The following is a 72,089-nucleotide window of genomic DNA, read 5'->3' as shown; positions in this document are numbered from 1 at the left end:
AGCTAAAAATATATATAGAAAAAATTAGCCGGGCATGGTGGCGCATGCCTGTAGTCCCAGCTACTCGGGAGGCTGAGACAGGAGGATCGCTTGAGCTCAGGAGTTTGAGGTTGCTGTGAGCTAGGCTAACGCCACGGCACTCACTCTAGCCTGGGCAACAGAGTGAGACTCTGTCTCAAAAAAAAAAATAAATAAAAAAAAAATAAATAAAGAGATAGAATGAGTAATCTTTGTGGTGGTGCAAGTTTTGTATCTTGATTGTAGTGGTCGTTACATGAATCTACATGTGAGATAAAACTGTATAGAATTATACAGACACACATCCACAAGGGCATATAAAACTGGTGAAATCTGATAATACCTGTGGATTTTACCAATGTCAAATCTGATATTTTACTATTGTTATGTAAGATGTTACCATTAGCAGAAACTAGGTGTAGGGTACACAAAGTAAATAGTACTATGGGGTATTATTTCTACAACTTCCTATAAATCTGTAATTATTTCTCAATAAAAATATGTTTTAAAGTTCCAGGAGAAAAAACAAACTGTAAGAATGGACTATTCACAGAAAAAAAATGAGTCACCATAAATGTTTTAAAGGCCTCACCATAATCCATTTGTTGAACAAGAGAAAGTGAGCTTTTCACATCCACTGGGCCCTTACCTGGTACACATAAAATCACTAGCATCTGCATCCCCATTTAAGGATCTAGAAATCAAAGAAAGCTTTGTTAGGATATATTTAAATTGCCCCTGCTCTGATGCTGGTAATTATCCTTGGCTTGACATATTAGAATGCTAACCACATTTCATAATGTATGTGAATGATTTCTTTCCCTCACCTGAAAACCAACCCAAATGTACGCTGATTTTTTTCCCAAGTGGAGAGTCAATCATCCCAACAATTAAATAATTCTTTTCTTGCCCTACTGCTTTCAACTAGGGCAAAGACTTGTGTTTAAGGTAAAATTTTTTTTTAAATGTAAAAATTGGCCTAAAACAAATGCTATATACTGATTTTCATTATCCCAATTAACATTATGAAGAGAGAGTAAAAAAATAATACCTTGTCAGGCTTGTTTTGTGTATGGTAAAGAGAATTTATTCTATATGTGTTATCATCTGATCAAGAATATGTATGTATTTTTAAATTGTGGCTATAGGCCCAGGTTTTCCCCATCCACTTGATTCTTATTTTAGAGAAATCAGGAAAATAAATAAAGGCAAGAAAGGATTTTGAAAAACCAATATAATTTTGACAACCAGATTTATCACCATTGTCATATTTGCTTTCATTCTTTTATTAAATAAATATTACAGGTAAATATAACAACTCCAAGCAAATCTTTCCTGCATCCCAAAAGGCATCCAATGTCATATATGGATCAATGACCAATACACAGTACTGTTCTTTGCACCATCTTATTAAATTATACAAATCTCATACAATGTTTCATTGTGCATTTTGTTTTTCTCTCAATATTATATACTGTAATCTATCCACGTAACTGTATGTAAATTTTGTGTCTTCTCTCTAAATACTGTATTCTATCAAAGAAAAAAATCACATTGTATTGATCTATGCCTCTATTGATGGAAATTTGTTATATCCAACTTAGACAAACCATGATGCTGTGAACAGTTACATGTATCTCTTTGCACACATATGTGGGTGCCTATGAGGCCAAAACATCAAAATAGAATTGATTGTTCCATGTTTACATGTTTTTAAGGAAATCCGTTACTCTAATAGATATATTCTATTTTCATCATAGTGTGAGAATTTTGCTTTTGATACTCTGGTCATCAATCTATTTGGATCTTATTTTTGTATATGGTATAAGGTAGAAAATTAACTTTTTTCTCATATGGGCCTTTCATTTATTGACTATGCCACTAATTCCACAATGATTTCAATAGTATTATGACACACAAAATTCCAATATCTTCTTGGATTTTTGTATCAATCCTCAATATTTATTGTTTCTACTGATTAATTTATTCCCTCTATAACATAGTTTAAATGACATCTTTAAATAAGTATATGATGATATATAATAGAGTGTGTCTTCCCTATTTGCTTTTTCAAATTTGTTTCAGCTATTTTTGTCCTCTACTTTTCCATAAAAAATTTTTGAATCAGTTTGTGAAGTTCCTTAAAATATAACTGATGTAAATTTTAAATGTAAGTAGAATAAACTTACAGAGTTGGGAGAGAACTTACATTTTTACAAAGTCAAGTCTTTTGGGACATAATGTTCTTCTGTGCCTTTCAAGATATTTTATAATTTTATATATATGTCTCATAAATCATTGTGTTTATTCTTAGATATTTTCTATCTACATATTTTCCAATTAATTTTTTGTATAAAAGGTTATTTTTAGAGTTCCTCTTTTTTTCCAATCTTCTTTTTCTTGCTTAAGACATTGGCTGAGAGTTCAACTATTATGCTGATATGCTGATAGCAGACATCTTGTTTCAGATTTTAATGAAATTCTTATTAAATATTATGGATAAGTAAAATGTCTGCTTAAGGTTTTAGATAATCAGCTTTTTCATTATGCAATTTGTCAACCTGGTAAGAATTCTGTTTCGTAAGTTTGTGACTTCTTCAGACGGCTTTCCCACATTCATAGTTTTCTGCTCTAGAACCATTTGTGTAATGTGCAATGAGGTGTTAATTCCTTGCAAAGGCTTTCCCATATTCACAATGTTCATAGGATTTCTAATGAGTGTGAATTCTCTGGTGTCTAACAAGGTGTGACTTTTGGCTGAAAGCCTTGCCACATTCATTACAGTGATAAGGCTTTTCACCTGTATGTTTTCTCATATGAAGAGTAAGAGATGAGATTTGAGAGAATGCTTTTCCACACTTACTACAGTCAAAGGGTTTCTCACCTGTATGGCCTCGTATATGTATAGTAAGGGATGAGCTTTGAGAGAAGGCTTTTCCACATTTATTACATTCATAGGGTTTCTCACCTGTATGACCTCTCATGTGCACAATAAGGGAAGTTCTTTGAGAGAAGGCTTTTCCACATTCATTACATACATAGGGCTTCTCACCTGTATGACTTCTCATATGTAAATTAAGCAGTGAGCACTGAGAGAAGGCTTTTCCACATTTATCACATTCATAAGGCTTTTCCCCTGTGTGACTTCTCAAATGAAGAGTAAGGGATGCAATTTGAGAGAAGGCTTTACCACACTCATTACAATCGTAAGGTTTCTCTCCAGTATGAACTTTCTGATGTGTAATAAAATTTTGCTTTTGGCTGAAGGCTTTACCACATTCATTGCATTCATAGGGTTTTTCTCCAGAATGAATTTTTTCATGAGCAATGAGATTTGATTTCTGGCTAAAGGCTTTCCCACATTCCTTACATATATAGGGTTTTTCCCCAGTATGAATTCTCTGGTGTCTAACAAGATTTGACATCTGAATGAAAGCCTTCCCACATTCATTACATTCATAAGGTTTCTCTCTAGTATGAATTTTTTGGTGTGTAATGAAGTTTTTCTTATGGCTGAAGGCTTTTGTACATTCGTTACATTCGTAGGGTTTCTCACCAGTGTGGCTTCTCATATGTACAGTAAGGGCTGAGCTTTGAGAGAAGGCTTTTCCACACTCATTACATTCATAAGGTTTCTCACCTGTATGAATTCGAACATGTATAATAAGCATGGAAAACTGAGAGAAGGCTTTCCCACATTTATCACATTTATAAGGTTTTTCCCCTGTATGACTTCTCATATGAAGAGCAAGGGATGCAATTCGAGGAAAGGCCTTACCACATTCATTGCATGCATAAGGTTTCTCTCCAGTATGAACTTTCTGATGTGCAATGAGGCTTTGTTTCTGGCTGAATGCTTTTCCACATTCATTACATTCATAAGGTTTCTCTCCAGTATGAATTTTTTCATGATCAATGAGATTTGATTTCTGGCTGAAGGATTTCCCACATTCCTTACATGCATATGGTTTCTCTCCAGTATGAATTCTTTGATGTCTAAGGAGATTTGACATTTTAATGAAAGCTTTCCCACATTCATTACATTCAAAAGACTGCTCCTGACTGTGAATTTCATAATGTTTAATGAGTTTCTCTTTGTGGCTGAAGGCTTTTCTACAGTTATTACATTCATAGGGCTTCTCTCCAGTATGAATTCTCAGGTGTCTGATGAGGTCCAATGTTTGATTGAAGCCTTTGCCACAATGATTACACTTAAAGGGGGTTATTCCAAGATGGGATGAGCTATTACCATATGATTTCACAGGTTCAATATATTCACAACGTTTCTTTCTTATAAGGCATTCCACATTATTATGGCAGTCAAAATTATGTTCTAAACACTTTCCAAATAAGTCATATTCATAGAGATTGTGTCCAGAAGGAACAAAATCTGAGTTCAGAGGAAATACATTTGCAAATTTCTTATGACATTTATTGACTTTTTCTTCAGTCAGTGTTTTCTTGAATTTACCTTCAACTTGTCTCAAAAGACTGTTCTGGTTTTTCTGATTCTCATCAATTCCCCATATTTCTCCTAAAATGGAATGCAAACAAATGTCACTTGTGAACCTTTTTCCAATATTGTAAAACCAAGAAAATTAAAAAAAATATATTCTATTATGTGATTGATTCTTGCTTTAAGACCTACTCTCCCATTATTAAACATATTTCAAATGTATGTATCTCCTATCTCCTAATTTTTCAGAAGGAAATTCCAGGAAAGGAAATATGAGTAGAGGCAGATATTTATAAATACAAATAGGTTTGATTGCTTTTGAAAGGGATCTGAAAGACGAAAAACAACTATTAGATAAATGCAGCATAACTTTTAGGGAGATGCAGAATGTACAAATAGAGTAAGAAATAATGGCACAGAAAAAAAAATGTAAAGTTAAAACATCATAAGATCATTTTGCAGTACTCTATTGAAATACATTTTTATAAACTGACGCGAATACTTTTCTGAAAAATGCAAATTACCAACACTGACTCTAGAAATGCAGAAAACTTATCTAGACAAATTTCTATAAAATGAACAGAAAAATATAAAAAGCAACTCCCTAAAACTAAATAAAAAGACCCAAAGAGATTCACATGGGAATACCAATAAAGATATAAAGAACAACTCACATTGTACAAAATGCTACAAAAGAAAAAAGAAAGGAGAATATTTTTTGTTTGAAACAAACATAATATTAACACCAAAACCTGAAAAACAGGACACACCAAAAAAGTAAACTATCCACCAATTTCATTTACCCAATGAAAATAATCAATGTAAAACATCAAAATGACCCAGAAGAAAAAAAGTGTCCCAGAAGCACAGTAAATATACCTGAGTAGATTTTTTCCAGGAATATGTTTTAAAATTAGAAAATATATTATATAAAAGGAAATACATTAATAGGTAAAAAATTAAAAATCAAGCAATCATTTCCATAGATATTAAAAAGATGAAAAAACTCAATATCTATTTTCATTTAAAAATCCTTTATAAAATAGGAATGGGCAAACACTCACTTAACTTGAGAATGAAGTACAGTACAAACCAAACACCAGCACTATACTTAATGAGAAAAATCCAGAAACATTCACATTAAAGTCAGGAATAAGAGAAGACGAGTACTATCACTGCTATTATTACAGTATAGTGCAATTAAATGAAAGAAATCAGAAGAATAAAAAATTGGAAAAGAAAGATAAAATTAACATTTGTCAACAATAAAACTGTTTAACTGAAAAATCAAGTCACTAGGCCTTAGTCAGCAGCCCTAGTAAACTAAGACAAAAGGCATAACACATTTTGGAAAACAACATTCAGCAGCATAAAGACGGCATTCACAAGTTAATCAATCAATTTAAAGTTGTTTCAATAAAAATGTTTGAAAATACAAGTAATAATGCAAAGGAAAATGACACTAGGGTTGTCATCATGGAGGGGAAATGAGTAAGAGAAGAAGAATTACTTTTCAACTTAAAAAATTTGTGCTATGAGCAGCATGTGTTATATATTCAAAAATGTAAACATATAAAATTGTTCTAAACACCGTAGTAATCAACAAAATGAGAAAAAATAATGGGAAGGTAAAAACTGGATGAAAGGATTGGAACATAAGACTGGAGGTGCCCACCTAGGTTGACTGGATAGAGAGCAAATATACTGAGCAGAGGAAGAAAAACAGTAAGAAATTGAAGTTAAATATTGCATAATAAATACATGAGTTTATCTCTGATTCCACCCAAAATCACACTAATAACTTTAAAAAGTATAAACTAACAAAGACAAAGACCCTAAGAGATAACAATAGACAATAGATGTAAACATAATTGTAGCAGATGGAAGAAAATTAAGGACTATTACATGACACAAAAACCGAGAAAGCTGAAACCCAAGTGCCTGCAGAGGAAGATGTCAAAAAACAAAACCCAATTCCTACTATATAACTAAAGAAAGGCTCAGGAATTAGAGAAATCATGTACCATGAAAGGTGGGAATGATGGAGGGGTTAAAAATAAGAGAAAGATTGGAAGTCTATATGGCAGACAGATGCCTGCATTGTACAATGAGGTGCGTATCACTCCTCTACTTTAGAGGAGATGGGACACTCCTCTCTTGTTCTGGAGTAATGGAACCAGAGAGGTTCTAGAGTCAGGGACACCAGACAGAAGTGACAAGGAACTGTCTCAAACATCGGGAGAATAAGTGAAAGTCTACATAATTAAGGAGGAAACATGAAGTCTCTTATTGCTGCTTACCTCCAATGAGAAAAATGGAGATTTTTCTCCCTTTCTGTGAGATTGAGAATAAAGTGAGGGAAAAATTCCTGTGAAGCTGTCCTGTAAACAGGTAAAGTTAGAGACTTGGTTGCAGGTTATATATGTAGAGAAGGCAGCATGCTAAGCTCTTTGGTCATTTCAGCTATAGTGAAAAAGAGAAGAACAATTAAGCAAAAGATGGTGAGGGAGAAGGTAACATCCGAGTCATCACTGTACATCAAACAGAAGTGGAAGAGAATTTCAAAGGCAAGATCAAAATATCAAATGTGACTATAAAGACTCGATGTTTCAAGATGGTGGATTTTAAAAGTCTGTGGTATCTTTTCCTTGCTATAAACAAGGAGAATGAAAAGTCATTGATTCTTCAATGATCTGAGGAGATAGCTGTAAACCCACTTATAAGAAATACAATGAAGACTAGAACACAGGAAGAACGATTTCAAGAGAAGACAGCTGTTCGTGCTGATTTGAGAAGAGCAAGCAGTTGACAGTGTCAAAATAGATATCATACCTTGAAGGTCAGAATTAATTAACCAATGCTTACAATGTTAAAATTTGGGAGTGTAGAGTGGTTACAAAATACTTGATATCCTAAGATGTCTGAGAAGCCAGATCTGAACAGGGAAACACTACAACATATGTTGCTTTAGGAAGAACTCTGTTGGGGTAGGTAAGGATGTAAGATTCAGAGCCATGCAATTTTATAGCCGGCATAAAATTCTCACTTGCGGCTGCAGATCCTTTTTGGATGAGAAGCAATAAAGCCTAAACATACTTAGATATGCACAACCATAAAGAACAAAGGGCTTCAATATGAAGTATGGATGCATTTCTATGTCAAGGGTTGGCAAACTTTCTTAAAGTGTTAGTAAATATTTTAGGCTTTGTGTGTTATATAGTCTTTGCAGCAACTACTCAACTTTGCCACTGTAATATGAAAGTCGTTATAGACAAGATGTAAATGATTAGGTATGGCTGTGTTCCAACAAAATTTTATTTACAAAAACAAGTGGCTGGCCTACAGGGCATACTTTGTTGACCTCTTCTCTATATTACAGCATTCCTTTTCCTTCCCCAACATTAACTTTCTTAAAACAGCAGGTCAAAAAAAATTATCCTCAGTCAAAAATGAGAAGTTGGAATCAGATTTATAAAAAACTGTTATAAGAGAAAAAAGTAAAGAAACATGATGTAAAGAAAGCAGGCAAAAATACAAACTAAAAAATTTATGACACATAGATGATAATCTTGACTAAATGTAATGCAATGAATTTGAAAAAACTTAATGAAAATAAAATCTATAAATCAAGAGCTCAAAATAGAAACATAGGCATACCTTATCTGAAATATTGTGGATTTGGTTCCAGACCACCACAATAAAGTGAGTACCACTATCAAGCAAGTCATACAAATTTTTTGGTTTCCCAGTGCATACATGTTATATTTACAATATACTGTAGTCTATTAAGTTTACAGTACCATTATGTCTAAAAATACTTTATTGCTAAAAAATGCTAATGACCATCTGAGCAGTCAGCAAGTAGTAATCTTTTTGCCGATGTAGGGTCTTGCCTGAATGTTTATGGCTGCTGACTGATCAAGGTGGTGGTTACTGAAGTTTGGGGTGGTTGTGGCAATTTTTTACAATAAGACAACAATGAAGTTTGCTACATCAATTGACTTTCCTTTCATGGAAGATTTCTCTGTAGCATGTGATGCTGTTTGATAGCATTTTACCCACAGAACTTTTTTTCAAAATTGGAGTCAGTCTTCTCAAACTCCACCACTACAGGTTTATGAAATATTCTAAATTCTTTGTTGTCATTTCATCAATGTTCACAGAATCTTCCCTGGGAGTAGATCCCATCTCAAGAAATGACTTTCTTTGTTCATCCATAAGAAAAAACTTGTCATCCATTCAAATTTTATCATGAAAATGCAGAATTCAGTCACATATTTAGGCTCTACTTCTAGTTCTAGTTCTCTTGCTATTTCCACCATATCTGCAATTACTTCCTCCACTGAAGTCTTGAACCCCTAGTGTCATCCATCAGGGCTGGAATCAACTTCTTCCAAACTCCTTTTAATATTAGTATTTTGACCTCCTCCCATGAGTCAGAAATGTTCTTAATGACATCTAGAATGGTGAATGCTTCTCAGAAGGTTTCTAATTTACTTTTCCCAGATCCATCAGAGGAATCACTATCAATGGCAGTTATGTAGTCTTACAAAATGTATTTCTTAAATAACACTTGAAAGTTGAAATTACTCCTTTGTTCCATGGACTGCAAAATGGATGTTGTATTCACAGGCATGGAAACAACATTAATCTCCTTGTACATCTCCATCAGAGTTCTTGAGTGACTAGATTCAGTGTCAATAAGCAATAATATTTTGAAAGAAATCTTTTTTTCTTAGTGATATATCTCAATAGTGGGCTTAAAATATTCAGGAAACTATGCTGTAAACAGATACACTGCCATCTAGGCTTTGTTGTCCCATTTATAGGACAGGTAGAGTAGATTTAGCATAATTCTTAGGGACCCTAGAATTTTCAGAATGGTAAATGAGCACTGGCTTCAACTTAGTCACCAGCTGTATGAGCCACTAACAAGAGAGTCAGCCTGTCCTTTGAACCTTTGAAGCCAGGCATTGACTTTTCCTCTCTGGCTATGAAAGGCCTAGGTGGCATCTTATTCCAATAGAAGGCTGTTTCATCTACATTAACAATCTTTTGTTTAGAATAGCTACCTTCATCAGTCATCTTAGATATCATCTGGATAACTTTCTGCAGCTTCTACATCAGCACTTGGCTGGCTGCTTCACCTAGCACTTTTATATTAGGGAAACAGCTTCTTTCCCTAAACCTCAAAAACCAACCTCTGCTAGCTTCAAACTTTTCTTCTACAGCTTCCTCACCTCTCTCAGCCTTCATAGAATTGAATAGTTAGGTCCTTGCTCTGCATTATGCTTCGGTTTAAGGGAATGTTGTAGTTGGTTTTATCTTCTGTCCATACCACTAAAACTTTCTCCATATTAGCAATAAGGCTGTTTCATTTTCTTATTGTGCATGCGTTCACTAAAGCAGCACTTTTAATTTCCTTCAAGAACTTGTTCTTTGCATTCACAACTTGGCTAACTGGTGCAAAAGGCCTAGCTTTTGGCTTATCTTGGCTTTTGACATGTGTTCCTCACTAAGCTTAATCATTTCTAGCTGTTAATTTAAAGTCAGAGATTTGCATCTCTTCCTTTCACTTGAACATTTAGAGACAGAGGTAAGATTATTATTTGGCCTAATTTCAATATTGTTGTGTGTCAGGGGATAGGGAAGCACGCGGAGAGGGAAAGAAACAGGGGAATGGCCCATCAGTGGAGCAGTCAGAACACATACATTTATTAAGTTTGCCATTTCATATGTATACAGTTTGTGGCACCTCAAAACAATAATAGTAGGAACATCAAAGATCACTGATCACAGATAACCATAACAGGTATAACAATAACAATACAATGACAATGTTTGAAATATTGCAAGAATTACAAAACTGTGACACGGAGACACAAAGTGAGCACATGTTGTTGGAAAAATGGTGCCAATAGATGTTAGATGCAAGGTTGCCACAAACCTTCAATTTGTAAAAAAAATGCAATATCTACAAAACACAATAAAACAAAGTACAATAAAATGAGGTATGCCTGTATCAATGGATGAGGAAGAAACAATATGAAAACAGAAATGGGTAAAAAGTTTACCAGCAGAACCAAGGAAATAATTGAAAGAGAAAAATAAAACCACCACAGAAATGAAGAATACTATTGCATGGGGGGAGAACTAGGACTTTCATTACTGGAATTATAGTACAGTAACCTCACCATTGCAGAACAAAATAATGGATAAAACAGATATTCTAATGCATTGCTGGGCTTATAGGAAGTAGCATATATCTCCAAGAACATCTCTCCACCCACTTATCCCACACAAAAAAATGAACAAAACAAAAACAACTAGTAGCTAAAACTAGAGAACACTATGAACAATTTCACACAACAAGTTTGAAAACACATATAAAACAAATTCTTAAATATAACAGATGACCTTGGGACATCAACATGGCAAATTTTTACAGATACAGAGGAAATTTAAATATTCATGAGAATTACTTGGTCAACTCTGTGAAAATTAATTTGAAAACTAAGATTAAGTGGATAATCTCCTGGAAAAATATAACCTGTTGCAAAAAAGTAATGCCAAAAGAGACAAAAATATCTACATAGAACAGTTATAAAAGAAACAATGAAAACAGTTGTCAAGGAAACTTCCCTCAAAAATCCACAAGGTCTAAATAGTTCAATAGGCAATATCTACCAAATTTTTAAGGGAGTTATAACACCAATGCTATATAAGTGTTCTAGAACATGAAGGAAAGCTTCCAAATTCTATTTATGAAACAAGCATAATATTTCCATCATAGCCTTAAAAAGTTAAAACAATTATTTAAATTCATAGCAAACATGAGAAGATGAGTCATCATTAAGAAATATGTAAATATAATTCACCAATATATATAAAAGGAAAAAAATTATATGATAATATATAGGAAAAGATTGTTTCAACTACATGAACATTAAAAAAAAGTCAAGATGGCAAAAAGTACTTCAAAAAGGAATTACTTCTTTGGGAAAAAATACACGAAAAACATATGGCAGGTAAAAGGCCAATCACCTTAATGTGCTGAGTTCATACAAATTAAAGACTTGATACAAAAAAAGGCAAAAGAAAAAAACTGTTCATAAAAAAAGAAATATAGATTTTAAACATATGAAAAGATGCTTGCTTTCACTCAAAGGAAATGTTAATTCAAACTATAATTGGTTATAATTTTTCAGCTATCATATTGGCAAAGATTTAAAAACATGCTAATAGACTATGTTGATAAAAATATAAATTATTACAGTCTCCTTAGAGGGAAAAAATGATTTTATCAAATTAGAAATACATGTATAAATGCATATGCATGTAATATGTATACATGCATGTCTATATGTATGTGTATGTATGTATATACACATATATCACACATACACATGCATATATACATGACAAATATAGCAGAAAATGGGAGCTAACAAAAAAATCAGCACTTATGTAAAACTTTTATTGAAGTAAAAGGGTGGTAGTGATTACTGAAGTATGAGAGCAAAAGCTAAAAATACAGTGGGAAGTGTGACTATGGGTATAAAATATAATGCTAAGGCATTTAGAACGGAAGAAAAAAAGAGAAAGTAGAAAGTAAAGGACTAGAAATATCAACAGGTTTATTTGAACAACTGCAAATCCATGAATGTCTGTATGCAAAAGGAAAGGATCCTGTGTATAAAGGTGGGTGGAGAGACTGAACATGCTAATAATAGAATGATTATCAAAGGAAGGCTGAAAACTAATAAAGAAAAGTTGGTACCTAGAACATAGGTAAGAAAGCCAATCAGACCTCTAAATTTTGAGGAAAGAAGTTAAGAATGGTATTTAGAAGTGACATATTAGGCATATAAAGAGTTCACACCAATTGTCACGATAGAAGTCTATAGCCTTCAGGAAAATACATTTTAAGAACATCTCAGAGGGATCAACTACTCATTGACTAACCATTAATAGGGTCCTGACCCCTCCTTACCTGTCAGTTTCCCTCTCACTAACCTGGACAGTGTCTCCTTAATACTTCTTCCTCCAGCACCCATGGTTCTTCTTCTTGCTCCAATTTGAAAATCACATCAGGTTTGGTGAATGGACAGCCTGTCAAAGAGAAGTAACACAGATTTGGGCAAATGTACTAGGAACAAAGATCCACCCAAGAATTGAGGCTGCATAAGGGAAATCAGGCTTTCCGAAGGACAAGAAAATGTGGCTTCCTGGGATGCTGCCCACTGAAATATAACCAAGGATGACCATTTGCTCTGAGAGCTGCAGCATGGACATGCACGTGAGCAGTGTTGTTGTACACTGAAGACTTTCCTTCTTTTTAAAGCTGAATAGTATTCCATTCTATGTACATATCACGTTTTCTTTATCCATTCATCTGTCCATGGTCATTGACATTGTTTCCATATCTTGGCTATTGCAAATGGTGCTGCATTGAACACAGTAGTGCTACTATCTCTTCAAGATCCTAATTTCAATGATTTTGGATATATACCCAGCAATGGGCATGATGGATCATGTAGCAGTTCTATTTTATTTTTTGAGGAAACTCCATACTGTTTTCTGTACTGGCTGCACCATTTTACATTCCCATTAACAGTGTGCAAGAGTTCCAATTTCTCCACATCCACACCAACATTTGTCTTTTTTTTTTTTTTTTGGTAATAGCCATCTTGACAGCTGTGAGCTGCAGCATGGATGTTCACGTGAGCAGAGGCCTCTCAAGGCTAAACTCACTCTAGCATTTAAAAGTTCCACACATTTCAGAAACACTGAAGAAAAAATGTACTTTATTTCCAGAGTTTGAATTATATAGTAAATTACTCTTACCTACTGTGATTAAGTTGTTATAGTTTTCTAGCATTACATTTCGATACAGGTTCCTCTGAGCAGGATCCAATTGCTTCCACTCCTCCTGGGTAAAGTCGATAGCCACATCTTTGAATGTCACTGTTTCCTGTAACGACACACTCCTATTCAATCTGAAGTTATCCATCTTAATTGATGTGGACAAAACATACAGAACCTTGTTCTGATATTACTCAGAAGTTGTCAAAAAACTTTACCTGGTTTTATTATTTTCTAAAAAAAGAAAAACATCATATTAGCAACATTCTGTCAATTTATATTCATTCACTAATTTAGCAAGCATATATCTTTAATAACTACCATGGGTTAGAGAGGAGATCTTGGGCCCCAATTTATACTGAGTGTAAAAGAAAGAGAAAAATAAAACTTGACTCAGGTTAATTGGTTTGAGAACTCACAAGATAACAAAGGCAGGAAAAAATGAAAGCAGGATTTGGACAGAAGCAGAAACAGGGACAGAATGATAGGCAAAATTTGAAGTACGGCAGGACATCCAACTAAAGATATCCATTGATGTAGCAATTGGACATACTGTTCATGAGAGCAAGAGAAATCTACACTGGAGGTGAGGATTTATTGATCATTAGCCTACAGTATATATCTACAGCCATGAAAATGGGATTTGACTGCTCATAGAGCTTACATATATAGATAAAAGAGGGCTAAAGATGGGAAACCTACAGATAAGAAAGTAAAGAGGCCTTGATAGAGATTTATTTTTTATTGGTCAAAATTAGAATTATAACTGGAACTATATATGAAGAAAGCTATAGAAAGAGTTTCAGAAATGAGAAACTGGTGAAAAATTTCTTGAAAGCAATGAGATTTGAATATGGAAATCTAAGACACCATTATGAGTTCAAAACTGAAATGTCCAAAAGAATATGAACATAAGAAAAAATCGTCAACAGCACTGGAAAAATGGGAGAAATCCATATTTCCTATTTTTGAGGAATTTCTGACAGAGATGTGATAAGATAAAAGGAAGTCTCCAATAGTTAATTCACAATTAATGTTTCCAAGAATTTATTTCTAGGTCCTAAAAGGATCCCATGAACATGAACATCCATTAACACTAAGGGTTCAGAAAAAGCTGTGGGACTGATGGTAGATATGTCTTGGAACCCTTTCCTGCTGAAGATCATGGCAGTTGAAATAAACAAGAAGCCAAAGGCAAAGTGTCAGGCAAAAAAAAAATCCCTGAAATCCAGTGGGGTTTTAAGGTTTTCCCTTACCTGGGAGAAGATTAGAATAGCATGGATGAACACTTGGCGGGAAAGTAGGGCTGAGGAGAAAACCTGATGTGATAAGCTGACCCTGGTTTCACCAATCACAGGGAAGGACATTAGCACATAAGATACATTCTTCCTGGGACTACCTCAGTCTCAGATTTTTCCTCAGGAAGCTGTATTTTCCTCAGGAAGTCAGATCATTAAACTAGCAAATAAATTTTAGAAACCAACATGAAAGATTTTGCAAGAAAATCCTAATTGCACACAGCTCAAGAGTGAGAGAATCCAAAAGGAAATCATTAAAATAAATGTGAAGAAAATGCTTAAGAAAAATAATTTAGTAAATGTGAATGCAGAAATTATCTTAAAAATGAGAATTCTAGAAAGTATATACATAAATCTCCATATTTAAAAGACATTTTTAAGAATAAATAATGAATTAGGCAAATGTTTAATAAGTTTCATGAAGAAAAAGAAACATCCAAAATTAGGAAAAACTAGGCCGGGCGCGGTGGCTCACGCCTGTAATCCTAGCACTCTGGGAGGCCGAGGCGGGTGGATTGCTCAAGGTCAGGAGTTCGAGACCAGCCTGAGCGAGACCCCGTCTCTACTAAAAATGGAAAGACATTATATGGACAACTAAAAATCTATATAGAAAAAATTAGCCGGGCATAGTGGCGCATGCCTGTAGTCCCAGCTACTCGGGAGGCTGAGGCAGTAGGATCGCTTAAGCCGAGGAGTCTGAGGTTGCTGTGAGCTAAGCTGACGCCACGGCACTCACTCTAGCCTGGGCAACAAAGTGAGACTCTGTCTCAACAAAAAAAAAAAAAAAAAAAAAAAAAAAAAAAACAAAATTAGGAAAAACTATTAAAAACAAGCTGACAGTTAAAACAGTATGTATCTGTGCCTGAAATTTTAAAATCACAATGAAATGAATAATTTAAAAGGAAACCTAAAGCAAATATTGATTAAAAAAAAAAAAGGAGGCCGGGCGCGGTGGCTCACGCCTGTAATCCTAGCACTCTGGGAGGCCGAGGTGGGCGGATCGTTTGAGCTCAGGAGTTCGAGACCAGCCTGAGCAAGAGCGAGACCCCATCTCTACTAAAAATAGAAAGAAATTATATGGACAGCTAAAAATATATATATAGAAAAAATTAGCCGGGCATGGTGGTGCATGCCTGTAGTCCCAACTACTCAGGAGGCTGAGACAGGAGGATCCCTTGAGCTCAGGAGTTGAGGTTGCTGTGAGCTAGGCAGACGCCACGGCACTCACTCTAGCCTGGGCAACAAAGTGAGACTCTGTCTCAAAAAAAAAAAAAAAAAGGAAATCCCAAACAGTGCAATACTATTACAGAACTGTTACTCTTCTACTTCAATATCTATTCCTTATCTTCTCAACTTTTGGCCTGCTAAAATAGATATTTTATTTTATTGATACATATTATTTTATATACTTATGGGGTATATGTGATATTTTGATACATGCATAAAATGTGTAATAATCAAGTCAGGGAATTTAGGGTATTTGAAGTGTCCATCACTTTGATTGATTATTTATCATTTCCACGTGTTGGGAACACTTGAAGTCCTCTATTCTAGCCACTTTGAAATACACAATCTATTATTGTTAACAATATGCATTCTACTCTGCCATTGAATGATACAACTTATACTCTCTATCTGTTTGTACCCTTTCACCTACCTCTCTTCAACCCCTCGCTAACCCATCCACCCTTCCCAGCTTTTACTACCTATCATTCAACTCTCTACCTTTATGAGATCTGTAGGGGATGGGCCTAGAAGGATGGATGAATGGAAAGAATGTGAGCAGGTGAATGAAGGGTTAGGTGAAAACCTGCCCAAAGCTGCTTGTTTGCTGTGTAAAGGTCAGCTGAAAACAGTTGACCTGTATGGAAGTTGTTAAAGATGAACAAAAGGCCCTGACCCTTTGCACATGTCCTTGGAAATAAATCCAGGGAGTTTGCTGAGGAGGCCATTTTTTCCTTTAGACGTTGCTCTCTCCCTTTCTCTCTAAATACTGTGTGTTTCGAGTGATTATTCATTCCTTCACTACCAAGCTCAGGAGCAAAAAAGCAGCCACAACATGATCCCAGGTCATTATGATTTCTCCTATATTTTCTTCAAAAATTGTTATTGTTTTATGTTTTAAATTTAGATCTATAATACATTTTGAGGTAATTTTTGTATAAATTAGGAGATTTGTCAAGGTTTTCAGATATGGATGACTAGTTCCAACATTATTTGTTAAAAACATCATTCTTCATTAAATTGATTTTGCATCTTTGTTAAAAATCAAATGGCTATATTTGTGTGAGTCTGTTTTTGGGCTCTCTTCTTTTCCATTAATCTATCTTTCTTTCTCTTCACCTAACATACTGTCTTGACTACTCAGGGTTTCTCAGCCTCAGCACTATTGATATTTGGGGCTGGATAATTCCTCGTTGTGGTGAGCTACATTTTTGTACATTTTATACATTTATAGACATGTATACCTACCAGCCAAGTCAAAACACAGAACATTTTCAGCACTCTAGATTTCCTCATGCCTTTTCCTAGTAAACACCCTCTTGAGAGGTAACCACCATTCTGACTTCTATCACAATATATTAGTTTTTCCAGTTTTCCAACTTCATATAAATGGAACTATATGGTACATACTATTTTGTTTCTGGCTTCTTTCACTCTATGTTTGTGTGACCCATCCATGTTGTTATGTGTAGCCATTATCTTGTTCTTATTCACTGTTACGTAGTATTCCACCATGTGAAATGCTATAATTTATTCCTTTTTCTGTTAATCTTCATTTTGCGTTTTTTCCCCAATACTGGGCTATTTTGACAAATACTCTTTGTTTTATCCTTGATCAAAACAGACTATTAAACAAGCTAGGTTTATCAACTACAAGAAGTTACACTATAATGTTTTCATTGACCTAGGTACCAAAGAAAAGCTTATTTCGGTTAGGAAATTTTTTTATCTTTATATGAAAATTATTTAACAAATTTCTGCAGAAATTTCTGCTCTGGTTTGCTTTACCAATAAAAATGAAATTTTAAATTTGAAGCCCAACTTGAATCTTTCCAAATGAACGTGTTTCATACAAAAACCACATTTTAACTCTTCCCTAGTTTTGATCTTCCAACTTCATTTTCTCTGAAAATGTTTTCTGTAAATAGGCCTTTCTAATTTACTGTATGGCTTACTACAATACCCTTAAATTGCACCGTAGAATAAGGTAGGAAGCAAATACACTATTTAATATTTACCTGGGACTCAGTCATCTCCTCCTCTCTTTGAGAAGGGACAGGGTCTGAGGAGATACAACTGGGGAAGAGAATAAAAGTCATTAGAACAAGGTTATCTTGTAGTTTCAAAAACTTGCACCCACAAGGTAGATGAAAGGTCACTCTGCAGCAGAGTGATACTAGGATCCATCAAAAAGGACAAGAATATTCACACCACAGAGGTACTGATAGGTACAGGTATAAGGATGACTGCTTTGATCATGTGGAGCCTATGCGTAGGGTGGATAGGGATAGGAGTGCACATGTGAGAGATGCCCCATGAATTTATCAGTAGCTCTCTATCAGAAAATACATATAGTTTCATGAAAGCATACACCCAAGAAAATCATGAAACTGACAAAAACACTTAAAGCATTTTAATATATTGAGAAATTCAAAAAAGAAATAATTAAGTAGCAATTAAATAAGAATTTAATTTAAAAGCTGATATAATTATATTTTGAAGGAGGAGGGAAAATTTCTGTGGGTGAGTAATGTGTTATCATAGGTATTGATGTTAAAAGAATTAAATCCTTAATTTCAATAGTAAAAAAAAAAAATCTAAAACTGAAAAATGTTAAATAGTACCAGGATAAGCATATGATTTAGAAAAGCAGAATGAATACAAGTAGTTACAGTTAAGAGTTGAAACTGGGTCCCTTTAGGGACAGGAATTAGGAATGGTGGAATAAAAAGAAATAGGGTACAGTTGCTTATGAATATTATTATTATAAGCTTAACAGCACTATTTTATTTTTTAAAATAAATTCACAGTTTTGCCAAAAATACAAATTTAATGAAAAAAATACATACCATTGCAATAGATCTGAGTAATACTACAGTGGAGAAGGAACCCTTGATTATCATGTAATGTCTCTATCCCTGAAAATACTCCTTATCCTAAAATCTACTTTGTCTAATATTAAAATTGCTTTCTATCTTCCTTTTGGTCAGTATTTCTGTGGTATTTTTTCTCTATCATTCACTTTTTTTTTTTTTTTTTTTTTTAGACAGAGTCTCACTCTGTTGCCCAGGCTAGAGTGAGTGCCGTGGCGTTAGCCTAGCTCACAGCAACCTCAAACTCCTGAGCTCAAGCGATCCTCCTGTCTCAGCCTCCCGAGTAGCTGGGACTACAGGCATGCACCACCATGCCCGGCTAATTTTTTTTTTCTATATATATTTTTAGCTGTCCATATAATTTCTTTCTATTTTTAGTAGAGATGGGGTCTCGCTCTTGCTCAGGCTGGTCTCGAACTTCTGAGCTCAAACGATCCGCCCACCTCGGCCTCCCAGAGTGCTAGGATTACAGGCGTGAGCCACCGCGCCCGGCCTCTATCATTCACTTTTAATGTATCTATCTTTATATTTAAAATGCATTTCTTCTAGACAGCATTTAGATAGCTCTTTTATCCAGTGTAATGAGTTCTATCTTTATAACTGGTGTTTAGAACAATGATAATTAAATTGATTATTGATATGGTTGGATTAAGACCTATATCTTCCTAGTAGTATTCTGTTTACTCTTTGTTCCATTACCCTCCCCTTCTTCCTTGCTTTGGTTTAACTGAACATTTTTTATTATTCTATCTTATCTCTTCTATTGAATTATTGATACCACTTTTGAAAAAAATTAAAGGTTCCCCAAGGTCTCAAATATACATTTCTTATTTCTTATTAATCTGAGTTTACCTTCAAAAAAAGAGTACAACACTGCTTCACTTGCCGTAAGAGAACTTACAACACTATATTCCAAATTCCTCCCTCCCATCCTTATTGCTATACTTGTTATATATTTTACCGTGACCTGTGCCATAAACAAAACAGTTAAAATTTTTACTTTAGGCAATCATTTACCTTTTAGAGCAATTAAAAACAAGAAATTTAGGCCGGGTGCGGTGGCTCACGCCTGTAATCCTAGCACTCTGGGAGGCCGAGGTGGGAGGATCGCTCGAGGTCAAGAGTTCGAGACCAGCCTGAGCAAGAGCGAGACCCTGTCTCCACTAAAAATAGAAAGAAATGATCTGGACAGCTAAAATTATGTATATAGAAAAAATTAGCTGGGCATGGTGGCACATGCCTGTAGTCCCAGCTACTCAGGAGGCTAAGGCAGAAGGATTGCTTAAGCCCAGGAGTTTGGGGTTGCTGTGAGCTTGACGCCACGGCACTCTAACCCGGGCAAAAGAGCGAGACTCTGTCACAGAAAAAAAAAAAATAAGAAGAAATTTAAAATTTAAAAATTTAATTTCACCTTTATTTATTCCATTTCCAACTCTCTTCATTTCTCCGTGCAAATACAAATTTCTAAATGACATTATATTCTACCTAAAGAACTTCCTAAATTTAGCATTTCTTACAAGGAAGGTCTGCTGGAAATGAATTCTCCTAGTTTTGTCTGAGGAAGTCCTTATTCTTCTTTCATTTTAGATTTATTTTATTTCCCCAGAACACAACATGAAACATACCCTCTTAATCAATTTTTAAGTGCGTAATACATTATTGCTAACTATGAATACAATGTTGTACAGCAGCAGATCTCTAGAGTTTATTAATCTTGCTTAATTGAAACATTGCACTCACTGATTAGTAACTCCCCATCTTCCCCTCTCCCCAACCTCTGGCAACTACCATTCCACTCTTTGATTCTATGAATTTGACTAATTTAAATACTTCATATATGTGAAATCATGTAGTAGTTATCTTTCTGTGACTGGATTATTTCACTTAGCAAAATGTCCTCAAGTTTCATTTATGTTGTTGTACACTAAAGACTTTCCTTCTTTTTAAAGCTGAGTAGTATTCCATTCTATGTACATATCACGTTTTCTTTATCCATTCATCTGTCCATGAACATTGACATTGTTTCCATATCTTGGCTATTGCAAATAGTGCTGCAATGAACACAGTAGTGCTACTATCCCTTCAAGATCCTAATTTCAATGATTTTGAATATATACCCAGCAATGGGCATGATGGATCATGTAGCAGTTCTATTTTATTTTTTGAGGAAACTCCATACTGTTTTCTGTACTGGCTGCACCATTTTACATTCCCATTAACAGTGTGCAAGAGTTCCAATTTCTCCACATCCACGCCAACATTTATCTTTTTTTTTTTTTTTTTTGGTAATAGCCATCTTGACAGCTGTGAGGTGATATATCATTGTGGTTTTCATTAGTATTTTCCTTGATAATTAATGTTGTTGAGAACCTTTTCATATACCTGCTATTTGTATATATTCTTTATAGATATGTCTATTCAAGCCCTCAGCCCATTTTTTAGTTGGATTATTAGTTTTTGTTTTGTTTTGTTTACCATTGAGTTGTAGGGGTTCCTCATATATTTTGAATATTAACCCCTTTTCAGATATATGGTTTACAAACAATTTCTCCCTTTCCATAGGTTTACTTGTTTCTCTATAAATTGTTTCCTTTTCTCTGCAAAAGGTTTTTAGTTTGATGTAGTTCTACTTGTTTATTTTAGTTTTTCCTTCCTGTGCTTTTGAGGTCATATCCATGAATCATGGGCAAATCAATGTTTTACTCCGGGGTTTTGCCTGGGAGATTTACACTTTCAGGCCTAACGTTTAAGTCTTTGATCCATTTTTAGCTGATTTTTTTTGTGTATGGTGTAACATAAAGGCCCAACTTCATTCTTTTGCATGTGGATATATAACCAGTTTTCTCAACATCCTTGTTGAAGACTATCTTTCCCTACTGTGTATTCTTAGTACCCTTGTCAAAGACCAGTTGACTACAGATGTATAAATTTATGTCTGGACTCTCTATTCTGTTTCATTGGTCTATGTCTGTCTTTATGCCAGTACCATACTGTTTTCATTACCGTAGCTTTGTAATATATTTTGAAATCAGTAAGTGTGATGCCTTCAGCTTTGTCCTTTCTCAAGATTGATTTGGCTATTCATAGTTTTTTTGTGGTTACATATGAATACAAAGGATAGGCTCACTTTAAATCCATAAATACTAACATTAGGTGGTGCTGCCTGAAAATCATATTTCTCTATTCTCTGTTCCAATCTCCTAAGTGATTATTTTCTTTCTTTTTCTCTCTCCTCAAACCTCAGCACCTCCTCCAACAACCTCACTCTCAGCTGAGTCTCTTGCTTTCTACTTCAGAATAAAGTTGAAGCAATCAGAAGTTTCACAAGCTCTCACCAACACATCTTCCCTTCTACATCTACGTATCTGTGTTCAGGTACTTCTCTCTTCTTTCCTGTCACCACCATGGTCAAGCTCCAAGCTGAGGAAAATTCTGCCATTAGATCCTATTTGCTCTGGCTACCTAAGGACATGCTTATATTATCTCCTTCCTCTCCTGTATCATCAATTTTCTCTCTCTACTGGATCATTTCAATCAGTATATAACAGCATTTCTGTATACCTCTAAACTCCATCTAGCATTCCATTTCACTTCCATTTGGAGAAAAACATCTTCAAGACTTATCTAGACTTGATATTTCCAATTTTTCTTCTCTAGTTCTCTCTTTGGCCCCAAACTCCATTGAAACTGTTTTCAGGATCACCAGTGACTTCCATATTGCTAAATTCAATGTTTCTTTTTCAGTCACTTTTCTTGGCCCATCAGTAGCATCTGACACAGTTCTTGTTAAAACACATTCTTCCCTAGGTTTCCAGGATATCACGCTCACCTAGTTTTCCTCCAGCCTTTCTAGGTTGTCTCTGTCATTCTCTTTTGCTGATTCTTCCTTATTTCCCAGACATTGTAATGTCAGAGTGGCTTAGAGATCGGTCCTTTGCCTCCACCTTTTTCTATCTACCCTACCCTCTAAGTGATCTCATTCAACTTCATGGATTAAATACCATTTATATGCTGATAATTCCCAAATACATGTCTCCATCCCAGATCTTAGACCTCTCTTTTGAACTTCAGACTTATATATCCAACTGCTGACTTGGTACGTCCACTGGAATGTCAAATGGGCATCTCATACTTCACATACTATATTTCAAACTGAAATTTAGCTCTCTACATGCAAAATTTCAGTTTTTCCTACATTCTTTCCCTTCTCAGTTAATGATAATTCCATTCTTAAGTTACTCAAATAAAAAATATTATGTCATCTTATCATACCCACGCTCCACCTCAGTCTGTCAGCAAATCATGGCAGCTCTATCTTTAAATTATATCCAGTACATGATTCCTTCTCACCATTTTTACTATTCTGGTCCAGGTCACCAACATCTTTTCCCTAGATTGTAGCAATATAGTCATGCACTGCATAATAACATTTCAGTCAACAACAGACCACATATACAACGGTAGTCTCACAAGACTATAACAGAGCTAAAAAATCACTATTGCCTAGTGATGTCAAAGCCATCGCAATGTCATAGCACAATGCATTACTCATGTGTCTGTGGTGATGCTGGTGTAAATAAACCTATTCTGTTGCCAATAGTAAAAAGTATAGCATATACAATCGAGTACAGCAAATACTTGATAATAATAATAAACAGGCCGGTCGCGGTGGCTCACGCCTGTAATCCTAGCACTGTGGGAGGCCGAGGCGGGTGGATCGTTCGAGGTCAGGAGTTAGAGACCAGCCTGAGCAAGAGCAAGACCCCATCTCTACTAAAAAATGGAAAGAAATTATCTGGCCAACAAAAAATATATATAGAAAAAATTAGCCGGGCATCGTGGCACATGCCTGTAGTCCCAGCTACTCGGGAGGCTGAGGCAGGAGGATTGCTTGAGCCCAGGAGTTTGAGGTTGCTGTGAGCGAGGCTGACGCCACGGCACTCACTCTAGCCCAGGCAACAAAGAGAGACTCTGTCTCAAAAAAAAAAAATAATAATAATAATAAACAACTATGTTACTGTTTTATGTATTTACTATACTATATTTTTTAGTTATTTTAGAGTGTACTTCTTCCATTTATTAAAAAAAAAATTTGGCCAGGTATGGTGTAATCCTAGCACTTTGGTAGGCCAAGGCAGGAGGATCGCTTGAGCCTACAAGTTTGAGGTTGCAGTCAGCTAAGATGTAAGATGATGCCACTGCACTCTAGCCCGGGCAACAGAGTGAGACCCTGTCTCAAAAAAAAAAAAAAAAAGTTAACTATAAAACAGCCTCAGACAGGTCCTTCAGGAGCTATTCTAAAAGAAGGCATTGTTATCATAGGAGATGACAGCTCCATGTGTGTTATTGCCCCTGAAGACCTTTAGTGAAACAAGATGTAGAGGTGGAAGAATATTGATGATCCTGTCCCTGTGTAGGCAAAGGCTAATGTATGTGTTTATGTCTTAGTTTTTAACAAAAAGTATAAAAAAATTAAAATAGAAAAAAGCTGATAAAGATATAAAGAAAATATTTTTGTACAGGTGTACAATGTGTTTGTATTTAAGCTAAGTAGAGTCAAAAAGTTAAAAAAAATTTAAAAGTTTATAAAGTTAAAAGGTTGAAATAAGCTTATTTATTATTGAAGAAAGAAACATATTTTTTTATAAATTTAGCATAGCCTATACAGAATTTATAACATCTACAGCAGTGTACAGTTATGTTCTAGGCCTTCATATTCACTCACCACTCATTTGGTGTCTCAGAGCAACTTCCAGTCCTATAAGCTCTGTTCATAATAGGTGCTCTATGTACTTATTACGAACAGAGTACCATTTTTTATCTTTTATACAGAACTTTTACTGTACCTTTTCTGTGTTTAGATATGTTTAAATACACAAACACTTACCATTGTGTTACAGTTGCCTACAGTATCTAGTACAGTAACATGCTGCACAGGTCTGTAGCCTAGGAGCAACAGACTACACCATAAAGCCTAGGTGTGTAGTAGGCTATACTATTTAGATTTGTGTCAGTACACTCTATCATGCTCACACAGGGATAAAATTGTCCAACCACACATTTTTCAGAATGCATCCCAATTGTTACACAATCCTGACACAACTACTTTTCTAATTGGTCTCTCTGGTTCTTGCTTTGACCTCCTCCCCTTTCCCATTCTTTCTCCCATAATCCATTCTCATCAGAGCAGCCAAAGATATCCCCTTAAATTGTAAGCAAATAATATTACTCCCATGCTGAAAACTCTCCAGTAGCTTCCCATCTCACTCAGAGTAAAAGCCAAATTATTACTACAAGCCACAAAGCCCAACCTGATCTGCCTTCCTCCCCTCCACTCACTTTTCTTCTCTCATGTCCCACTACTCTCCCCAACATTTACTATATTTCAGCCACTCCAGCCTCTCATTTTAAGTCATGTTGCCACCTCACAACCTTTACAACTGTTGTTCTCTCTGCCTGGAATAATGTTCCCTCACTTACATATGTAACTAGCTCCTTTATTTCCTTCCTTTCTTTATTACTATCTTTTTAGGATGTCTTCCCTGGCAACTGCATCAAAAACTCTAACTCCCACCTCTAATTCTAAATATCCTCCTGCTTTACTTTTTCCCTTAGTATTTTTCACCATTTAATACATTTCATATTTAATTTACTTACCTTGTTTATTATCTGGCCCACAACAACGTAACTACCATGATAGCAGGGGGTTTGTCTCTTTTGTTCACTGCTATATCCCAAGCACCTAGGACTGTGCCTGTTGTATAGAGGGCATTCAATAAATGGCCAATCTATGAATAAATGAATCCTCAATACATGAAGAACTCTGGAAAAGAAATCTGAAAATAGAATACTACTTTAGAAAACATATAATTCACAAGAGATTTTTTAACATTCTTGACTTCAGTACTAATTAAACAACTGCAAATTTTTAAAAAAATTATTTTATTGCCATGAGGTTAACAAAGATTACTAATATTTATGATATCCATTGTTATCAAGGGTTTATGGATATAGGCAGTCTTATACTATGTCAATAATACCGTAGACTATTGGAACCTTACAGAACAGATACATTTAGGGAGCCTTTAATAAGAGCATACATTTTGACCTATCAATTCTACTTCTAGGAGCCTGCTCTCTCCTCCAAAAAATTAAGAAAAGTGTGTTATAACATGCACCAAATAGTTTTTGATAGACATACTGTTTATAATTGCAAGAATTTGAAAAGAACCAAATTACCCATCAACAGGGGTAAATGCATACTATGAAAAACTTTAAAACGATGGCACAGATTTGTAACTGTTTAAATGGAAAGATATTAATCATGTATTGTTAAATGAGAAAAGTAGGTTACAAAATTCTATGTATAGTGTGATTGCAATTTTAAAGCCATTGTATACATAAATAAGAACACATGAATGTACACGTATATTTTCAAAAAGGGAGGGGTGAAAAGATGAGAAGTAAATTTTGACAGTGGTTGCATGGCTGGTAGAATTATAAATGATCTTTGTTCTTTGAGCTTTTCTGTATTTTGTGATCTGAGGAGTGCAGTAGGGGGCAAGGAAAAGGAATTTAGTATGCACACAAAACAACGTGGCTAATATACAATAAAATTAAAAATAAATATTAACATTTCGGGGCTACAGATGTTTCATACAAAAATGTACCATTACTGAAGAAATGCAGCACTGGTACAGTCTCACACAGCTACACACACAAACATACCCTCGCTTCCATCCACGGCGTTTCTCATTCATTCAGGATCCCACAGTCACGCATGTTTGCACCCACGTTCATACTGAAAGATAAAAGGGAAAGCGCCTGCACAAAATCCGCTTATACACACGATCCCACGGCCACATTCAGCCAGGCAAATGCCTGGCAAATTACAGTCACGTCACCCCAGACTCTCACAGTCATTCCCACGCCACTTCCATGGCGCCTGGGAACCCCAGGGGCAGGCATCACCCCGCCCCGCGTCCTCTTCCAAAGATACGGGCACCGGGTCCGCAGGCCCCGACTCCCACCCAGCAGAAAGAGGCCCGGGCTCAGAGTTCGCGGCTTCCCGACGACTCACCACCGAGCCCGCGGACGCAGGCCCTGATTCCACACCCCGACGCCGCCCAGCGGCACCGCCGGTGCGGGCTGTGATGGGGGCGCCACTGGGGTCAGCGCCGGCTCGGCTGAGGGCAACACAAGCCTCGGTCTCGGAGACGGGAGGCGACACTTCCCAGAGGCCCCCGCGGCTCAGGCAGGACGGTTTTCCTGCTTGCGAGCGGCGAGAACGCCAAGGGCGGGCGCGAGGGCGCACGGTTCTCGCAGGAGGCTCGGCCCAGGGTTTTGCGGTAGCGGCCTCCCCTGCGCCCCGCACTCAGAAGCTGGCAGTGCAACTTGCTACTGAGAAGAATCTGAATAGTTCCCCTGATTTCTTGCTCCGGACTACATTTCCCAGAGGCCTTCGCAGCCCCAGACTACTTTTTTTCTTTGTGGTGTTTTTTTTTGTTTTTGTTTTTTTCCCCGTTTGGTTGATTCCTTGGTTCCACCCACCCCCACCCCGCAAAAAGGGCACCCTTCCTTCTTATGGTTGGCTACATCTTCAGGTTCGCAGGGTTAGGATGCCTGCTCTGTGAAGGAAGCCTCGCTCAGTCTGTTTGGTTCCGTCTAGTCGGGTCTCCACCCGGGACTGGACTACTCCAGGGGGAAGGTGGTGGAAAGATCGGAGGGGCCAGTAGGGGCCCGGTTACCTCCAGCCTCAAGCTCCTGGCAGCAGTCAGAAGAGGGGAGAGCGACATTGTGTGTGAGAGAGAGTTTGGCCGTGGAATTGGGGGTTTGGAGTTTATAGTGTCTAGAGACTCTGAAGTCCAGTGACATTTGAAGTCGTGCGAATTTGTGACTTTTTTTGTGAACATGGTCGCGTTGTATGTTCCCTCCCGGGACAGTTTGATTCTGACCCAGCAATTTTGTCAGAGACAGTGTGCTGTGTCTGTTCTTTCTGGACTTCTTGACTGTGACTGTGACAGTGTTATTGAACTGAATGACCTGGGATTGTGAGAGCGATAGGAAGAATAGTGTGGCCAGACCGCCTGGATTCTAAACAGACTCAGCCATAGAAGCTTGCCATCTCTGACTAGTTATTTATTTTTTATTTATTTATTTATTTATTTTGAGACAGAGTCTCACTCTGTTGCCCAGGCTAGAGTGAGTGCCGTGGCGTCAGCCTAGCTCACAGCAACCTCAAACTCCTGAGCTTAAGCGATCCTCCTGTCTCAGCCTCCCGAGTAGCTGGGACTACAGGCATGCACCACCATGCCCGGCTAATTTTTTCTATATATATTTTTTAGCTGTCCATATAATTTCTTTCTATTCTTAGTAGAGATGGGGTCTCGCTCTTGCTCAGGCTGGTCTCGAACTCCTGAGCTCAAACGATCCGCCCACCTCGGCCTCCCAGAGTGCTAGGATTACAGGCGTGAGCCACCACGCCTGGCCTCTGACTAGTTATTTAAATTCTCTGTGCCTTTGGCCTTAATATCCTTAATAAAGAAATAAAAAATAATTACCTCCTAGGGTTTTAGTGAGCATCGAAAGAGTTAATTTGTGTGAAGCTCAGTTTTTAGGAGTGTGACAGTTCACTTTTGAGCCATAATTTAAAGACTTGGTCAGAAGTTTAGATCAAATCAGAAGTTTAGACCTCAGTCATCTCCCAGAGTAGGCTCTTTGGGAAGAAAGGAAGCCCAAATATCAGGAATTCCCTCATTTCCCCCTAACCAAGATGTTCCATTAGGACCCCTATGTGAGCCAAATATACTTTAGAACCTACAGTAACTCCAGTCCAGAGTGCTCCTCAGGACGCTACTGTGAATTTGGAGACGAATCCAGCCCCCCAAAGCAGGGGCCCTAACCTTTCTTTTTTATAGTAAAGGACAAAATTGTTTTAATCTCTCTTACCTTCTATTTCATGTAGGTGTTTGGACGCAGAGGGGACCATCTGGCTTGGTCTGTGAGAGAGTTACAAGGAAGGTCTGTTGTCTCATGATTCCTACTTCCTCAGCTCTACTTTTCTGCAAGAGAGGAATCACAGGAGGAAAGAAAAACGCATTACACAAATCAAAGTTTTATCTAAGGCACTGGGTGTTTCCTCTTTTTTTCAATTAAATTACTACACACACACACACACACACTGGGCCAGAAGCCCTCACACACCGGCACCCAGCAGTTCCTGAGGCGTCCAACCTTCCGGTCCGCAAGGGCAACAAGTTTCGGGGAGACTCACGTCCACACCCACAAGGCGGGCGTGAAGCGGCGATCCGTGGGTCCATGGATCGTTCCCGAGGTGCTTGCCGGCTGCTGCGAGGGAGGTTTCTTCATTCAGCCTGATGGGCCCTCATCCTGCGCTCCTAGGACCGTGGGACCATCACCGGGGTACGGTGGGAGAAGACAAGCCTGGCCACAGAAAGCTGGAGCCTCAGGCAAAGGCCTCTAGGCAATGGCAGCTATCACTGAGGCAACAGCCACTGTCAGTGTGACGACAACTCGCGCATGCACAGTCGCCAGATTGGCCTGAGGCTCTGGCCAAAGAAATCAGGGGGCTGCAGCGGTGCAATCTGGGGCCGGCAGGAGGGGGGATGGAGGGGGCGACCGAGCTAGGGATGGGGTGTCTGGGAGGGCGGAAAGAGAATAATAGAATACTAAATACCATTTAGAATTTTTAAATGTACAATTCAGTGGCATTCAGAATATTCACAATGTTGTACAATTACCTTCACTATCTCTTTCCAAAACTTCTTTATCACCCTAAACAGACACTTTGTAATCACTGAGGAATAATTCCCTATTCCTTCTTTTCCTCAAACCCTGGTAACCTTTAATCTACTCTGTCTTTATGAATTTGCCTAATCCAGATATTTTATGTAAGGTAAATCAAACAATATTTGTCTTTTTGTAACTTGTTCTTTCACCTTGCATCATATTTTCAAAGTTCATCTGTGTCACAGCATGTATTAGAACTTCATTCCTTTTTATGGCTGAATCCTATTCCATGTATGTATATATTACATTTTGTTTATCCACCGTTGATTAACACATAGGTTGTTTCCACTTTTTGGCTACTTTGAATAATGCTGCAATGATCATTGGCACACAAGTATCTGTTCAAGTTCCTGCTTTCTGTTCATTTGGGTACATAACTAGGAGTGGAATTGCTCAGTCACATGGTAATTACCTGCTTAGATTTTTGAGGAAGTGCCAAACTGTTTTCTATAGCTTCTGCACTATTTTAGATTCCCACAAGCATTGTACAAGGGTTCTCCACATCCTCACCAATACTTGTTATTTTTAGTTATTTTGAGAATAGCCATGCTAGTAGGTGTGAAGTGGTATCATTGTGGTTTTGATTTGCATTTTCCTATTTACTAATGATGTTGAGCATCTTTTCATATACCTATTGGTCATTTGTATTTAATACATCTTCTTTGGAGAAATGTTTATTAAAGTTCTTTCTTTGCTCATTTTTTAACTGGTTTTGTCTTTTTATTGTTGAATTTTTAGGAGTTCTTTATATATTCTGGATATTAAACCCTTATCAAACTTATGATTTACAAATAAGTTCTCCTATTCTGTAAGTTTTCTTTTCACTTTCTTGATAATGTCCTTTGAGTCCCCAAAATTTTTAATTTTGATGAAGTCCAATTTATTTGTTCTTTTGTTGCTCATGCTTTTGGTGTCATATCCAAGAATCTATTGCCAAATCCCAGGTCATTACAGCTTTCTTTTGATCAGCATTAGCATGATGTATCTTTTTCCATACTTATATTTTTAACTTATTGGTATCATATTTAAAGTGAATTTCCCATAGGCATCGTATGGTTGAGTAATGCTTTTTAATAAATCTGACACTCATTGTCTTTTAATTAGGTTTTTTTTTTTTTTAGACAGAGTCTTGCTTTGTTGCCTGGGCTAGAGTGAGTGCCGTGGTGTCAGCCTAGCTTACAGCAACCTCAAACTCCTGGGCTTAAGCGATCCTACTACTGCCTTAGCCTCCCGAGTAGCTGGGACTACAGGCATGCGCCACCATGCTGGGCTAATTTTTTTTCTATATATATTTTAGTTGGCCAGATAATTTCTTTCTATTTTTAGTAGAGATGGGGGTCTCGCTCTTGCTCAGGCTGGTCTCAAACTCCTGACCTCGAGCGATCCACCCGCCTCAGCCTCCTAGAGTGTGAGGATTACAGGTGTGAGCCACCGCGCCCGGCCTAATTAGGTATTTAGATCATTTATATTTGATTATTGATAGAAACCTTTTATCTTGCTATTTGTTTCCCATCTGTTATTTGTTCCTCTCTCCTCTGACTTCTTTCGGATTATTTTTTATGATTTTATTTTATCTCTCTTTTTGGATTATTAGCTATGAGTCTCTGTTTTGTTATTAATAGTTTAGTGGTTGCTTTAGGGCTTATAGTGTATATCTTTCACTTACACAGTATTTGTTCAAGTGATATATTACTTCACATAGAGTATAAGAACCTTAACAATAGTTTACTCCTATTTACTTCTCCTCTCCTGGCCTTTGTGCCATTGTTGTCATATAATTTGCTTCTATATATGTTATAAGCCCTAAACTACATTGTTTTAAATTTTTGTTTAAACAGTAATTTATCTTATGGTGAGATTCAAATAATAAGAAAAAAGTCTTGCCTGTTTACCCTGTAGTCACCATTTCTGGTGCTCTTCATTTCTTTGCATAGATCCAAATTTCCATGTGTTATCCAATTACATACACATTAAGACTCTTGAAGTTGCCCTTCATCCCATTAATATTCTATTCACTATTTCTTAAAATTTGTTTTCTGTGTCTATCCCAGCACCTCAAATGGTGACACACAGTAGCTGCTTTTTTTGTTTGTTTGAGATGGGTGGTCTGGCTAGGTTGCCCAGGCTGGTCTCCTATTGCTGGGCTTAAGGGATCCTCCCGCTCAGCCTCCCAAAGTGCTGGGATTACAGGTGTGAGTCACTGTGCCAGCTCCGTAGGTGCTTTCTAATTGGATACTACAGACCAGAATTCCACACATAAACCCACAACCATCAGTCTAATCCTCACCATCTGTCACACACACTATTACACTCTCCACACATCAGTCCCTTTCTATCATAGCACATTTTCACAGTTAACATCACAAATGTCACATACATACTAACAAAAATCACACATGGTCACAGAAACTCAGTATGCTTACCTCAACCCACAGAAACACTCAAACTATGATGAACTCAAAGGGTCATATACCCACACGCAAAATCACAATCAGGTGACAGAAACTTGTTGTGAGCCAACGATAAATAACAACTAAAAATATGAGTGCTAAGTGACTTCATAGTTAAGGAGCTATGAAGGTCAGGAAAGAGGTGGGATCAGGGAGGTCCTCTTTGGAGATGTGACATTTGTATCTGAATGTACGGAGGAAGGGAATCTTGAACATATCTGGCAGAAGACCCATTTTAGGAAGAGGAGATACATTCACACCCATCATCACCATCATCACCAAATCAAAAACACAGGAACCACATGCAAAGGGCGACACTCTCTGCCCTAACCTACTTCTCCCCTCTTCCAGGTAACCACCCCCCGCAGCAATAACAATTTAGAGTGAGGGAGGTGGGAGACTAGGCAGAAGCGTCATGTGCCTCCGCACTCTACCTGCCTGGCTCCCCGAACTTTTTTCGGGTGTCCCAGCACGAACGTAGGAACTTGATGTTCACCCACTTTGTGCAGGCGCGCGCGCACTGGCGCGTTCCCACACACAAACCCTTCCCCCGCGGCTAACCCGCGGCTGTAAGTTCCCAGTCCCGGTTGCTGCGGGAGCTGGTGGGCCGGGTACTTGTGCCTGCGCAGTTCAATCCCAGTCCGTCTGGTGACGCTGGCCCCGTCCCTGTGACTGACCGAGGCTCAGAACTGAAAGGAATCGAGACTTTCGGGCTCCGCTTTGGAAGGCCTGGCAGAGGCTGGCGTGGAAGGACTCAGTGAGGAGGGGCGGCATTACGAACCCCGAGCGGACCTGCTCCAGAGCTGCCGGATCCTGCAGCGCTGCGGCCTTTTCTGCTCTGGACTACGTTTCCCAGCGGCCCCCGCGGGAACTGGCCCGTTGGCCCCTTTGTGTCCTCCGGAGGCCGAGGCAGCTGTAGCGCTTCTGTGCCCGCCCGCCGGGGCAGGGTTCCATCCAGCTCTTAGGGTAGCGACGTGAGGCCCAAGTGGCAATTCCCCGAGCCTTCGGAGCGGGAACGGAATCTTTCCGCAGTTCAGTTCTTCAGGTAGGTAGTGGGCTGTGCAGTGGCCTCGGGGGCTCTCGAACGCCAGTCCCTCGGCCCTCTGTGTGACTCTACGTGTGAGACCGTGGTTAGTACCGTACAGTGTGAGACTATCACCCGATGTGCCAGTCCACGTCGTACCTGTGTGACTGTGGGTGCAAGTGAATCAATGGTACCGAAGAGTGTGAGACAGCGAGGGGGCGCGTGAGTGGGCGGGTACCTGCCCCCTTTTACCGGCACCTGCGGCCTCTTTGTGACTGGGATGTGAGTGAGGGTGTCGGTTGTGATACCCTAGTGTTTGAATCTTAGGGGCATGGGAAAGAATGCCCGTGTGAGACAGTCCTTACCCATGGCATCTAACTGTGATGTGTGTAAGCTGGTTGTTGGCACTGTAGTTTTTAAGACATTGGGTATGTGCGGGGACTCAATGAGATTGTGTGTCACCCAGTCATCTTTTAAAGCTAGCCAAGTGCTGTCATTGTGCCACTAAGATTCAGAGTCACTGATCTATTGAAGAGGAGGACTGTGGAGTCAAGCAGACCTTTATTTGATCTTGGTGCTCTTATTTATTAGTTGTGAGTCTTTATTTGTAAAATCTACAAAATCTATTCAAAATAATAAATTAGGAAGGGATTTAAACATGGATTAAATTGTATGCAAATATTCCTAGGTCTCCATTATGCTCTCTCTATCAAAGGGAAAATTGCAACATGGGGAAAGAGAATCCTAAAAAGTTCAGACTGGTGTTTCTGGATGCTGCAAGAAAAGCCTAGTTTCTCATGTTCTCTTCCCTATCTGAGTCATCTGAGGACACTGCCATTTCCCAAGAGAAGAGCCGAGAGGAAAAAAGAATGGCTTTTAGACTTCTTAAAGCCATGTACCAGGTATGTTGGTATGCGTTTCTCCAGCAAAGTTCAGCTGTGCAGTAACAGGCACAGAGTAAGCTGAGAGATGACTGTGGTTTAACCAAGTGACTACAGTTGAGTGAGGGGCAGGGAAGTTAAGGGCGTATGCGGGGGATGATTGTAACAAATGGTTGTGCTAGGAAGTGAGGGTATGTGGGGATAAGGAACAGTGAAAACATGGTAAGACCAATTAATTGTAGGTGGGGGTCAGAGAATTATCCTGATTGGGATATCATAGAGTTTGGTACTTATTGGGAATGACAATGTCTGGGTCATGACTATGGAAGTGAATGACTGTAGCAGTGTTGAGGACAAGATTATTGAAGAAGGGGTGAGAGAAGTGAGAGGCCAAGTTGTTGGGATTATTATTTATTTGGATATTGAAATGACCAAAGATTATAATAGGAAGAACTTTGGAGAAAGTGACAATGAGCCATGCGCTAAAGGGTTCAAGGAATGACAGAGAATTGGTATCTACCAGGAATTGGTAGATAACTAAAACAAGGAGAGATTGTGATTGGTATAGTCTGATTTCATAAGATTTAAAATTATGTGGGAGGAGATAGGAGAAAATGGTCTGGAAATAAGCGTGAGGAGCAAAGAGATCACCTGCTTCACTTCCTGGTACTGTGGCACAAGGAACTTGGGAAATAAAACAGTCATCAAATGACAGGGCTTCAGGGGAAGTATTCCTCTCAGCTGGAAGCCATGTTTCTATAAGGTCAAAAAGGTGAAGGGAACTGTTGTTTTGCTTCAGACTGGTTTGGTAATAATTATGAATGAATTTCGAAACCAAGTATTATCATCATTTGTTAGAGGTCAAGTATTTTAAGGTTAGAATTTAAGCTTCTCATATTGACATTGTGCTTATTTTTGTTTACTGTATAAATTAACTTATATCAAAGAATCAGTGGAAATATATTTATGTCATATATAAATTTTCATACATTTGTTATATATATTTATTTAAGCTAGGGAAAACATTTTAGGAAGCATGTTATATATATATACCATACAAACCAAACTGTTACTACAAGCAGAGAAGGAGAGATTTACATACTACTTCATATAATTAAATAAGAAAAAAGATTACTGAGTGTTGGAACACACTTCAAGAATTTTGCTTCTGTGGAGACACTTTCTTTAACTATGACAAAATTATATCAAAAGCGAAGAAGTTGTATCTTTTATTAGCTTGATAAAGTCAAATGTTTTAATTTTGTAAAAAATTAAATTTAATTAAAAATACACACACACACACACACACACACATAATGTGTGTTAGTTTCATCAGCAAGTGGTCACAAACTCAAAATCCATTTAATCACAGCATAGCTCCAAGTTTTTAAGAACTTTGCCTAACCCCTGTATGTGGAAGCAAGTAAAACACCAATTTCTTTACACAAAATTTTAAGGGCTCTGGATTAAAGTATGTGAATTTTAATGAATTTGATGATTTGCTCTGCTTGACCTAGCACAATTTTTAGAGTGATAACAAGCACTTTCTGGGGTCATTTTCAATACCCTTATACCTGAAATTTTTTCAAACCATTCGTTGACTATTTCAATTTAGGCAATGGCTATTTGAATGACTCATGTGTGCCAGATATTGTTCTGTAACTGAGGATATAGAAGTGGCCAAAGCAAAAGCATTTTCTGCCCTCATGGAGCTTACATATTCGTTGTGGGATAGAGAAGGGTGGGGAAGGAGTAGGGAATAAATAACAAAATAATTAAGTGCTGTGGAGAAAAATAAATCAGGGTTAGGGGAATAAGGAATTGGGATAAGAGCGTTGCTATTTTATACAGAATGATCTGAGAAATACAAAGGCCCTGAGAGTAACATGGTTGACATATTTGAGGATACAATGTCAGAGAGAGTCCTGTATTCCTAGGGCAGAGTAAATGAGGTGAGTATAGTAAGAGATGAGATTATTATTTCATTTCATTTATTTCATTTCAGGAGTTGGTGAGCTTTAGAGATGTGGCTGTAGACTTCTCCCAAGAGGAGTGGGATTGTCTGGATTCTTCTCAAAAACATCTGTACAGTAATGTGATGTTGGAGAACTATAAGATCTTGGTCTCACTAGGTAAGGATATCTTCCTCTGAAATATTGAGCTTCTTAGGGTAAAGTCTAGAAAAATTAAAGTTAAAAATAAATTAATTAATTAAAAAATTTGAGCTTCTACTTACTCGTAGGATGCTCTTTGCTACCACTGCTGTGAATTTTTGGATAGCATCTGCAAAACTTGACTGAATGTCTGCTGCCTGTGCCAAACAAATGATTTAATACTTCTGGAGTTGGCAGTGGACAAGTCTATTACTGACCTGTGCCTGAAGCTTCATTTTCCCTATCCTTCTAATACATGTACTTTACACATTTTTCTTTGGCTTCCTGTAAGCTCCGTCTTCCCTGATGATCAAAGCATTTCATTGTGAGTTCTGGGATATCCACAACACGACCAAATTCTACTTCTTTTTTATTTGCAGGACTTTGCTTTTCCAAGCCAAGTGTGATATTGTTGTTGGAACAAGGAAAAGAGCCCTGGATGGTGAAGAGAGAGCTGACAAAAGGCTTGTACTCAGGTTAGTGAAGAGGAAATAGGCAGGCAAAAACCTTTGCAGCTAACAGTTCATCTTAACTCAAAGGTATCACCTCTTCACTCTTCTCTGTCGGCACGTTCTTCTCAAATATTGTAGGAGTCTTTTAGGATGTTCTCCCACATTTGTTATTCTTAATTATCTTCCTTCTCACACTTTGCCCTCTCCTTTCTAATAACTCATTTATCTATTCTCTGAGTCCCATTCCTTCTCAGTTTCATAAACCTCTTCTAATTTTTTTTTACTGTTATTCACATTTATTTTATGTTGCATCTATTCCTGTGCCATAAGTTTTTGTTTCTTCAGTTTCTTCTGGGATATCTTCTTCTTCTGTACAACCTCCTCTTCTGGTTTTGGAACAATTTGTTCCTTTTCAGTGAGGATCATCTTGATGTTGGAGGATCAGCTCATGTATGGATTAATCCAACCATGAACTCTGTAAGTTCAGCGATGCATCTTGGGTGCTTTGCTCACCTGGATATGCTCAATGACCAGAGAATCTACATCCAAACGCTTAAGGGCAGCATTACTCTCTGCATTTTTAAGCATGTGCAGCAAAAATTCAGCACTCTTTTTGGGCCACCGACCCTGTGTCCAGCCCCACTGTTTGGCCTGGGCACACTTACCAACTCCATCATTGTAACATTGGAATGGTACACATTGTTTCTTTAAAGTGACATCTATCAGATACTTGGTGGCTTTTTGTATATGCATACCCTTGATGGCCTGGGCAGTTTCACAAGTGTTGTTGAAGTGAACATGAAGATTTGAACCTCTTGACTTGTATGACTTTGTGGGATTTTCTGGGTCAATTGAATAATGAACCATTTTCACAGATCACCTCAGGCCGCTGGAGGGGAAGAGGCTCTTCTAATTTTTTTTTTAAAAAACTTTCCCAGTCTTATAAACTGTTGAGCTTTATAGACAGCTGTAAATGAAGTACTGGGTTGAAATACTGATTCTTATGTGCAGTGAAATTTTAGAAAAGTTACTTAACCTTTCTGTGCTTTTGTCATCTGTAAAATGGGATAATACTTTTCAAGTGCTTTGAACAGTTCCATCTCATAGTATGAACTTAATAGCTGTTAGCTGCTATTAGTAGTAGTATACCTCCAAATACCTCATTTTTGTCTGAATGGTCAGTTCATTCATTCTTTCATCCCTTTAATCAATATTTATCAAATTTGTACTTTAAGCAGGGTACTTGCAAGGTGCTAGGGTGTTACACTTGTACACACATAATCGAACAATTGATAGGCTAGCAGCAGAGGTGCAACATAGCTATAAGTGGCATGTGTGATGAAAAGCTGACATAAAGGAAGCTCAGAGGGTGACTGGGAAGATGAAGATCTTTAACAAAAACAGAGATCAGCAGCTAGAAGATATTTGAGGGAGAAGAGTAAGAGATTTAGCTTTGTGGTATGGGCCGACATAGGAAGCATTAAGGCAAAAGGGACTAACATTCTGTCACTGTAAACATCTCTGTAAACACCACTCCCCAGCTTACCCGCCCCTTCACACTGCCTCTTCCCAATCTTCATGTATTTGTTCTAAGAAAAAATTTGATGTAGAACTGTAGTGTCAAATAGTATGTGATTTAATTTTATTTATTAATTATATAGTTAAATAAATCACACATATAAATATAGATTAACATATATATGTAACTTAAATAATAATAGAACAAAAACCCATGTACCTACTTCTTAGCTTAAGAAATAGAAAATTGTCAATGTCTTGAGGGCCCCTGCCTAAATGATAAACAATGGCCTACCCATGGCCCAACCCGTACTCCTCACTAGTGTAACCATTACCCTACAATGTTTCTTATCATTTCCTGACTTTTCTTTATCTTGGTGAGATTATATATATTTTGATTTTATGTATGGGGGTGTGTGGGTATATATAAACATATTAACAAAATGTTTATGCATATTCTCAACTTTTTTTATGAATGGAAATATATTGTGCATGTGAATTCTGTGACCTTTTTTTTTTTTTTTTTTTTTTTGTTGAGACAGAGTCTCACTTTGTTGCCCAGGCTAGAGTGAGTGCCGTGGCGTCAGCTTAGCTCACAGCAACCTCAGACTCCTCGGCTTAAGCGATCCTACTGCCTCAGCCTCCCGAGTAGCTGGGACTACAGGCATGCGCCACTATGCCCGGCTAATTTTTTCTATATATAGATTTTTAGTTGTCCATATAATGTCTTTCTATTTTTAGTAGAGACGGGGTCTCGCTCAGGCTGGTCTCGAACTTCTGACCTTGAGCGATCCACCCGCCTCGGCCTCCCAGAGTGCTTGGATTACAGGCGTGAGCCACCGCGCCCGGCCACCTTTTTTTTTTAACTCAAAATTATGTTCCTGATGGTTCATTGATTTTTTTTTTAACTAATGACATGTAATATTTAATTCCATTGTGTAAAACTATGATTTAGCCACTGATGGTCATTTGAGTTGTGTAAGTTTTATGCTATTATAAATGCCACTTCTATGACATGTTGACCTAAAGGAAGAGACTGAGGTACAAAATATAATTTTAAAGAGTTTACTTGTGCCAAGATGAGGACAGCAGCCCTGAAGACTCAGACCCAAGAAACCTTGGATATGAACTCTAATGAACCTTTATTACAACTCATGAGCATGCTAATGGCTGATGGCTAGCAGCTCCTAGGTAGATTCAGGATGAGGGCTGTTCAATGGAAAGACCAAGGCATAATTGGAGGGTTGGGACTTTTAGCCCCAACTCCAGCCACAGGGGAAGGGAGAGGGCCTGAAGGTTAAGTTGATCACTAATAGCCAATGATTTCATCAGTCATGACTATGTAATGAAATTTCCATAAAAACCCAAAAGGACTGGGTTCAAACAGCTTCCAGATAGCTGAACACTTGGAGGTTCCTGGGGGGTGGTGTGCCAGGGGAGGGCATGGAAGCTCCTGACCCCTTCCCCCATCCCTCTCCTTATGCATCTCTTCATCTGTATCCTTTGTAACATCCTTTACAATTTCTACCAGGAAGGAACAAAAAGCTATTGATTTTTGATTCAAACTTACTTATTCTATACTAGATTTTGGAAATTTTTCTATTTATTACCATGGTATATAGCTCTCTGTTTATTTAGGTTTTTCTCACTTTTTTCAATGTTATTTCCATCATAAAGGCTAATTTTTCTCCATAAAGGCTAATGCATATCTTCTTTTAGATTAATTCCAAATATCCTTAGTTTTGTTGCTGTGCTAAATGTTATCTGTATTTTCTGTTTGTTCATATATAAAAATGAAATTAACTTTAGACATTGACCTTATGTCTAGCAACCTTGCCAAACTAATCCTGTTAATGCTAGTAATATGGAGATTTCCTTGGATTTTCGGTGTGGGTAGACATATTGTGGATAATGGCATTTTCTCCATTTTAAATTCTTACGCTTTTTTTTTTTTTGAGACAGTCTTGCTCTATCTCCCCAGGTGGAGTGCATAGGCACCATCATAGCTCACTGCAACCTCAAATTCCTGGGCTCAAGTCCTCCTCCTGCCTCAGCCTCCTGAGTAGCTGGGACTATAGGCACCAGCCACCATGCCTAGCTAATTTTTTCTATTTTTGGTAGGGACAGGGTCTTGCTGTTGTTCAGCTGGTCTCGAACTCCTGCCCTCAAGCAATCCTCCCACCTCTGCCTTCCAGAGTGCTGGGATTACAGGCATGAGCCACCACACCTGGTCATAATTCTTATACTTTTAATTTCATTTTTTCTGTCACCCTGTCTTTTATTGCCAGTGTAATATGAATCAAAGTAGTGAATCGAAGTAGGAATAGCAGGCATTCTTGTCCACTTCTGGTCTCAATAAGAATACATTAATATTTTGTTATTAATAATTCTGATGTTTAAAAGTTTTTGGTAAATACCCTTTTATTCCTGTTTGTTAGAGTTTTGATTGTGGAAAGCTTTTGAGTTTTAACAAATATTAAAACACAATGATTAAATGGTTTTAGTTTTTCATCTGTTAATGCAGTGAATTAACATAATGTTGAACCATCATTGGATTTCTGAGAAAAATCCGTCTTTATATCTTTTCCGTTTATTGCTAAGTGCTATCTGCCAGTATATTTTGTTTCGGTATTTTGTGTCTGTATTTATCAGTCAGTTTGGCCTTCAATTTTCCCTTTGTGTACTCTTGTTGGATTTTGGAAACAAGGTTATATTATTCTCATAAATTCCTTTTTTCTTCTTTAGAAGAATTTGTGTAAAATCAAAATTATTTGTTTTTTGAATGTTTCATAGAACTTTGTTCATCTTAGTCTGGGATTTTCTTTGTGAAAAGATTTAACCTAATAATTCAATTTGGTATATTCTAAAATTCTTGGTTTCAGAATATATAAATTCTATAATTCTCCTATAGTCAATTATAGTTTTTTCTCTAAGAATGTAGAGTTTTCATGTAAGTTTTCAAATTTATTGGATGAAGTTGTCCATTGTTTTCTCTTACTTATTGGCAGTATATGTAACTATGACTGCTTTTTTCTTTCAAAAATGGAGAAAAATTTTTTTTCAAGAGTTTATCAGTTTTTAGTGTTTTAGATATTTTTCACTTCATTGATCCTCTATAATTTGTCTTTTTAAAATTTCATGTATTTTTCTTTTTTATTCTTTAATTCCAACATTTATTTATCCTAACCTCTTTTGTTAATTTTTAAAGTTTGATAATTCATTGTTTTTGAGGCTTTTCTTTCCTATAATAAGCATTTTGTTTCTAAAATAAACATAAGGATGTATCAGCAATATATCCCATGTTCTTATATGTATTATTTTGATTTTCATGTATATCTAAGCTTTTCTAATTCTCATTGATTTCTTCTTGACTCGTGAATTATTTGGAAGTTTTAAGTTCCAAATTTAAGATTTTTGTTTGGTATTAATTGCATTGTTATTAGAGAATGTGATCTGTTTAATACACATTCTTTGAAATTTTTTAAAACTTGCTTTATGTCTTAGGAGCTAGTTCGATAAATATTCTTTATGTCCTTGAAAATAATGTGTATTTTCTGGTTGTTGAGTAGAGTACTTGATATGCGTTTGTTGGAATAAGCTCATTAACTGTGCTGGTCAAATTTTCTGTGTCATTATTGATTTTTGAAAAGTACCTTTTAGCAGTTAATTGCTGGGAGATGTGTTAAAAACTGGTACTCTGGTAACAAATATATAAATTTCTTCTTGTAATTCTGACAACTTTTTTTATATTTTGAAGGTATTTTATTTGGTCTGTGTTTTTGGAATTTTTCTCATCTTTCTAGTGAATTGTTCCTTGTATTGTTATCCTCTTTAAATCTAGTGATAATTTGATTAAGCAAAAAAAATTTGCGTAATATTATTATAGCTATGGTAGCCTTCTTTTGTTAATATTTACTTGGTGTACTTTTTCTACTCATTTACTCTCTTACTTTTTATGTGTTTCTCTTATAAACAGTATATATCTAAATGCATTTTTTTAAGTCCAGTGTGATTATCTTTTAAGTTAAATTGTGGTTAGTTAAATTTTTTGGTATTACTAATAGAGTTTATTTATTTTCTTTTATGAATTCTGCTTTTACAATTTTTCCTTGTTTCTTGACTTCTCTTCATCTGCTAATTTGAATGTTATAATCTGTTTCTGTTCTATACTGATTAACTTAGAAAATTTAGCATTTATAATCACCTTAGTGAAATCTAAAGTTAATCCTTATCTTTATTTTCCTCCCTTAATAATACAAGAACCTTAGACTGTCTTAACTTCACTTATCTTCATTTCAGTTCTTCCTTGTTTCTTTTAATTCCATAAACTATTATTTTGTTTTATGAAGTTATACAGTTAGAATATTATTTTGTTCAGTAAGTGCTGCTTAGATTTATTGACGTTTGTCATTTTCTTTGTTCTCTGTCTCAGAACTTTTTTCTGATGCAACTTCTTTATAAATATTTAGAGATACACTATTCATATAAACTATTTTGTTATTATTGCTTTGTTCATTTGTTTTGTATTTTTATTTTGCTAACATGCATCAAGAACCTTTTTCTGTATATACAGTCATAGATTGACAGTTATTATTTTTATCAGAACTTTAAAGATATCATTCAGTACTTTTCTGGCTTCTGTTGCTGTTGAGAAGTCAGTTTTCATTAATATATTCTTGCTTGCAACTTTTAAGAAGTTCTTTCTCCTTGCCCTTGTTATTCTATATTTTCATAATGATGTATCTAGATGTAAATTTCATTTTAGCTGCTCTATTGGAATTTATTGTCATTTTTGTATCTGACTATTCTAGTCATTAATAGGGTTTAAAATAATAATCATAGTTCTATCAAGTAAGATCTAATAAAAAAAGAAAAAATAAATAATCATTAAACAAGTTGATTTTTGTTATAACCTTTAATATCATGTGGTTATCAGCCTTAATTTCTTTTTGTTTACATTTGCTGCTTAATCTCTTTTGCTTATTTCTTCTCTCTTGCCAAATATCTTAATGTTGGAGTGCTCTAGCATTCATTTCTTACTCTTTCTTTTTTTTTTTTTTTTTTTTTTTGAGACAGAGTCTCACTCTGTTGCCCAGGCTAGAGTGAGTGCCGTGGCGTCAGCCTAGCTCACAGCAACCTCAAACTCCTGAGCTCAAGCGATCCTCCTGTCTCAGCCTCCCGAGTAGCTGGGACTACAGGCATGCGCCACCATGCCCGGCTAATTTTTTCTATATATATTTTTAGCTGTCCATATAATTTCTTTCTATTTTTAGTAGAGGTGGGGTCTCGCTCTTGCTCAGGCTGGTCTCGAACTCCTGAGCTCAAACGATCCGCCCACCTCAGCCTCCCAGAGTGCTAGGATTACAGGCGTGAGCCACCACGCCCGGCCCATTTCTTACTCTTTCTTCTTCTTTTTTTTAAATTTACATTCATTCTCTTGGTAGTATGGTCTCTTTAAATACCATCTATATGCCGACAGCTCCCAATTTTAAATCTCTAATTCAGTCCTCTCTTAAACTCCATTGTCACATGGCCAGCTGCATACTCAGTGTCTCCATTTCAAAGTCTAAATGATACATTGAATTTAATATGCTCAAAACTAAACTCCAGATCTTTCATACCTTGCCACCCAAACCTCTTCTGCCAATGGCCTTCCCACCACTGTTGATGGCTATCAGACCATAAACTTTGAAGGAATGCTTATTTCACCTCTTTCTATCACATTCCATATCCAGTCTTTCAGGATATTCTCTTAGATTTACCTATAAAATATACCTAGGATCTGACTACCTCACTAGACCTCCATCGCTGTCTCCTGGTCTGAATCGCTGTCATCTCTCACCTAGATTACTATTAATATAATAATAAATCATATATGATAATTGCTTCTCCCCTTGTTTCCCACCTTTCAGTGTTTTGATAAAATAGCAATCAGATATCACTCCTCTACTCAAAACACTTCAGTGGCTCTCCATCCCACTCAGAGTCAAAGCCAAATTCCTTAGAAGGCCTATAAAACTTAATCTGGTTACCCTTTACCATCTGACTTCATCTTCTAGTACTCACTCCTCTCTAGACACACTGGCCTTCTTACTATTCCTCAGACATAGCAGACATGCTTCTACTGTTGGGCCTTTAAGCTAGCTGTTTCTTCTGCCAAGAATGCTTTTTTCCTAGAAATCTGAATGACTGACTTCTTCACTTCCTTCAAATCTTTTGTTAACTTCGGGGGGGATAGGCAGTACATGGGCAACTTATGTAACCTGAAGTTTTGTACCCCCATCATAAGCTGAAATAAAAAAATATATATCTTTTGTTAACTTATTAATGATTCCTAGCTTTAACTCTGCTGGCACACCTGGTATCCCTTTCCCTGGTTTTTTTTTTCTGGAGTACTTAGTACCTTCTAATATATAATAACATTTACTTATTTATCATTTATTTTCTGTCTCTTCTAACAAAATAAGATCCATGAAGGTAAGGATCTTTGTTTTATGATATTGAAAGCAGATAGAACAGTACCTGGCACAGGTAAATATTTGTTCAATAAATGTTCTTGAATGAAGTAGCTATAAGAATGGAGACTATTTCAATATGTGTATTATCCATAGTGGCATAAAATTATAACTGGGTCAAGCCACATCAATAATTCCTTCTTTCCCTGAGATTTATCTTACTGGTTTTCTTATAATTCTAATCATTTATCCTCAAGTTTCTGTATGAGGAGGAATGATTCAGTTCAGTTTCAGTTTCTCTTCTTGCACACTTCAAAAGTATAAAAGCTAATGTTCTTGTGGGTTTTATTTGCTATTAAGTAGACATATTTTACTTTGTAGATATACTTTCATAAATGTACTTTTGGTACTCCATAGAGGAGACATTTTTTTCTTATTATTACTTTTCAGAGTGGGAACCTATATGTGAGACTGAAGAATTAACCCCAAAGCAGGACCTTTTTGAAGAACGACAATCCCAGAAAATAATAGAAAAACTTACAAGCTATGGCCTTGAGTACTCCAGTTTGAGAGAAGAGTGGAAATGTGAGGGCCATTTTGAGAGGCAACCAGGGAATCAGAAGGCATGTTTCAAAGAAGAAATAATCATTCATGAAGAAGCCCTTGTTGATGAAAGAGAACAAGAATATAACAAATCTTGGGGAAGTTTTCATCATCAGAACACACTGCTTCAGACACAGCAGATCATCCCCAAAGAGGAGAAAATATATAAACATGACACACATAAGAAAAGCTTTAAAAAAAATTTAATGGCCATTAAGCCCAAGAGTGTCTGTGCAGAGAAGAAACTTTTGAAATGTAATGCCTGTGAAAAAGTCTTCAGCCAGAGTTCATCCCTTACTCTTCATCAAAGAATTCATACTGGAGAGAAACCCTATAAATGTGTGGAATGTGGAAAAGCTTTCAGCCAGAGATCAAATCTTGTTCAACATCAGAGGATTCATACTGGGGAGAAACCCTATGAATGTAAGGAATGTAGGAAAGCCTTCAGTCAGAATGCACATCTAGTTCAACATCTGAGAGTTCATACTGGAGAAAAACCTTATGAATGTAAGGTATGTAGGAAAGCCTTCAGCCAGTTTGCCTACCTTGCTCAACATCAGAGAGTGCATACTGGAGAGAAACCCTATGAATGTATTGAATGTGGGAAAGCATTTAGCAATAGATCATCCATTGCTCAACACCAGAGAGTTCATACTGGAGAAAAACCTTATGAATGTAATGTCTGTGGGAAAGCATTTAGCCTTCGTGCATACCTTACTGTACATCAGAGAATACACACTGGGGAGAGACCCTATGAGTGTAAGGAATGTGGGAAAGCCTTCAGCCAGAATTCACATCTTGCTCAACATCAGAGAATTCATACTGGAGAAAAACCTTATAAATGTCAAGAATGTAGGAAAGCATTCAGCCAGATTGCTTATCTTGCTCAACATCAAAGAGTTCATACTGGAGAGAAACCCTATGAATGTATTAAATGTGGGAAAGCTTTTAGCAATGACTCATCCCTTACTCAACATCACAGAGTTCATACTGGCGAAAAACCTTATGAATGTAATGTTTGTGGAAAGGCTTTTAGTTATTGTGGATCCCTTGCCCAACATCAGAGAATACATACTGGAGAGAGACCCTATGAATGCAAGGAATGCAAGAAAACCTTCAGGCAACATGCACACCTTGCTCATCATCAGAGAATTCACATTGGGGAGTCACTGTCACCACCCCATCCAGTCAATCACCAAGTCCTATAGATCCTATCTCCTAAATATTTCTGGAATTTATACTTTTCTCTATTTTTAATATTGTCACCCTAGTCTATGACTTTTCTCAACTAGATCACTGATAAAGCTTTCTAACAGGTCTTCCTATATGCAATTTTGCTACACTTAAATCCATTTCCCACAATACACTTAAACTGATCTTTTTAAAGTATGAGAATATGCACATTACTGTCCCCAGTTAAAACTTTTTTTGCTTGCAATTGTTCTCAGACTAACATCCAAAGCCTTTAAAATTGTCTATGAGGCTCTCTGTATGTGTTTCTTACACACCATTCAGCCTTATTTTGTTCCAGTCTCCTTCTTTGGGCACTAGGCACTTCCTAGTCCTGAGATCTAGACTCTGGAAAATCATAGCTCTATCTTTATTATGGCATTATGTGACTTTGAGCAACTTGCTTGACTTATCTAAACCTCAGGGTTTTCTTTAATTCTTAAAATAGGGATAATAAAGGATACTGTACTGTAGATGTGATTATTAAATGAAATAGTGTGTGTTATAAACTGATGCATATTAAATGAGAAATTTGCATGTGAAGTACTTCACATAGTATATCAAATATAACAGATAGTCAATAAATAATAATAGCTAACATGTATAGAGTACTTACTGGCCACCGGGCACTGTCCTACATACTCAACATATATTAACTCATTTATTCCTCACAGCTAAAACAAGATTCTTTATTGGGTAACGGAAAGCATCCCAGGGAAGCACAAGATCAGAATTGGGAAAATCTGATTATTTTAGAACATAAGTGGGAGTCTTAGTACTCTAGGTAAGTAATTGATGTAGACATAGGTAGTAGAACCACAACACTTATTACCAGTTTTAGAAAGTTTCTTAGGAGAATGAATTGGATAAACCAGTTGAAATAAGGACAATAAAATTCACTGGGAAGAACACAAAACTTACGTTTAGATCAAGAGAGGAATAGAAATGACCACAATTAACTAAAAAAACAACGAACATAGAAATGTATAAGGTTCCATAAAAAGGCACCAGGCCTAGGTAATGATATGGGTGAATTCAGGTAATTTTAAGAGCATGTAAATTGTTCCATACTATAGAAAAAAATGTAAAGTTTCTAAGTTTTTCTATCCAGTGATTGTAAAATTGAAATCAAAAGGGGATTGAGGTAGGAAAACCATAGATACACACTTTCATTCATTCAGTGAATATTGAGTAGCTATTATTTGCCAGACACTGTTTTAGGTATGAGGCAACAATGGGCAATACAAAGACCACATTCTTATGGAGTTAAATTCCAGAGGCTGAAACAGTTAAATTAATAAAACATAAAACAATAGATTTTCTAAACCCAGAAAACAGAAGAATAACTAAATCTAGGAGTATCATATAGCCTAGGGTGAAGAGACTCAATAAGTTGACAGTTCTTCCTAATTCACAAATTCACTGCATTTCCAACCAAAATTCTTCAGTGGACAATTTTGCCATTTAATTTCACAAGTTTGTTCTGTAATTCATTTATGAAGTGTAAATTCTTAAAAGCAGCAAAAAAATTATTGAATCTAATACATTTGTAGAAACTTTACATATAATAATCATGACTCACACCAGTAGAGAAAGGTTGGATTTGGGATTATTAGAAAAATTGTATGCATCGCTAATAGTAACGGAAGTATAACAAAAACAATGAACTACTGGTAAAATCATCATAGTGCCAATTACTGGAAAGATATGGAGCAATGGGAACATTCATATGGTGCCATTGGAAGCAGTCATATTTAGCATCATTTAGCAATATCTAGGAAAGTTGAAGGTGTGAATACTCGTATTTTCATTTTCATTATTATTTATTTTAGAGACAGGGTCTCACTATCTTGCCCAGGCTGGAGTACAGTAGCGTGATTATAGCTTAGTACAGCCTCAAACTTCTGGGCTTCAAACAATCTTCCTTCCTCAGCCTTCCAAGTAGCTGATGGTACAAGCATACACCACCATGCCCAGCTAATTTTTTTAATTTTCTGCAGAGAGGGGGTTTTGCTATATTGCCCAGGCTGGTCTTAAACTTCTGATCTCAAGCAATCCTCCTGCCTCAGCCTTCCAAAGTGCTGGAAGTGCAGGCTTGAGCCACCACACCCAGGTATGTGTCTATTCTTTGACCCAGGGATTCCGCACTTAAGCCTGTATATGGTCTCTCTTCATGTTTCAAACATGTACGTTTTGGTCCACTGCAGCATTGTTTGTGAGAATGAAAAGTTGAAAGCAATCTAAATAACTATTAGTCTGAATAAAAGCTAGAATGCAAATTAAAAGGAATAACTAGAAATACTTCTAACAACATAAATCTTTAAAGTAATGAAATTGAACTAGAAAGTATGATATAGTACCATTTATGTATATGAAGCTTGAAAACATGCAAATCCATGTTGTGTATATTTTCCGTGGCTAGATACTATATAGAAAGATTATAAAAGCATTCATGGAAATAATCATCAAATTTAAAACAGTGGTGACCTCTAGGGAGGAAGAAAAATGAGTTTGGGGAAAAGATACAAAGAAAAATACCTTTAATTATTTATTTCTTTTAAAAATAAGCTAATAGTGTGTAGCCAACTCTTATAATTTGATAAAGCTGGTTGTGGGTATATGGGTCAGTTCTTATTCTCTTTATCTTTCTGTATATTTAAACTATTTCATAATTAAAGAAAAAGAACATTTAAATGATGTTTGCTTTTGTCAGTTATTTCCTTACCGTGCCCGAGGCATGTCACTGGTGTTCCCATATTCATCATTTTCTTCAGAAAGAAGCTCACATATAATCTACTTCCAGAGGCAACTACTGCTAACAATTTTAAAACTATCTTTCTATGTCTGAGTGTTTTGAGACTGACTGTTTTTATTTATAAATGGGTTTTATAAGCCTGTTTAATTGCCCCATCATCTTTCTTTCTTTCTTTTTTTTTTTTTTTTTTGAGACAGAGTCTCACTCTGTTGCCCAGGCTGGAGTGAGTGCCGTGGCGTCAGCCTAGCTCACAGCAACCTCAAACTTCTGAGCTCAAGGGATCCTCCTGTCTCAGCCTCCCGAGTAGCTGGGACTACAGGCATGCGCCACCATGCCCGGCTAATTTTTTTTATATATATTTTTAGCTGTCCATATAATTTATTTCTATTTTTAGTAGAGGTGGGGTCTCGCTCTTGCTCAGGCTGGTCTCGAACTCCTGAGCTCAAACGATCCGCCCACCTCGGCCTCCCAGAGTGCTAGGATTACAGGCGTGAGCCACCGCGCCCGGCCCCCATCATCTTTCTTAATATTTTCTGGGCCCCATTCTGTATGTGCCATGATGTATTAATTATTAATAATTTTCTGTTATGTCCAAATGAAAAGTCTAGAATTTTTGTGGGCCAATTAGTATCCTTTCTGAACACATTTTTCTCAGATGTTAAAAGATATCTTTTCTTAGAACTATTACATGTGAGGAATTTATCATAATATTAAATTCCTAGCAGTATTTAATGGTAGCTATTATTTTATAAAATATACGGGGGATGTGAAAGGAAATGGGGGAAGGGAAATGGTGTGAGGCCATTATAATAGAAATGAGGCAGACAGAAATTTACTTCAGATAGGTAGGTAGCATACAGGAACAAAGATATACAATAACGGTGGATTAAGAGATATATGCTTAAATTAACTTAGCCACTGTGGTTATGATCAGTACCTAGCAGAATTTTTGATAGTTTAAAATTTATTATATTTTTCTGATTTACAAGTCAAATGAAAAAATGAGCAATTAAGAATATCAAAGAAATTGTCTACCACTGTCTGAACTGAAGAGAGGCCTCAGACCTACATACCTGAATGATTGAAAATATCAACAGGAAACAGGATGGCAGAATAAAGGAAAGTGCTTGTCTATCACACTCCAACACAGTGGACTGAAAGTCAACACAGTGAACTGAAAGTTAACACAGTAAATAAAAATTAAAGCCCTCCTCTTCTTCCCTATTTCCTCATTAATATCATTTAGATAGGTATGTGATCTGAGCTATAGCTCAGTGTCTTAAAGTGGTTAAAGAAATAAATGCTCAGCTTATATTCTTTTCTCATAGGTCACTAAGATATGGGATATCATTGTGCTACATAAATCCTATCTTCATAAATAGCTCTGAGGTGGGCTGTATTCACCAGGCAGCCAGTACTTGAACAGGAATATACTCCATGGATTATAGACTGGCAAGTGGGTACAAAGGCTACTGTGTGTAAAGTGGTACTACTTACGGTTTTTATTTGCATTTCCCTAATGACTGATGGTGTTGAGCATCCTTTCATGTGCTTATTGGCCATTGTATATCTTCTTTGGGGAAATGTCTATTTAAATCCATTTCCAATTTTTAAATTGGATTGTCTTTTATTGTTGAATTGTAAGAGTTCTTTATATATTCTGAATACAAGTGCCTTAACAGATATGCTGTTTGCAAACATTTTCTCCCATTTTGTAAATTGTAAAACTTTCTTGATGGTGCACTTTGAAGCAAAGAAAGTTGTTAGTTTTGATGAATTCCAATTTATCTATTTTTTCTTTTGTTGCTTGTGTTTTTGGTATCATATCTAAGAAACCGTTAATCCAAGGTCACAAAGATTTATGCCTATATTTTGTTCAAAGAGATTTATAGTTTCAGCTCTTACAATTTTTCTGCATCAATTAATATAATCATGTATGTTTCACTTTATTCTATTTATGTGATATATTACATTGATTTTTCATGTATTAAAACACCCTCATATGACTGGAATAAATTCCATTTGGTCATGGTATATAATCTTTTTAATATGCTTCTCAGTTCAGTTTGCTAGTATTTAATTGAGGATTTTTGCATCTGTATTGACCTATAGTCATAAGGAATATTGGCCTGCAGTTTTTGTTTCCTGTAGTGTCTTTGTCTGGTTTGGTATTTTGGAAGTGTTCCTTCCTCTTAAACTTTTTGGAAGAATTCAGGGAGTGTTTGTGTTAATTCTTCTTTAAATGGTTGGTAGAATTTACCAGTGAAGTCATCGGATCCTGGGTTTTTTTTGTTATGTTGAGAGGTTTTTAAATTAGGTTCTGATTTAATTTTCTTTTCTTTTTTTTTGAGACAGAGTCTTGCTCTGTTACCCAGGCTAGAGTGAGTGCCGTGGCGTCAGCCTAGCTCACAGCAACCTCAAACTCCTGAGCTCAAGCGATCCTCCTGTCTCAGCCTCCTGAGTAGCTGGGACTACAGGCACACGCCACCATGCCCGGCTAATTTTTTCTATATATATTTTAGCTGTCCAGATAATTTCTTTCTATTTTTAGTAGAGACGGGGTCTCGCTCTTGCTCGGGCTGGTCTCGAACTCCTGAGCTCAAACGATCCGCCCACCTCGGCCTCCCAGAGTGCTAGGATTACAGGTGTGAGCCACCGTGCCCGGCCTTAATTTTCTTACTTGTTATATAATAAGTCTATTAAAGGCCGGGCGCGGTGGCTCACGCCTGTAATCCTAGCACTCTGGGAGGCTGAGGTGGGAGGATTGCTCGAGGTCAGGAGTTCGAGACCAGCCCGAGCAAGAGCGAGACCCCGTCTCTACTAAAAATAGAAAGAAATTATCTGGACAGCTAAAATATATATAGAAAAAATTAGCCGGGCATGGTGGCGCGTGCCTGTAGTCCCAGCTACCCGGGAGGCTGAGGCAGGAGGATCGCTTAAGCCCAGGAGTTTGAGGTTGCTGTGAGCTAGGCTGATGCCACGGCACTCACTCTAGCCTGGGCAACAAAGCGAGACTCTGTCTCAAAAAAAAAAAAAAAAAAAAAGTCTATTAAGATTTTGTATTTCTTCTTGAGTTGGTTTTTGTAGTTTGTGTGTTTCTAGGAGTTTGCCCATTTCATCAAGATTATCAAATTTATTAGCTTTACAATTGTTCATAGTGTTCTTTTAAAATCCTTTTTATTTCTATAAAATTGGTAGTAATGCCTCTACTTTCATTTCTGAATTTAGTAACCTGAGTCTTCTGTCTTTTTTTATACTCAATCTAGTTCAAAGTGTGTAGATTTTGTGATATTTTTAAAGAACTAACTTCTGGATTTGATGACTTTTTAATTCTCTATTTTACTTATCTCTGCTCTAACCTTTATTATTTCTTTCCTTCTGACAACTCTGGGTTTAGTTTGTTTTTCTTTTTGTAGTTCCATATGGCATAAAGTTAAGTTATTGATTTGAGATATTTCTTCTTTTTTAACGTAGGCATTTACAGGTAAAAATTTCCCTCCTAGCACTACTTTCACTGTGTCTATAAATTTTTGTATGTTGTGTTTTTCTTTTCATTTGTCTCAATATATTTTATAATTTATTTTGTGATTTTGTGTTTGACCCATTGGTTGTTTAAGGGTTTGTTGTTTAATTTTTGCATATTTGTGGATTTTCCAGTTTTCCTTCTGTTGGTTTCTAGTTTTATTCCACTGGGCTCACTGCATCACATATGTATTGCTTTGTTGTGTTTTCATTTTTATTAATCTCAACTCTTCCATCCTGGATATCTATTATAGAATTCAGAGGTGGCAGTCCTTCTCCCATCACTTCCTCATCAGAAAAAAATTGGACAATCAGAGGTTAACTAACTTAAAATGGCAGAAGGGAAGGGGGCAGGAGGCCATAGTTACTCCCCTAAAATTCTTTGATCATTCCCACTTATGTGAATAATTCCAAGAACTGGCCTAACCACGTACTGATAATGACTATTCTGAGAAGCACTGTAAACTTTAGCCAATCATCTGTTACATTATCTCTGTTAAGAAATGGTATCTCTGTGTGAACAGGCTGAAACTACCTTGCTATACCTCCTCATTTTGTCCTTGAAAATCTTGTAACTGCCCTAACTTGGAGCACCTCCCAAACTTAGTTTGGAAGTGTGTTTCCCAGGTTCCAGTCCTCAAATTTGGCCCAAATAAACTCTCCACTTATAATTTTCCCTTCGTTTCTTCCTTTAGGTTGACACTAACAAGTATCTTCAATCTGCCCCCCATTACCCCTTACTCAGGGGTGCTAGGAGAGTTTCACAATAGAAAATTGAGTATCTTCCGGGGCTTATCATTCTTCTAGGTAGCTGAGACCTTGGCTTTTATAATGGCTTCCGGGAAAAGAATGGAAGGAGGACAAAGAAAAAGAAAAGGGAGGAAGAGAAGGAATGAATGAAGGAAAGAGAAGGTAAATTACCAAATTTGGGGTTTGATTTGTTCTTGCTTTTCTAGTTCCTTGAAGTGTATAGTTAGTTCTTTTATTTGAAGTCTTTCTACTTTTCTAATGTAGGCATTTATTGCTATAAATTTTCCTCTTAGTACGATTTTTGCCACGTTTTATTTTCAATTTCATTTGTTTCAAGAAATATTTTGATTTCTTTCTTAATTTCTTCATTGACCTATTGGTCATTCAGGAACATATTGTCTAATTTCCATGTATTTGTACAGTTTCCAAAGTCCCTCTTGTTATTGAGTTTAAGCTTTATTCCATCAAGTTTAGATAAGATACTTGGTAGGATTTTGACTTTTTTGAATTTGTTGAAACTTTTGGCATAACATATGGTATATGCTGGAGAATGTTCCATGTGCTGATGAGAAGAAAGAGTGAGTTTCTGTAGGCAATATGTAGTTGAGTTTTATTTTTTAATACATTCAGTTGCTTTATATCTTTTAATTGGAGAATTTAGTTAATTTACATTTAATGTTATTATTGATAGTTAAGGAGTTACTATTGTCATTTTCTTGCTTGTTTTCTGGTTGTTTTGTAAACTTCTCTTCCTTTCTTCTTTTATTATTGTCTTCCTTTGTGGTTGATCCCTCATGAACGGCTTGGTGCCATCCTTAAGGAATTACTGTTCCTTAGAGATCTGATTGTTAAAAAGAGCATGGCACCTCCTTCCTCTCTCTCTTGGTCCCTCTCTTGTCATGTGATATACTGGCTCCCCTAACTTCCACCATGATTGGAAGCTTCCTGAAGTCCTCACCAGAAGCAGACGCTGGTGCCATGTTTCTTGTATATCTTCCGTAACTATGAGCCAAATAAGGCTCTTTTCTTTATAAATTACCCAGCCTCAGGTATTCTTTTATAGCAACACAGAATGTACTAAGACACAAGGGAACAGAACCATGTGAATGAGCCCCAATAGAAATAAACAGTGTAAGCAGATGTATCTAAACAGAGTAGCTTTGAACTAGAGATGTTGCTTTGGTTTGGGTTAAGGGTTCCCATTCTGTTTCTCTTAGCTCACGACTGTGAGTCTTCAAGCAACATGAATGAATACATTACAGTGACAGCTAGCTTTGCTTGTTACTGGCAGGTTGATAACATTTCACCACTTACTTCCCATACAACTTTCCCCCCTCCAAAGTCTTTACAGTAGTTGCCTCTATTTGGGTTATGGGATTTATTTTCCACTATATCCTCTATATGTAAATGTAGTGCTGGATAGTATTTATTTCTAAACAACATTAATTTCCATTCCCTTTTATTCCCTCAGGGACTGGAAACCTAAGAATTTCATTTCCTAGACTACTTACTACTGTAGCTCTAAATACTATCTGGTTACTGCCAAAGAGATGCTTTTAAATAAGATTTGGAAGTAAAAAAGGGGGTAGAGGTCCTCCAGCAGTAAAGTGATGTATAAACTTCAGCAGATATAAGCATCTATAGTAAATTCATTAATCACTAGCAAAGTTGACAATAGTTTCCTGAAACTTCCTGACCTCCAAATTGTAGCTTCATTAGTGTGACTTTAGAGCTAGAGTCAACGTCCTGATGTTTGGCTCTCTAGTCATTCTAAAGATTTTGGAAGCATATAATCCCCTATTTCAACCCTTTCTGCCTGAAATACCTAGGATACCTAAAGAGATTCCTATTTTCCTGCATTGAATTCTCACTGATACAGGGATGCTACTGCTTCCATGATAGCCGATTAATTCAGAGGCAGTGTAGTCCAAGGAGGGGGCCATGATTTTCATAATGTTACTTCCACCTTGCCTATCATACCTCAAGCAACAGGTAGTAGGCGATCGAACAGATTATCTAAATCCCATTTGAAAAGCCTCATAAACTCTGAAAAACTCCAACAGCCTAGCCCAGAATAACCTATAAGTTACTACTTAGCCGACAGTGTTTTCACACTGAAGTACTCCATGACTTTCCTCCTTGCTACAGAGGAGTGGTAAAACGATAAAGTATGGGTAACATATCAGCCAAAAAATGGGACAAATTCTCAGATATATTTTTCATGCCCACAATGAAGAGATATAATAGATTACAATAGGGACTTCTGAGTCTGTCTTTATTAAGCACAAGAGACAGGAAGGAGTCAACATAGACCTATCTACCATGCATTTGGAGAAGTAGCACTTAATACAGCATTTGTAGTTTGAAATAAAATTATCTCAGGGAACAATTTGATAACTGATTAAACCAAAAAAATGAAAAATTGAATCTCTTTAACCAAGCCAGGGCATAATTTACTTGAAGGCAATGTCTGTGATGTGCAGAGCAGGACTGTAGACCTTGTGCATTCCCATATGCAGACCTCTGGCTTCTTATGGCATGCACCTACATACTCTGCCTGAGACCTGCCCATGAGGCAGGCTGGCAGTGCTTTAACTCCCCTGCAGTTCTTAAACAATGAGGAAGAGGAGATGGTGTATAAATGTCTCAGCCTCACTAGCGTTCGGTGTGACAACTTGGAGGTAGTTTCTACAGAATCTCCCAGAGTTCCCCATAAGACTGAGCCCCCATTGCTCACAAGGGTAATCTCATTGATGTCTGTATTGGTTTATATCCCTCCCCTGTCTCACTTCTCCATCCGCTACTGACAGATAAACTGCACTCATATTCGTCCCTCAGGTCGGTTTCTGGAGCAAGCCACCTTAAATACCTGTTTTCGACATTTTCTTTCGATTACAACTAAGAACGTATTACTCTTCCCGCTGAGGCAGCCCCGCCCTTTCCTCGCGGCCCCGCCCTCTCCGGGAGTCACACCCCTTCCTCAGATCGCCTCAGGTTCCCCAAAAGAAGAGGGAGTCAAGTCATTCTCTGTAACTACTAGAGCTGGCTCAGAAAAAGTTTTACTTTGCGGTACAGGAGCGCCGCCTAGGAGAGGCCGCGCCTAGTGCACGTAAGAAGCGGTAAAAATGTACGCAGCCATCTTACTGGGCAGCTGGAGACAAAGAAAGCTCAGCTTCGAGGTTCGGGCACCGCCATATTGGTCACAGCAGCTTTGAGCATCTGAGATACTAAGCGCAGCGGCGACAGCTGTGTCTAGGGACCCAGGGACACTTGCTTCACCCTGCCCTAAAATAGTCTAACCCGCTGGTGCAGCAAGGGTTGGGTCATCCGTTGTACGGCACAGCTTTAAACATGGCAGCCCCCAGCAAGAGGTTGTCAAGCGGGCGCGGCCATCATACCTCCCATTAAAGCGCTAAAAAAAAAAAAAAAAACAAAATACAACAGAATCCTGTTTTGTGGAATGCAGCTGGGTGGCGGCCGACAGCCTTAAAGTCGCAACTGAGTCTGCGCACCGCCCCTCGGAATAGGAAGAGCTTATACCGCGGTGAGGCGTTGTGTTGTGGTCGGGCGATCAATTTGGGGTTAAGGGCGCGGAGACAGGGTAAATGGGAAGGGTTGATTTGAGAAATGTTCAAACCTTGAGGCCTGTGGAAGATGATGCCCGGGCGACTACGGTGGCCCGACTGGGTCAGTTATGGATACTCGCAAGGGTCAATAACGAGGGGACTGAAGGGTTAAGTGATTGGGCGTCTGAGCCTTGTAGGGGCTCCGTGGTGGCGAGCAGAGGTTTGTGGGAGTCAGTGGCGGGGTCTTTGCGAAGAAGATGGATTGGGAGTGTGTGGGATTCAATAAATGAGAGTTCTGTGAAATATCTTGATTGGCGGGGTGCATGGGGGTCGCTTATAATGGTCTTAATGGGTCTGGGGCCAGGTGAGGTTCTTCAACAATGCTGATATGGAGAGCATTCGGGCTCAGTGATTGGAGGTTCTAAGTTCTGTGGGCAATAATAGTTTGGGTACTGGAATTCGTGATTGTTGAAACTTTGGGGTTCAATGATGAGGGAGCCCATGGGAATCGATGTTCAGAAAAATCCTTTGGGCCCTCAGTGATTGAGACATCCTTTAGATCATCGATGGAGGATCTGAAAGTATTAATGATTGGACTTTTATAGATGAGGGAATGGGGAATAGAGGCATTAATGAGCGTCATTGATTGGAACTGTCAGTTATGGGTAGGGATGAGACTGTGGGGTCAATAACTGCTCCCCAGTCATTGGGATATCATTGGAGATAAGTGTGGGTTCGAGATTGGGATCTGTGTAATTCACTGTTTGGCAATCAGATTGGATCAGTAAGCTTTGTAGTTACTGACCAGTAGTCTTTCATGGTCAGATTTGGACATGTGAGGATATCAGTGACTATGAGAACCTCTGCAGGTTGGAGATTGGGGAACTGTGATTGGGGACACCATCTGTGGCTATGATTAGGAGGCTCATAGGGCTTGGTGTTGAGGCGCATGAAATTCAGAGATTGGGCATGGGAAAGTCAGGGATTTTCCCATCAGGCTGCAACCCTGCATAATGGGAGCACATTTCACCCAGGTGATGCTCCCTAGCTGATAAGTAGCCAGTTCCTCTTGGCCAAGGCCCACCTCAAAACTCTTTTTTGAAACTCTCCCCTTTTTTTTATTTTTCTGCACAATAATGAAAAATTATTTGAAAGCATCACATGCTAAACTTATCTAAAGTAACGTTATTAAAGATGTGGCTTCCATTGCTCTTATCAAGGATCTAATGTATACTTCTAATGTTTCCTTTAAGGTTCTTTCTGGCAAAGGTAATGACATGCCCATCTTTGACAGCATTCCAAGAGTGAGTCTGGTTTCTGGAAATCTATTGACTCCATGGCAGCTAGGATGGATGTGACCTTCCTTGCCTGTGGTTAGAAAACAAAGAGGTTACTGAGTAAGTATCTAAAATGATAATGTAAAAGATTTGCAGAAAGAGCAAAGTAAGAGTGTTTGGAAAATACTTCTTTGTAGGCTTAACTTAAAAAAATTATCGAAGGAAGAGGAAACTTAAACCTATTTTTAGAAACTGTTTTTCACTGAAATTAAAGTCGAAGAGTCATAAAAATGGCTAAGATTGCAAATAAAATGGAAATAAGATTTTGACCATTAGTCTAACAAAAAGATGCAATGCTGAAAAAATATTTTAACTGTTTTTAAAATTATTATATTTAATTCTTATATAATCTTAAGAAACAATGGGAGCCAACAGCTAAGGCAGGTAACATCTTTCAGAAGCCATACAAGTCAAGTTTTAGTTTTAAGGACAGATAGTCCCGATTTTTCAATTGCACAGAATCAAAGACAGGTAACTGCTTTGAGTACAGAAATCATAAGCCAGAGTAAGGAGTTTGGGCATTTCCTCTTTCTCCAAGCCATTTTCCTTCATTACCTACACTGTGCTCAGTGCCAAGATTTGGGAGCAAATAATTGGTCTTTTAAAAAAATTTTTAACGTAAGCCTTTTATTGAGATATAAGATACTTACAAAAATGTACATAAATATACAGCACAAAGTGAACACCCTGGGTAGTGCACTCAGATCAGAAAACAACATTGTAGCACCATGAAAGCCCTCATGATGCCCCCTCCTAGCCATTACCCTGCCAAGAGGAACCATTCTCCCAGCTTCTAACATCACAGATTAGTTTTGCCTATTTTTGAACTCCAGTTTAATGGAATATTCATTGGGACAGGGATTCCAAGGGGAGAAGCAAGATATGGCTCTGTCTGAACAAAATTTTCAAGTTTTAAGTTTGATCCAGGTAATTTCATTTATATAACAGACTTTTTTCAGATCATTAAATGTTCTTTATTTAAAAATTGAGGTATAACACACAGTCAAGTTTGCTTATCTTAGGGATACAGCTCAGTGAATTTTTACATTACAGAATCATGTAAGCACAGCCTAGATCAAGATATTCATCACTTGCATCACCTGGAAGGCTTCCTTACCAGCCAATATCCACTGCCACCCTAGAGGTAACTTGGCTCTAATACAATAAATTAGTTTTACCTATAACTGAATTTGAATTAAATCATATATTCCATATGAATCTATTTGACTGATTCATATTCATTGAATTTGATATGATTCAATTTGAATCATATAAATAATGTGAAGCCAAGAGATTCATACCATGAGAACGTTTAGTCTGAAATTCTGAAACCAGACAAACACCAGATAAAATTCGAACTTAAAGTCCTGGCTTGGGCATCTCAGGTTGCCTATTTTCTGTTATTCCTTCTGGAAGCTAAAAACATACACAGTGAAGTGGACCCTGAGGGTTTGGGGTAGATTCTAAGTCAGGTTCCCATTAATGATGTTAATGAGTAATGGAAGCATCTTCTCAATAGGTAGTTTGGAGGGGCATTTCCAGTCCCTTCTTCAAAATCTCTTAGCCCTTAGGGACTGACCATTGGTTATAGAGACCTGAATGAGACAGCTTAAAAAAGAGTTCCTGTAGGGGCTGGCTGTCTGGGGGCCAAGACACAATGATTCAACAAATGCAGGGTGTTCTGGGAGGATTCTTTCTCAAGGATTCTGGAAGATGCTGGTGGATTCACTCTGAGGCACAGGAGTGCTTCTGTCCCCCACATACAACCTGACGTATCTGGGAAAGCAGCTAACTTCTTTCAATTCACAGTTCTTCCCAACTTGCTTACCTTTTCACAAAAGTAAGGAATTTTTTTTCTTTGTTTCTGTTTTTAAATAATTTCAGATTTAGAAAAGTTACAAGAATAACATAAAAATTCCTGTTAAGTCCTTCACCCAGATTCCTCAATTGTTAACATTTTACTATGTATGCAAATAATTTTTTTCTCTATATATGTACAAATTTATTTTTTATTCTGAACCATGTGATAGTAAGTTGCAGACACAATAATCCTTTACCTCTAACGTATATATATACAAGGACATTTTCTTATTGATCATAATATAATTATCAAAAGCAGGAAAGTTAACATTGAACTAATATTATCTAATCCACAGACCTTGTTTAGATTTCTCCATTTGTCCCAATAATGTCCTTGATGGCAATTCTTTTTTCTGGTCCAGGATTCTAATCCAGTATTACATGTTGCATTTAGTTGTCATGTCTCTTTAAATTCCTTTAATTTAGAATATTTTCTCAGTCATTTTTAACCTTTTTTGGCCTTCATATTTATAAGGAGTACAGGCCAGTTATTTTTATACTGTGTCCCTCAATTTGAGTTTTTCTGATTTTTCCTCATAATTAGAGTCATGTTGTACATTTTTGACAGGAATACTACAAAAGTGATGTTGTGGCCTTCTCAGTGTACTATATCAGGAGGTACATGATATTGTTTGTCACATTAATGGTGATATTACCTTTGATCACTTGGTTAAGGTTATGTCCACTAGGGTTCTCCACTATAAAGTTGTTATTATAAATATCTTGTGGAGAGATATTTTGAGACCATGTAAATAACCTCAAACTTTCATCTACTAGTGTTAGTATTCATTGATTTTTGCCTGAACCAATTACTACTATTATGGTTACCAAATGGTGATTTCCTAATTATATCATTCTTTCAACATTTATTGTAGAAGCTCTCCCTTATCCTCCATGTATTTATTTGCATAAATGTAACAGTGTGTCCTGTTTACGTAGAAGATAGGGGATGCACATTGGAAACTTATAAAACTGTTTAAAATGTTAGATTAGACCATAAGCCAAAGCTCAGACCTTCTGAATCACAAGGAAAACATCTTAGGAGATTGACTAGTTACAGAGAAAGAGTTGTCACATCATGTGACAAAAATGACCCATCCACACGACCATAGAATGGTTGAGTTCTTCTGCAGCTTCTCCTGTAGTTGTAAGAGGTTTGGCTTCCATGATTGCTCTCAATTGGTCATTGTCAACTTCCGAAGGCCACTGCGCTCCTCATCTTCAAAGCTCTCATCTCCTTTGCAAAACTTCTTGAACCACGACTGCACTGTACATTCGTTAGCAGTTCCTGGGCCAAATACGTTGTTGGTGTTGCAAGTTGTCTCTGCTGCTTTACGACCCATTTTGAACTCAATAAGAAAATCGCTCAAATTTGCTTTTTGTCTAACATCATTTCCATAGTCTAAAATACATATAAAATAAACAAGTAATAAGTCATTAGCAAAACAAAATAAAGTGAGAAATGCACATTAAAATGATATATAACATAACCACATTTAAGAATGTATTCCAGGCCGGGCGCGGTGGCTCACGCCTGTAATCCTAGCACTCTGGGAGGCCGAGGTGGGCAGATCGTTTGAGCTCAGGAGTTCGAGACCAGCCTGAGCAAGAGCGAGACCCCACCTCTACTAAAAATAGAAAGAAATTATATGGACAGCTAAAAATATATATAGAAAAAATTAGCCGGGCATGGTGGCGCATGCCTGTAGTCCCAGCTACTCGGGAGGCTGAGACAGGAGGATCGCTTGAGCTCAGGAGTTTGAGGTTGCTGTGAGCTAGGCTGATGCCACGGCACTCACTCTAGCCTGGGCAACAGAGTGAGACTCTGTCTCAAAAAAAAAAAAAAAAAAAAAAAAAAAAAGAAATTATATGGACAGCTAAAAATATATATAGAAAAAATTAGCCGGGCATGGTGGCGCATGCCTGTAGTCCCAGCTACTCGGGAGGCTGAGATAGGAGGATCGCTTGAGCTCAGGAGTTTGAGGTTGCTGTGAGCTAGGCTGACGCCACGCCACTCACTCTAGCCTGGGCAACAGAGTGAGACTCTGTCTCAAAAAAAAAAAAAAAAAAAAAAAAAAAAAAAAAAAAAGAATGTATTCCAATATCAAATGGCAAATTTCAAAAATGCTAAAACCACAATTACTTTTGAGCCAAACTAATTCTAGGATTTAATCTTTTTCTTTTATCATTTGTTAAGTCATACAGTTATTTCTTAAACATCTTGGTTAAAAGTAAGATAGTTGTTCTCATCTGTTGAAAATTATTTTTTAATGAAAACACTTAGTAACCTGTTGGATGGATAACAAGGTTTAGCCTTTCAGTAATTATTTGTGATCACAGACCGAGTATATTTTACTAATGTTATACTGTTATTTTATTTTGCTTTTGGTTTTTTGTAGTATTTTCCTAACAGTTATAGAAGCCTATGTCCAGTACATACTTAGGTCTAATTATTTAAGTTTTTAGGGTATTTGCTTTTTAAAACTGTCAGTTATTTCTTGGTAGAAACTTTTACTTCCTGGAAGGTATGTGCTATGTATTCATGTTCTAAGTTGAATGGTACCATTTGTTCTTCTACCACGGTGATTTAAAGCATGGATTTTTATACAAGATTTACATAGGGAATTTGCAAGTTCCAAGACAGGCCTAATCCCTCACAGATCTGTTTTGTGTTCTCTCTTTCTCCACCCTCCCCTCCCCAATCTCTACCTTCAGAGGTCTCATCTCTTTTTGCAAGAAGAGCAGAAGATGATTGAGTACCAGGTGAGTATGATATTAAGTAGTCCTTTTCCCTTCTTGGGAAAACTGTCCTAGAAAAAAATGTATGCATTGTAAGTATGTACACTTTGTCATAAGCTGAGTTCTCAGGAAAACAGACGGCAGAGAAGGAGATTTTAACACAGGAGGTTTTTTAAGGAAGTTCTTGGAACACCTGTAAGGCAATGAAAGAAGCAGGATTGAGCAGAGGGAGTTGTTGAACAGAGGCCTGAGCTGATCTTGTAGAATACTCTGGAGCTGGGGTGGCCCTCAGTGTTGTTGGGAATGGAGGCAAGGGGCCTTTTGTATTCTGAAATCAACTAGTCTCTGATTGTAGGCTGCCCCAGGGAGGGGAGGTAACTGTGGGTAGGGCAGTTCCCTTTGGCCTAGGACAATTCCCAGAAAAGTTTAAAGCCTGTAGCAGCCAGTCTTTCAGAGGAATTTAGGTGGAATACCACGGCCTCCTTTCTGCACATAGATAACAGTGGCAAGACACTTATATATACTGCTCTACCCAACATATTAGTATGCAATTTTTTTAACCAAGTACATAATGCTCCATTGTATGCATGGAATATGACTGATTTAACTAGTCCCCCATTTTATGGACATTCTGGTAGTTTTCCAACTTGATATTATAAGCAATGAAGCAAGGAACCTTCCTTTTTGGAATACAGATGTATAAAGTAGAGAGTCCAACAAGAGTCAGTAACTGTAATCTTCCTGGTAGCTCAACAAAAAGGCAAGTACAGTTAGACCGTGATTTGCACTGTCCATAAGGAAGAAGCATATTGTTATCTGCAGGGGAAAACTAGCTTTTCAAAGCACTTCTTTCTTAAGGTGTTTCCCTGAGAGGACTTCTTATGGCTAGGGTAGAGCAGCACTGCTTCTAATAGTGTGGTCCCAGGACATGGGCATCTCCTGGGAGCCTGTTAGAGATACAGAATGGCAGGCCCCACCCTGCTGGATGGGATTATCTATGGGTGGAACCTGGGAATCTGTATTTAAAAGGCTTTTGGTGATCTTTATGCACTTGAAAGTATGGAAGGCATTGATAGTGATAGTGGACAAAATTCTTAACAATAACTAATAAATGCAGAAGCAGGTTTTCGATAGTGATTGCTCAACACTTCCCTGGGAAGGAGAATGTTAGCCCCAAAGCGAAACTCCGAATTCTTAAAGTGAACAAAACCAGCAGGACCTAGCTCCCCAATGATATGATAGTGTTTTCTTTGTCAAAGTCATAGGAAGTTCTAATTCCTTTGTGGTCTGTGATCTACATATGTAATGGAAGGAAATGCTAAATTTCAGTTAGAAGAAAGTGAAAATATAAATGATTTCTTTTGCAGGATTAAGAAGGGTTCCTCCAAGTTTACAGAAGTCCTGAATTTGATTTGTATCTGTATTTGGTTTTTATTTGTAGCCTTGATCTAGACTGAGGAACAGATGTGCTGCCCAGCACTTAAATTACTGTCATTCCCCTTTTATGTCTCTGCTGGTTTGGCAGCAAACAATTAAACATCTTATTCCCCAGCAAGTCTCAGTCTGAGGTGTTCCCAGTTCCCAAAGTGCCCTGTGTCCTGACAAGACTGTCTTCCCCTTGGTCCCTGAATTTCTGGGACCTGCCTCCTTGAAGGCCTTCCTCAGGCAGGATACCTCTTTACAGAGACCTGCCCTCTCCCGCTTTCTCAGGTCTTTTTCCCTGTCCCTGCAGCCATTGTCAGTGCTCCAACCCTAGAAATCGTTACCACTTCCAAACTACAAATCCTTTCCTTTCTCCACCAGCCATCTTCAGCTCCTGAAGCAGTCTCCCTGCTCTTGATGTTTCCGCATCCTGTTTCTTACTCTTTCTTGAGTCCAGCAGCCTCTCTTCACCCTTACCAGGTGACCTTGCTGAGGCTGAAATCAGAGGATGCATTTTGATTGTTCTGCTGACTTAGACTATCATTCACCCCCTTCTCCTGTGTAAAAGGCAGCACAGAGTACTGGTTAAGAGCACAGACTCCAGAACTGGACTGCTGGGCTTGAATCCCAGTCCTTACCAGCTGTGTGATCCTGGGCAAGTCACTAAACCTCTCTGTGCCCCAGTTTCTTCTTTGTAATATGGGGATAATGGCAGTACCTACCTCAGAGTAAATATAAGAATTAACTGAGTTAATATATGTAAAGTGCCTGGAATAGACTGTCCATAGCATGTGTTTATTACAATCACTGAGGTCCTCCCTCCTTCATGCCAGTGATAGTGCTCCCCTACTGTGTTTCTCATGACAACTTCTCAACGTCTTCTGTGGTTTCTCTTTCCGTCTTCTTACCTCTCAGACACTGGTGTTCCTGTGGGTTTGAACCTTCTCTTGGGTGGACGCAGGTAAGTCTGCAGGGGACTCCCTCATCTGCACCTACGCCAAGACCTCATCCAAGAGCTTCAGTCCCCTTTGATGACATCATGGGCAACAGCTGTGACTGGCTGTCCCACAGCCCTTCAAACTTAATATGTACAAAATTGAATTCTAGACTTACATCTCCTCTTCCCAGTTTCCCATCTCCGGATGGTACCATCCTGTCAGGCAAGCCAGGACCCTGAGATTTATCCTTAACTTCCTCCCCACTTTTTCCTCCTCTTTTATCAAGCCATGCTCATTTTACAACTTCAGTGATTCTTGTATCTCTGCCCTTGCCATTCCTGTGTTTTGTGACAATGGCGTGACCAACTGGGTACAGAATTGCATCTTTCTCTTCCTGGGAAATACTGACCCAGAGCCTGTCACTGAGCCCTGTGGTAAAGCCTGCTCACTGCTCTCTCACTACCAGTGTGTGGTTCTGGCATCAGGGAGGGTGTTTGGTTGGCATCTCCTCTGTGCTGTGTCCTCTGTGTGGGTCTTGGTGGGCATGCGCCAGCATCCATGGCCCCTGCCCTGCCTCTGGTCCTGCCTTCAGGTCCCTCTGGCTGGGCCACTGCTCAGGTGGCCCGCAGCCTCCTGAGAGTGGAGTGCGGGTCTGGGCTGCTCTCAGAGCCCGTTCGATGCGTCCTTCCTCTGGCCACGCCCAGAGTGGTGAGCAGGTCCCCTTGGCACTGTGCACTAGAGCTGTCTACCCTACTAGACCCCAGGGCACAGGCACTGGCTCCCATTTTTTGGTGTCCGTTAGAATTGTTTTCCTTTTCTTACAGATTTTAAAATATTGATTTACATTATTTTTCTACTTAAATAAAATAGCCACATCTATATGATGCTATTATGTGCTAGGTACTGTTTAAAGGCTTTACACATATTAACTATTCAAGCTTTGTAATAACTAAGAAACACACACTATTATTATCCCCATTTAACAGATGAGGAAACTAAGGAACAGAGAGGTTAAGCAGCTTGCCCAAGGACACTCAATTAGAGGCTGAGCCGGTATTTGAATTCAGGCAGTCCAGCCCCATCCGCTAGTCTTCCCCTCGTGTCTGTGGTCACTGTAGTTAGACAGCAGTCCACAAGAGCCTCACTTCTACACGAGTTGCAAGTTTGAGGGTTTCCAACACCATCCTCGGGTTTGATAATCGCTAGAAGGACTCACAGAACTCACGGAAAGCTGTTATACTCACTGTTAACAGTTACAGCAAAATGCATATGGATTAAAATCAGCCAAAAAAGGAGACACATGATGTAGAGTTCAAGAGAGTTCCACACACAACTTCCAGTTGTCCTTCCTAGTGGAGCCCTGGGCAGAGCTAACTACTACAGTGATTTGTGACAATACACAGAAGCATTGCCAACCAGAGAAGCTTACCTAAGCCTTGGAATCTGGTTTTTGTTAGGGGTTGGTCTTGTAGACATGATTGACTGCTTTGTGGCTACCCTCAGTCTCTAGACCCTCCAAGAAGCTGAGCTGATGCCTGTGACCTAAAGCCCCTGTCATAAATCACATTGTTAGACTATCTGATGTGGCCCAAGGCTCCTGGGTAAACAAACTTTCTTATCTCGAAGGACCTTCCAAGGGTTGAGAGATGACTTCCCAGGAGCTAAGGGCAAAGGCTAGACCCCTCTTTTGGCAGGGTTAAATTCTTTACTACACCGTCACTGAAAAGTAAATCATAGGTACTTTCTTAGGTTAGTACCTGTGGGTCTTCTCAGGGACTGTCCTGCTCATTTCCATTTCTTATACTGGGACCTCCAGGGCAATGGGCTCTTTACAGAACTTTTGTTCTCTGTTCCCAAAACCAGAGGCCTGCCTGCAGCCAAAGTAATCCGAGGCTTGCCAAGTGGTCAGGCTTCCTCCTTTTCAGACCACTCTATTATTCCTCCTCTGGGTCCCCTGCTGAACCCTTCGGCTGCTGGCTTCTTAAATATTAGTGTCCCTTGGGGCTCTGACCTGAGCACCCTGGGCATCCTGTCTCCTTGCAGAGAGATCCCACTTCCGTGTTGATGGTTCACACAGCTTTAGCTCCACTCCTGATCTTGCTCTTGACACCAAACCTGCATGTCTGCTGTGTCCCCCCAACATGTCCAGCACACCACATCCTCTTTGTGCCTCCTGTTTTCCTCATCTCCAGGGTAGCACCACTGCCACTCAGCTCACCCCCCACAACAAGTTAAGGTGCAGTTTCTGCTCTTCTTTACAGTGTTCCTCCTTTCTCTCAGTGTTACTGTCCTCCTTGTGAACATCATCTTCCACCAGGTCATTACAGGGCTTTCCTCTCATTTCCCTCCAGGTGACCCACCACATTTCTCTTTCCATTCGTTTACTTTCAGGCTACCCGTGAGCTTATATTTAAAGTACATCTCCGGTAGGCAGCATTGCTTCTTTGTTTATCCAGTCTGATGATCTCTGCCTTTTCAGAATGTTTAGTCTTTTATTAAATTAGTAGTCGGGCGTAGTGGCACAGGCCTGTAATCCCAGCTAGTCAGGAGGCTGAGGCAGGAGGCTCACTGGAGCCCAGGCATTCGAGGTTGCAGTGAGTTACAATCACACCACTGCACTCCAGCCTGGGCATCAGAGTGAGACCTTGTCTCTAAAAAGTAATAGTAATAAATAAATAAATTACATTTAATAGAATTATTGGTATGGTTGGATTTATATCTATCATTTTAGTGTCCGTTTTCTGTTTGTTCCATCTGCTTTTGTTCCTTCTTTTCTCTCTTTTGTGTGTTTATGTGGATGAACTGAATTTTTTTAGAATTCTATTTATTTACTTCAGGTACACCTCTTTGCCTTATGATTTTAGGGTTTACTCTAGGTGTACAATATGCATCCTTTACTTTTCACAATCTGCTTAGAATTGCTATTATACTACTTCACATAGAATGCAAGAAACTCACCTCATGCCTTCTAGAATATGCTTTGTGCGTACACTTCTCCCTTGATTGGTTTCCCATTGTCCTAACTTCCATCATCTCATCACTCACAGACCCCTGTATACTTTTCTCTTGTTACTGAGTAACTTGCCACCTTTAAAATCACTGTTCTGCCTGCATGACTTTGTTCACACTGCTCCCCTGCAAGGAACGCAGTATTTCCATCTTCCTGCAGAAAAGACTCAGCCCCACATATTCCTGAGCTCTGAAGCCTGATCAGACCCTGAAAAGTTTAATGAACCATTTGTTTCTACGTGCTGTAGCCTAGGTGTTCTGCCATCGCAGCTGTTGTGACACTGTCACCCTGATGGCTTTACTTGTTGCTCTCCCTGTGCCAGACAGTGAGCTCCTTGAGGTTAGGAACCCTCCTGGATTGTGACCCCAGCAACCAACACTAGGCCAGACACATTGTGGGTCGTCAGTGTTTGTTGACTCAGAGTGTTAATGACAATGGTAGGTAGGTGGCCTCCAACATGACTTTCATTTTTCCCACCATATGTAACACAAAGCCAAGAATGTAAAAGGCATCCCAGATAGATAAATGATCATGGTAAAGTCTGATCTATGAACATTATAAAAATCAGTACCAATCCCCCGCCAACATTTTTTTCCACATGACTCAATGTCATTTCATTTTCAACAGACACCTGTGTCATTCAAAGATGTGGTTGTGGGCTTCACCCAAGAGGAGTGGCACCGGCTGAATCCTGCTCAGAGGGCCCTGTACCGGGATGTGATGCTGGAGACCTACAGCAACCTTGTCTCAGTGGGTAAGAATAGCTTCGCCAGACGATTCACATTATGCTTGAATGACCATCTTTCCTTTCTCAGTTGCTAAAAGCAACTGAAGTAGCAAGACCCTCTAAAGTACCTAATTTATTTAATAATTATCTAGCACTTTCTATGTGCCAGAAACTATTTTAGTCACCTTTAAAATATTAACTCACTTGTACCATTATTTTATACATTGGGAAATTGAGGCACAGAAAGGTGAAGTAACTTGCCCAGAGTCACCCACCTACTACATGGCAGAGCCAGGATTTGAACCCGAGCAGTCTGGCTGCACAGAATGCATTCCTAACCCTTACACTGTGTTGCTGCAATGGTTTTGGATTGAGTTTCAGTGGTCCTGATTTATTAATTCCGTTTGGTTCTGGACAAGGTGTGTCTATAGTCCCCTCCCAAGTATAATGTCTGTTGTGCAGCCTTTAAAGCTGCCTGAGAGGCCCTGAAGACCAAGGAGCTCAGCCCAAGGCCTGGATCATTTCCCTGGAACAGGTTATGAAGGGACCAAACCAGATGTGATCCTCAGGCTGGAGCAGGAAGAAGCTCCATGGATTTGTGAGGTAGCATGCCCAGGCTGCCACTGTTGGGGTAAGTGTGAGAAATCTAGCAAAAGGGGTACTATGGAGCCTGGCACCTTTGACATTTTGTTCAGGGTCCTTCTCTTAAAAGCTTTGACATTTCTCTGAGAGCTTTAGCCTTCTTGATGATGCTTCAGCCTGCATGCATGCCTTCCCCATATCTGGGTGTTCTTCCTGCCTTTCCTTTAAATCTCACCTCTGCCCTTATGTGCTTTGTCCATTTCCCTTTATCTCTCACAACCAGGTATTCTTGCAAATAAACACCTATTCACCTGTTTCTGCTGTCCTTTCCTAGTCTCTGTACTACTGTTTTGTTTTTTATATTCATAATAAAGGAAATGCTCAATTGAAGGTAAAGCTTAGTGAAAATAAAGATGTAATTTTTTTCCTAACAAAGTTCACAACTCCTCTGATTTCTGTCCATCAAGTTAAGAACTGCTTTAGTCCCAGTTAGCTTTGTTGATTTCATTGATTAGTAATTCACCTTAGAACTCTTTGCCATTTATATTGTAAGTAATTACTAGACCAACATGATAAACTCTCTGATAACTGCTGTATCAATGCTTGTCAAACTCTAATGTGTTAAGAATCACCTGGGCATCTTGTTAAAATGCAGATTCTGGTTCAGTAGGTCTGGGGTGGGGCCTGAAATTCTGCATATCTAACAAGCTGCCAGATAAAGCCAAAGTTGCTACTTGAAGACCCACATATTGAATAGCAAAGTGCTATATAACATTTAAATGTCTTTCTTCCATAACAGCGATCAGCAAACTATGGGCTACAGATTGGCCACCTATTTTTGTGAATAAAGTTTTATTAGAACATAGCCATACCCTTATGTTTACATATTGTTCATGCTTTCATGGTATAGTAGCAGACTTGTGTAATTGTGACAAAGACCATATGGTCAACAAAGCCTAAAATACTTACTCTTAGGCCCTTTAAGAGCAAGTTTGCCAACCCCTGCTCTATGATATAATCCCATCTTATTTGAAATTAATTCTCTCTATATTCTACAATATATTTCATTTCATTTGTGGCAGTGTTCTGAATCTTCTCTACTCATAGAATACTCTTCCATGCATTTTGATTATGGTTTAATGATTTCTGGTCATGTACTGTGCACCCTTTTGTGTGTACATTTTGAGGGCATTTCTCAAGTAGCATAAAGTTTCATAAGGATTGATTCACTGTACTTTCTCTAGAGGATATCTGCCAAGTTAGTGTCCAGAGGAAAAGACGGCAAGACATGCTTTTGAGGCAGGATGGATGCATCAGCAAGAAAACATTGCCCAAGGAAAAAAGCTGTGAATGTATTAAGTTTGGGAAAATATCACTTCTGAGCACTGATCTTTTTTCTTCAATTCAAAGCCACAATAACTGGGACCCTTATGGAATAAGTTTAAACCATAATTTAGACTTGATTGGTTTTAAGAGAAACTGTGCAAAAAAGCAAGGTGAGCGTTATGGATATGGGAAATTGTTACAGTGTATAAACCATGATAGAAGACCTAATGGAGAAAAACCCTGGGAATGCAGTCACTGTGAGAAGGCTTTCAGCCATAACCCAGCACTTACATGTAAACCAGCAGTAACCAATTCTCTTGTATATAAACGAAAGAGGGTTCCACCTACAGAAAAACCCCACGTCTGTAGCGAGTGTGGGAAAGCCTTCTGCTACAAGTCTGAATTCATTAGGCATCAGAGAAGTCACACTGGGGAGAAGCCTTATGGATGCACTGACTGTGGGAAAGCCTTTTCACATAAGTCAACCCTCATTAAACACCAGAGAATTCACACTGGGGTAAGACCCTTTGAATGTTTTTTTTGTGGAAAAGCCTTCACCCAGAAGTCACATCGCACAGAACATCAGAGAACGCATACAGGAGAGAGACCCTTTGTGTGCAGTGAATGTGGGAAGTCATTTGGTGAGAAGTCATACCTCAATGTACATCGAAAAATGCACACAGGAGAAAGACCCTATCGTTGCAGAGAATGTGGAAAATCTTTCAGCCAGAAGTCATGCCTCAATAAACACTGGAGAACTCATACAGGAGAAAAACCTTATGGATGCAATGAGTGTGGCAAAGCTTTCTACCAGAAGCCAAACCTCAGTAGACATCAGAAAATTCATGCTAGGAAAAATGCCTACAGGAATGAAAACCTAATAATTGTGGGAAAGCCATGAGCAAGATGTCCAGTTTCATTGTACAAAAGGGAATTCATCCTTAGAAGAAATCTTATTGATTTAATGAATTTGGACAAAGTGTTTTATCTTAACAGAAGTTATGCTCCAATTGTGATACAAACTTTTATAGAAAAAACTTGCAGAAAATACTTTATAAAACATCAACGTGGTCTGGCATATAAAAGTTTAAAAATAGGGCCGGGCGCGGTGGCTCACGCCTGTAATCCTAGCACTCTGGGAGGCCGAGGCGGGTGAATCGCTCAAGGTCAGGAGTTTGAGACCAGCCTGAGCAAGAGTGAGACCCCGTCTCTACTAAAAAAATAGAAAGAAATTATCTGGCCAACT

The 72,089-nt window shown here is 38.0% G+C and overlaps 3 protein-coding genes across 3 annotated transcripts; 2 read left to right on the top strand and 1 right to left on the bottom strand.

Annotated features, from left to right (window-relative positions):
- Positions 1–1,288: 1,288 nt before the first annotated feature.
- On the bottom strand, positions 1,289–25,557 carry ZNF569 (zinc finger protein 569). Its single transcript, XM_069457913.1, has 5 exons — positions 25,392–25,557; positions 17,880–17,937; positions 13,322–13,448; positions 12,491–12,586; positions 1,289–4,552 (listed from the first exon to the last, which is right to left on the bottom strand). Exons 2-5 carry the CDS (start codon positions 17,892–17,894, stop codon positions 2,730–2,732), a joined length of 2,061 nt encoding a protein of 686 aa, XP_069314014.1. The 5' UTR covers positions 17,895–17,937; positions 25,392–25,557; the 3' UTR covers positions 1,289–2,729.
- An 8,289-nt stretch (positions 25,558–33,846) lies between these two features.
- LOC138374783 (zinc finger protein 570) lies at positions 33,847–46,500 on the top strand. The gene is made up of 4 exons (XM_069457915.1): positions 33,847–33,919; positions 35,904–36,030; positions 36,432–36,527; positions 44,927–46,500. The coding sequence occupies exons 1-4, from the start codon at positions 33,887–33,889 to the stop codon at positions 46,285–46,287; spliced, it is 1,617 nt and encodes a 538-aa protein (XP_069314016.1). The 5' UTR covers positions 33,847–33,886; the 3' UTR covers positions 46,288–46,500.
- An 11,761-nt stretch (positions 46,501–58,261) lies between these two features.
- LOC138374782 (zinc finger protein 793) lies at positions 58,262–71,744 on the top strand. The gene is made up of 5 exons (XM_069457914.1): positions 58,262–58,299; positions 62,815–62,862; positions 68,836–68,962; positions 69,471–69,566; positions 70,762–71,744. Exons 2-5 carry the CDS (start codon positions 62,848–62,850, stop codon positions 71,742–71,744), a joined length of 1,221 nt encoding a protein of 406 aa, XP_069314015.1. The 5' UTR covers positions 58,262–58,299; positions 62,815–62,847.
- The last annotated feature ends 345 nt before the right edge of the window (positions 71,745–72,089 follow it).

The sequence above is a fragment of the Eulemur rufifrons genome, chromosome 24, assembly GCF_041146395.1.
Source record: "Eulemur rufifrons isolate Redbay chromosome 24, OSU_ERuf_1, whole genome shotgun sequence".
Lineage (NCBI taxonomy): Eukaryota > Metazoa > Chordata > Mammalia > Primates > Lemuridae > Eulemur > Eulemur rufifrons.
This window is presented reverse-complemented; position numbering and strand designations above follow the sequence as displayed.

What these genes read in the sequence shown, in the direction of transcription:
- ZNF569 (XM_069457913.1), bottom strand. An exon ending in TAACAACTTAATCACAGTAG is followed by an intron (nt 12,587 to 13,321) that starts GTAAGAGTAATT and finishes TCTCTTTGACAG; the next exon opens with GCTGTCCATTCACCAAACCT. An exon ending in ATTAAGGAGACACTGTCCAG is followed by an intron (nt 4,553 to 12,490) that starts GTTAGTGAGAGG and finishes ATTCCATTTTAG; the next exon opens with GAGAAATATGGGGAATTGAT.
- LOC138374783 (XM_069457915.1), top strand. Translation starts at nt 33,887, where the DNA reads ATGGCTTTTAGACTTCTTAAAGCCATGTACCAG. An exon ending in TTCTTAAAGCCATGTACCAG is followed by an intron (nt 33,920 to 35,903) that starts GTATGTTGGTAT and finishes ATTTCATTTCAG; the next exon opens with GAGTTGGTGAGCTTTAGAGA. An exon ending in GACAAAAGGCTTGTACTCAG is followed by an intron (nt 36,528 to 44,926) that starts GTTAGTGAAGAG and finishes ATTACTTTTCAG; the next exon opens with AGTGGGAACCTATATGTGAG.
- LOC138374782 (XM_069457914.1), top strand. An exon ending in CAGCAACCTTGTCTCAGTGG is followed by an intron (nt 68,963 to 69,470) that starts GTAAGAATAGCT and finishes TCCCTGGAACAG; the next exon opens with GTTATGAAGGGACCAAACCA. An exon ending in CCCAGGCTGCCACTGTTGGG is followed by an intron (nt 69,567 to 70,761) that starts GTAAGTGTGAGA and finishes TACTTTCTCTAG; the next exon opens with AGGATATCTGCCAAGTTAGT.